Source organism: Staurois parvus, unplaced genomic scaffold, assembly GCF_062004578.1.
Source record: "Staurois parvus isolate SC_StPar_1 unplaced genomic scaffold, SC_StPar_1.0 ptg000214l, whole genome shotgun sequence".
In the NCBI taxonomy this organism is placed as follows: Eukaryota; Metazoa; Chordata; class Amphibia; order Anura; family Ranidae; genus Staurois; species Staurois parvus.
The window spans coordinates 98643-170731 of record NW_028318010.1 but is presented as its reverse complement, the minus strand read 5'-3'; the positions used below and the strand labels follow the sequence as shown (position 1 = coordinate 170731).

General features: G+C 42.2%; 1 protein-coding gene across 1 annotated transcript; it reads left to right on the top strand.

The window, feature by feature from the left end:
• Positions 1-16136: 16136 nt before the first annotated feature.
• EVA1B (eva-1 homolog B) lies at positions 16137-44060 on the top strand. Its single transcript, XM_089678976.1, has 3 exons — positions 16137-16434; positions 33770-33853; positions 38854-44060. The coding sequence occupies exons 2-3, from the start codon at positions 33784-33786 to the stop codon at positions 39279-39281; spliced, it is 498 nt and encodes a 165-aa protein (XP_089535102.1). The 5' UTR covers positions 16137-16434; positions 33770-33783; the 3' UTR covers positions 39282-44060.
• The last annotated feature ends 28029 nt before the right edge of the window (positions 44061-72089 follow it).

Genomic DNA, 72089 nt, shown 5'->3' with positions numbered 1-72089 from the left:
TATTTAAGGTTTTAGGAAGAGAACTAACTGATATGATAGTTCTATATACTCAGTGCAGTACTGAGTAATATTTTGATGCTACATATATTGGAAATCAATACTGTCTCATCTGTCAAAGTGGAATTCCAGCTTTTTTTCTTTTGGATAGAGTGTAGAAGGGTAAAAATATCTGGAAGGTTTTAATTGCTGTCTAAGTCTCCATTGGGATGACACAGTCCTGGGGAAACAACCAAAATTAAGAGGAAACCTCACCTTTAACAGCTGTCACTGCACACATGTCCCCATTGGGGGATTTATACTCTATTTGTGTAGTGTTGACCAATGAATGTTGTATTGCATTTCCCATCACCATTTTTTGCTGCCAAATGTCAACAGTAGGGTGAATCTTCTGACAAGGGTTCACATACACACTATAAAACAAACTTGTATGCTCTCAACTCTTACATATTTTATTTTGCATCCAGTGCCTGTAGACTGCTGCTGCAATGCACCAGAAATCTAAAAATCTTTACAGGCAGCTTCTGGGCAGAATCATATGACCAGTGACTGTAGTTCTGTCCAGATGCAATATGAAATGCTTTCTGTATGCAGCTGTAATAAAATATACATTTCTGAATTGATTTTTTATGTTGCAAAATTATTTGCTTACTTTTGTTATTTCACTGTTTTTATTAGAGCTACAGTTCAGTAGCATGTGTTCTATGTAGGACTGGCTGCTATCTGTAAAAGTCATTACTTACATCGTGTTTGTGTCAAATGGTTCCCATGAACAATGTTTAGGTTGTTATTCTCTTTAGTGACCTTTGCTGTTCTTGATCTTTATAGTTTACAGTTTCTCTCAGTCAGTGGGTAATGTTGTTTCCTTGAGACATGTCCTTTCCTCATCCTGTCTTCAAAATCCCATCACAAAAACACTTCAGTACTCGGGCTTATAAGGCACTTAGATAAAAACCACATATCAACATACATCATTTTATTTTACCATAATATAAAAAGATTATACATAAAACACTTAAGGATTCTGATAAACATTATTACCCAAAACAAATATCTAGCCCTCTGCAAGCTTATTACAATTATAAGTCAAGATAATCAACTGCTCTGTCCAAGAATGGACAATAAATAATGGCAAATGAAGTCTTCACAAAGGGGGAGAAGAGTGTCACTTATGAGCTGTACATGTGTTGCGGCCAAAGCTGCTTCAATAGGAACAATACATATCAGAATCCCAGATACACGTAGTTAACTTCAAAATGCCAATAAGATCACTGTGCTCACAAGGCTATCATCTATCACACAACTAATCATAACTGTGATAAAATATACAGTACATATGCACAAATGTTTTCTTATTCACATATTCCTGGCATATCTAAGGAGTGCTTTCCAGAGTACATAGAAGCAGATCAGCCCTTGTCTAACTAAGGCCAATTTGAAGTCCCTACCATACTCACAATTAATTGGAGGAAGACGTTCACCCTATTAGTATCAAATATTTCACATGATGACCCAGGCGAGATCAGGCACCACACACCACAATCACATCTCAGCTGCTGGCTTGACTTGCTGAAGCAATCAATTTTTCCAGTAACAGGAATGATGCACAGCAGTTCTACGGGCCATGAATGACTGGATCCCCTACAACTTACTTCCAGCACTGCTCACTTCTGCACCCCCCTGCAACTCTCTTCAAACACTGCTCACTTCTGCACCCCCTGAAAGCTTCTTCAAACACTGTTCACCTCTGAACCCCCTGAAACCTTCTTCAAACGCTACTCACTCTGCACCCCCTGAAACCTTCTTTAAACACTGCTCACTTCTGCAACCCCCGAAAACGTCTTCAAACACTGCTCACCTCTGAACCCCCTGAAATCTTCTTCAAACGCTGCTCACTCTGCACCCCCTGAAACCTTCTTCAAACACTGCTCACTCTGCACCCCCTGAAACCTTCTTCAAACACTTCTCACCTCTGCACCCTCTGAAATCTTCTTCAGTGTTCACTTCTGAAAACCCTGAAACCTTCTTCAAACACTGCTCACCTCTGAAACCCCTGAAATCTTATTCAAACACTGCTCAACTCTGAAACCCCTGAAACCTTCTTCAAACACTGCTCACCTCTGAAACCCCTGAAACCTTCTTCAAACACTGCTCACCTCTGCACCCTCTGAAACCTTCTTCACACACTGCTCATCTTTGTATCCCCTGAAAACTTCTTCAAACACTCTTCACCTCTGCACCCCTGAAACTCTTTACTGCTCACTTCTGCCTTGCCTGCAGTCTTCTTCCAACATCAATCACCTCTGAGCTCCCTGCAACTCCTTTCCAACACTGCTCACTTTTGCACCCCCTGGAACCCTCTTCCAACACAGCTCTTGTCTGCACCCCCTGTAAACCTATACCTATTCAAACACAGCTCACCTCTACACCCCCTGAAACTTTCTTCCAGCACATCCCACCCTTTAATCACATTTAATCTTCCCCCATCTCTGCTCACTTCTACATTGCCTGCAAAACATCTTCCAACTTTGCTCACCTCTGCACCCCCAAAACCTTACTTCTAACACTGCTCACCTCTGCACCCCCGGAACCTTACTTCTAACACTTCTCACCTCTACACCCCCGGAACCTTACTTCTAACACTGTTCACCTCTGCACCCCTGGAACCTTACTTCTAACACTGCTCACCTCTACACCCCCGGAACCTTACTTCTAACACTGCTCACCTCTGCACCCCCTGCAACCCACTTACAACATAGCTCACCTCAGGGTGCCCTGAAAACCTCTTCTAATGGGCACATGGGCAGCTGGGAGTTGGTGAAAGCAGGTGGCTCAGCCGTGGTTGTATCTCCCCCAGCCTCTAACTTGAATGCTAACAATACAACCAGACAGGGTTGTACACATGCCGTAGACATGATTTTTTCCAACATCTTCCAACTTTGCTCACCTCTGCACCCCCAAAACCTTACTTCTAACACTGCTCACCTCTGAACCCCCGGAACCTTACTTCTAACACTGCTCACCTCTACACCCCGGAACCTTATTTCTAACACTGCTCACCTCTACACCCCCGGAACCTTACTTTTAACACTGCTCTCCTCTGCACCCCTGGAACCTTACTTATAACACTGCTCACCTCTGCACTCCCGGAACCTTACTTTTAACACTGCTCACCTCTGCACCCCTGGAACCTTACTTCTAACACTGCTCACCTCTGCACCCCCGGAACCTTACTTCTAGCACTGCTCACCTCTGCACCCCCGGAACCTTACTTTTAAAACTGCTCTCCTCTGCACCCCTGGAACCTTACTTATAACACTGCTCACCTCTGCACCCCCAAAGCCTTACTTCTAACACTGCTCACCTCTACACCCCCAGAACCTTACTTCTAACACTGCTCACCTCTGAACCCCCGGAACCTTACTTCTAACACTGCTCGCTTCTGCACCCCCGAAACCTTACTTCTAACACTGCTCACCTCTACACCCCCGGAACCTTACTTCTAACACTGCTCACATCTGCACCCCCGGAACCTTACTTCTAACACTGCTCACATCTGCACCCCTGGAACCTTACTTCTAACACTGCTCCCCTCTGCACCCCTGGAACCTTACTTCTAACACTGCTCACCTCTGCACTCCCGGAACCTTACTTTTAACACTGCTCACCTCTGCACCCCTGGAACCTTACTTCTAACACTGCTCACCTCTGCACCCCCGGAACCTTACTTCTAGCACTGCTTACCTCTGCACCCCTGGAACCTTACTTCTAGCACTGCTTACCTCTGCACCCCTGGAACCTTACTTCTAACATGGCTCCCCTCTGCACCCCTGGAACCTTACTTCTAACACTGCTCACCTCTGCACCCCTGGAACCTTACTTCTAACACTGCTCACCTCTGCACCCCTGGAACCTTACTTCTAACACTGCTCACCTCTGCACCCCCTGCAACCCACTTACAACATAGCTCACCTCAGAGTGCCCTGAAAACCTCTTCTAATAGGCACATGGGCAGCTGGGAGTTGGTGAAAGCAGGTGGCTCAGCCATGGTTGTATCACCCCCAGCCTCCAACTTGAATGCTAACAATACAACCGGACAGGGTTGTACACATGCCATAGACACAATGTTTTGCTTAACGGCCAGGGAATTTTTAAACTCATGCTGCAGATTTTGAAAGGTTCATTGAGTTCAATAATACCACTCTGCAACTGTGAGCCAAACACTTGAAGTCCCTGAAAAGTGATCCATAACGGCATTCTTGCAATTATGAAAGAGATCTAACTTTGCTCACGTCTGCCCCACCTCTGCCTCACCTATAAGAGAGCTACATGCTGCATTAACTACTGGTGCTAATATTAAATGTAGAATTTACAAAAACATTTAGGCTGCATGCACATTAGTGTTTATTTAAGCTCCTAAAAGCTGTTATTAGCATTTTGTTCTACTCCTAGAAGCTAAATGGTGTTATCCTATGTGTTCATGCACACTACTTTAGGATATTAGCATTTTTTGAGCTTCAGGGTCTAAGAGCAGAAAAAAAATAGTTTTTGTAGAGTTTTATGGAGCATTTTTCCAGCAAAAAAAAAACGCTAAACACTACCAAACACTACTAAAATACTCCTAACAGCTTTTTTCTAGTTTTTTCTACATGTACTGTAAAAATGCTAATAGAACACTAACGCGCCTAAATACTTCTAAAACGCTACTAAAAACTACTAATATCAGCGGTTTTACCTGTTGTTTTTCTAGCGTTTTCCTAGCTTACAAAAAATGCTAGTGTGCATGGAGCCTTAAGCCTTTCTGCATACAGGCATTCCTGAAGCGACAAAACATACAAGTCCTAATGAAGGGGAAGCTTATGAACCACAAAACACAGTGGCTTTCTTATCTTGTTGATTTTTCACTGCTAAAAACTGCTCTGGGCATTGGTGTGGCACCTTTAGCCTGGGTTATCACTTCCGTGTTGCGGTATATCGCATGTGATTCGCACAGGAACCGCACCGCATGCAAATTCTGTGTAGTGCGGTATGGCTCTAATCGCACCGCATCCGCACCAAAAAGGCGCAGGACCCTTTTTTTGGTCCGCACTAGAATCGGATCGCATGGGTATTCACACCTATGCGATCCGATTCTGCACATTGCACCACATTTTGCAAACCGATTTCAGGGTGTTGTTAACTTACATACACACCCGCAGCTGTTCACATAAACTGGGTGCGATTGTGATGCGGTGCAGAATTCGCACAGCAACTGATATCTCCATTCACTGACAATGAAAGTATTAGTAGGATAGGTGAAGGGAACGTTAGTTTAAGCAGCTGTGGGTGCTGTCAATAAAATGAACAAGATGCTATGCTTTGCAATTTACCACTCCAGAGGATTTACCCCCCTTCCTGACATTGGCTCTGTCTCTGTAGGCACACAGGTCAGGAGTGAGCATGCAGCGTTTGTCCCCATAGCAAATGACTTGCTATGGGGACACACAAAGAAGAGAAGGAGCCAGGATTGCTGGTGTAGGACCCGAGAAGTGGAGGACCTGAGAAGTGGAGGATCGGAGCCACTGCACAGAGCGGTCGAGTATAACTTTTTTTAATTACTGGAAAAAAAAATTTTGTCTTTAGTAAAACTTTAGGATGCTCATGCACACTGGGCTTAAAAATGCAGCTTTTACAGGCATTTGGCACCTGATCAGAAAAACTGTCTTTTCTGACTGTAAATACACCTCTACGTTAGCCTATGTGTCCATGAGTTTACAGGCTGAAAAAACCCATCAACAATGTGTTCAGAAGAGGAGCTTTATGAGCAGAAAGAACACAAAATGCACACAAACACATTTCCGTGTTAATGCATGCTAATGGCTAAAATAAATTAATATCCTGGCCAAGAATGCATTAAATGCTTGTGCAAAACTCAGCTTTAGGAACCTTTTTTTAAGCTGCTATTTCCTGTCCGGTGTAAGCTGCGTTCTGCTGAAAGTTCAAACTTTGTGCCCTAAGCCAATACAAACAATCTTTCATAGGACACATCTTTTCACTTATACCAACAATTTTATTTGCCTCAAAGTTGTACACATTCAAAGTGAACAAAAGAACACAATAAAAATTGCCACATCAGCTGAACAGACATGGAACCATGGCAGATAATATCAGAATCATGCTACAGGAGTATACAGGAAATGCACACTTGTAATATGCGCAATTGTTTGACTATCCTAAGATAGAGAAATTGACAAGCCAATGGAAGATGTTTGCCAAAAGCAGCAGGTGCATGCTTTTGCTGTTTTTGCAATCTGATTGGTTTCAATTTTAAGGATTGATTGGATCTAGCCTTAAAGCAGCTAAGCATAAGAAAAGTAATGGTCTTATTGGGATGTTTCCCCCCCAAGTATTTTGTTCTGCCTAATATTTAGGTCTCATGCACACTGGTCATTCTCTCCTACTGGCGGCGCCATTTTGGCAGAAAAAATAACTGACGTTTATAAGCACGTGTAACGTGCTTAGGTGCATTTAGGTGCGTTTAGCCATGTCAAGAGTTTGGGCGTTAATACATTTCATTGGCCAGAATAATAATTGACTTTGGCCACTGAATGCAGGGGTGTATTTACCACTAGGCAAACAAGGCATTTACCTAGGGCGGCATTTTTCAGGGGGGGCAGCACTGACCCTTGGAAGAAGGGATGGAAGAAGGGACACACACGGTATGGAAACCTGGTGGGTTCCAAGAGAGGTTGCGGGTTTCATGACGGTGTATGCACAGACCAACTCTCGTTCCCGGGGATGTCCGGAGCCGTGAAGGTGAGTGTTTTTCTCTCTCTCGTCATGGGGGATGGTGGCTGGTTTATGGGCGGCAGTGGTAGTGGAAGGCTCTCTCCGGTGGGAGTCAAGGGTGTTGTTGGTCAATGTCAGGTTCTCTCTGTGGGGGGACGCCGATTTTTGTGTTGCCTAGGGCAGCACAAAACCTAAATACACCACTGACTGAATGAATTGATGCTCAAGTGCTAAATGCGCCTAGCTTTAACGCGTGCTTAGAAGAGTCTAGACCAGGGGCGGACTGACCATTTGGAAACTCGGGCACTGCCCGAGGGCCCGGGGTCAGTAGGGGGCCCCAAGAGATGCCCCTGGTACCTTTTTCATAGGCTTTTTTGAGTTTGCCCAAGGACACAGGGGCCCCATGATGCGCTATTGCCTGGGGGCCCCATGAGTTGTCAGTCCGCCCCTGGTCTAGACATGTGTACTCGCTGGCAGTGGGGGGCTTTTTTTAGTCTCTGAACTCCTCTAAAGGTCTATATGTGCATGGACACATAGGCTAACATGCAGGGGTGTTTAGTGGAATAAAAAAAAAACAAAAAAGGCCAGATGCATATATGAGACCTTATACTTATGATTTGATGTGAAATCACTCATACAGTATATTAACATCTCTGGCATGTGTTAACATCATTAAGATTTGTTGTGGTACTGCGATTCTCAGACCTGTTCTAACAAGTTTACAAGTAACTAAGGTAAATTTGGGTGGGGTGGAATTTATAATTTTTAGTATCTTAAAAGAAAAAAAACAAGATAATTAGGTATTATAATATCTACACTTTATTCCTTTAAAAAATAATAGCTTACAGTTCTTAGTACATAAATCACAATAGCTAGGATTGAAGCAATAACAATAACAATTAACAATAACTGTAATGGTTACCGGCTTGTTTTACCTAGAATATAATGAATCAGGTAATACCTTATTTTTCACTCCTCCACTCCTTTGTGCTCTAAGATTGGTTTCTCCAAGCTGCTTTCCTTCACTGCTCAACAGGTCCCAGCTTTCTGACATATTCCCTTCCCACATGGAAGAAAAAAATACATTTGAAATATATTTTAAAAATATTCTTCCCAAATGCTACAAATTTGGCCATATTCAATATATTTCAAAATATATTCAATATATATATATAAGTATACTGCATGGTCAAATGCATTTTTATTACAAAATATATGAAAAATATTTTTAAAAATACATTTCAAATATACTGTATGTCTTTAAAAATACAAATCTACATTTTTGGAATGCATTTACAAATATATGTAAAAATATATGTTAAATGACTTTTTTATATGTTAACAAAAATCAGAAGATTATATTTCAAAAAGATATATTTTTAAAAATATTTATTTTTTAAAATATATCTTCAGATTTGTTTTAATATATTTTGAAATATATTGAATATGGCCAACATTGTAGCATTTCAAATATATGGCATTATATTTGGGAAGAATATTTTTTAAATATATTTCAAATATATTTTTCTTCCGTATGGGTTATAATGCTGGACCAGCAGGATGCCAAAGGCATGCCAACATTGCAGGATGCTGGACAGTGTAGGAGAGCGCTGACTGCCGAGCAGGGGCGGAATGACAACTCATGGGGTCCCCGGGCAATAAGGGATCATGGGGCCCCTGTGTCCTGGTCCACACCCAAAAAAGCCTATGAAAAAGCCAATGAAAGTTGCCAGGGGCATCTCATGGGGCCCCCTACTGACCCCGGGCCCTCGGGCAGTGCCCGCGGGCTTAAATGGTCAGTCCGCCCCTGCTGCCGAGGGAGTGTGGCATAAAGTAAAATGAGCAGTGTGGAGGGGAACCCACTGCAAGACTAAAGTTTAGATTTAAATCACCTGACAAGTGCGCATTTTGCTTGCAAGAGTTCACTCAGAAAAGTGTAAGTAGCTGACAGGTAAGAGACTCTTTGCATGAGCTAATTGAGAGAAAGTAGCAGAGTATTTTCTACTATTGGGAGCTGGTCATGTTGGAGGATCTACCTTCCCTTGTGTGGCAACAGGAGCTAGCCTACGGGCTCCTTTACAGTTGCAGTTGGGGGGTAACATGTGACCGAACTGTGTTTTTACTGCCCCTGACTGCTTCCTCATAAACTGTTACTAAACCCACAACAGTAAAATCAGTCTGTATATGCAATAAAGCGTGCTTGTTATACTCACTGTGGAACCTAAGGGGTTAGTCCTCTGCATTGTGTAAAAAGGCTGTTTGATCCTGTCTTCTTTGCCCCTCCTCTTGTTCAAATGTCCACGCTGATAAGACTGAACCCATATCCCTTCTGCACATGCTCATTTTAGTGTGTATTGCTAGAGGTTTTTTGTTTCTTGGGAGAGTGCATGCGATCAGCACAGGGTCAATCAGCACTGTCCAGACATAGGTCAGGGGTTCTGCATCCTCCTAGAGCAGAAGAAAACTCCTCCTATCAGCTTTAACCAGTGCTCTGCTGAACACTGATAGAAGTCACAAAACTGCTCTAACTGCTGATGAGAAAAGGTGTTTAGCAGTTTATATTTACTAAAATAATTGCATTTCCATGTTCTGTGTACTGTTGGAGACCAGATATAGTGAATGCGGGGTCCGGGGTTTAGGCAAAACCCTTTTTATTTTAGCAGAGAAGGGTAAGAACCTTTGCTGTGTTTCATCTGTTGCCTATGACTCCACAGGGCAGATGTTCCCCACTTCACTTGTTTGAGAACAGAAATAATGAGAACTCTTCCCAACTGGGGCACAAACAACATAGTTACATTTATTAAACAAGTTCATTGAGCCCAAGCTACAGTCAACTGACAGATAAGGTAATCACTCCCCGTGTTTTAGGTTGGCTTTTCATTTGGCTGGTGACTTTGGTGCAGTCTCACTAACTCCAATGGGCGTGTTTGATAGGTGCTACCGCATGTCAAACTTGACATGCCAAGCTATAACCTCTGGACCTTGATGTTTCCATGTTCTTTTGGAAGTTGTTGGTGGTGGGGGAGTGGTAAAAACAGAAATCAACTGACCAACAATGTGCCGTCCATATGAGAGGGCTTACATTGTAGTGTAAGCCATACTGTAATACTTTCCTTTGTTATCCTCTGAGGCTTTCTCATGACCACAGTCATTAATTTGTTTAAAATTTGCTGTAACAAACAAGTAAAAAAAACAGAAAAATCCCCAAAAATTTGAAAACGGAATCATTTCTCTGCTGTCCTCAAACAAGGAGAGGCCAGTATTATAAGGCCTGGTTCACACCACAATATCTGCATTCTGGATGCATTTCTGCATGCACGTTTTTGATGTGTTCTGCTGCGTTTTTTCCCCTTTTCTTTTCTTCATCCCAAGATGTGAGTGAGCACAGCAGCAGTTTTGGAAGCCCTTGTTTTTAAATATCCATGTGAGTACATATGCATTTTAAAAAAAATTAAATTAGTTTGAGAGCACTCTGGATTACCCTTTGTTTTATTAAGCTCAAGATTTATTTATTTTAGGTACTTATATAGCGCCGTCAATTTACGCAGCACTTTACATGTATATATTAAATATTCACATCAGCCCCTAACCCACAAGGGGTGTACAATCTAAGGTCCCTATCTTACATACTAGGGTCAATTTAGACAGGAGCCAATTAACCTACCAGCATGTCTTTGGAGTGTAGGAGGAAACCAGAGTTCCCAGAGGAAACCTGTGCAGGCACAGGGAGAACATGCAAACTCCAGGCAGGTGATGCTGTGGCTGGGATTTGAACCAACAACCCTAGTGCTGCCAGGCAGAAATGCTAACCATTTAGTCACTGTGCTGCCCAAGGTCCTGCTAACCATTGGGGATTGACATCCTGATTGTGTATCTTTCCTCCATTGATTGGATCCATCTGGTTGACTTTTGTATGGGCTGTTTTATGCGATTTTGAAGTTTGTAGTTAGGGTCATATGGCCAGATGAGAACACACCTTTGGGGGACCTGGTGAAAGATTGACTGCACTAAGGCTGCAATCAACACGTGCGATTACATGCGATTTTGCGTGTTGCATAGTGCCAGCCCATTCACTTGAAGTGTTTGTCGCCCGAAAAAAAAAAAAATCTCCTGCTCCTTTTTGGGTGACAAGCTTCACATAATTTTTAAAGGCAAGGTTTGCCACGCAATCTTGACGCGCGATAATTGTGGCAGAATCTAGGGTGCCATTAAGGGATAATGCCATCCAAATGTGTGTTGCGCACTGTGCAGTGAGCACCATGCTATTTGGAATCGCAGGCAGAACCGCTGTGACTTTGCCCGTGATTCCAAAATGCAAAGTGTGAATGGAGCCTTATGCACAACACACTTTTGCATTGTGAACACTGGACTTTGAGCATGTCTTTTTCATAGACTTTGAGCACATTTGCATGCATTCAATTTTTTTAGTTCTCAGTTGTTGTGGTTAGTGTTTATTGATGTTTGTTTTGCAAAACTGACGCTTTCATTTGATAATATTGATACTTTTTGTATTGGTGAGTTTTGATCACATTATTACATTGTTTCTCACTATCTATGTCACACACAGTCATTCACGTTCATTTCACAACATTTATATTTTATTTCATATTATCGATATGAGGTTTTGTTATAATAGGTGCAGCACCTTTATATTTAATTTTGAGTTTCCATTATTTTGTGCTAGCAGCTATATGTATTGTTACTGTAGGGCAACTCACATATCCATATATCAATTAACCACTTCCCGTTTGGCCCAGGTATATAAATGGCCGGAGGGGAGCAGAGCAGGAGCGGGTTGCCGTTCATAAACGGCGCCCGCATTTTCAGCCTGTGTGCGCTCCCTGGGAAAGCACGGCACCGCGATCGGTGCCCGCTGTGTCCGGAGGACACAACAGAACACCGATTGCTGTACAGGACCTCTGTGTGAGGTCCCGATCATGTGATCACTGATTAGCCAATCAGTGATCACATGAATAGCAGTAAGCAAGATGTCACTTCTGACATCATTGCTTACTACGTGTGAAATCTGTGAATGATCACAGAGATCACATGGTACAAGGCTATTCACAACAGCCTTGTTACCATGTGACAAGCTGTGACCAATCACAGCTCTCACAGTATTTCTCAATGGCTGCAAGAATGTAGCCAGAGAGAAGGAGAAATTATTGCTTTTACAGCCTTTATGGGTGTAAAAGCAATCAGTGTAAAAAAAAAAAAAAACTTCATCACCCCCCCACAAGTAGTACAGTGTCACCATGTACTGCTAGGGTGACAGTATGTAAAACAAAAACAAAACATAAATAATAATATAAAAAAATAAAATAGAAATGTAAAAAAGAATTTTGATAAATTATAATTTTTGGTTATAAACTAATTTGGGTTATTTTTTTTTTTTAACAAAAAAGATAGCTGAGTGCATTTTGTCCAAGATTTATGAAGAAAGATTATTTATTTGCAAAATTTTTGGGACTTCATTTATATAGCAAAAATTTTTTTAAATCCCAATAGTGAATAATTACCACCAAAATAAAGTTTTATCTGTCTCAAAAAAATGCAAAAAAATTCATATGGGTACAGTGTTGCATAACCGTGCAATTCATTCAAAATGTGACAGCACTGAAAGCTGAAAATTGTCCTGTACATGAAGGGGGTAAAAGTGTCCGGACTTGAAGTGGTTAAGAACGTGTACATTCCGGTGCATTTTTAATGCATTCCAATGCGTTTTGCAACATTCCATACAGAAAAAATGCAGCATGTTCTACTTTTGTAGACTACGCTGGAACACACTGCACTGGTGTGAACTAGGGCCATTAGAATCCATGTAAAACACTGTCAATGCATTTTTGATGCAGGATAAAAGTGCACTGGATTGCATCTGGTGTGAACCAGCCCTAAATGCAGCTTTAATGTACAGTAGAGCAGAATGATCTAAGCTGGTCTTAAACCGGTTATACATGGATCAAAATTCTGGTTCAGCAGGGACTGGTCGATTTTCGATCCATGTATGGGTAGTCTAGTGGTAAACAAGTTGATCTATTGATCAACTTTTGTGTACAACCAGCCTGTTGGAGAATTTCCCTTCGATCAGTGCTTGCGGTGCCGATGAGTGTATCCTGATGGCTGGGAAGGCTCCCCAATATCAGAATACAATAACTCAGCGGGAGGGATTCCCCCTCTTCCACATCAAGTGTGTGAATGAGGGAATCTAGTTATTTTCTTTCATTCAACCCTCTGGTTGAATGAAAAAAAATGACTGGTGTATGGCCAGCCTAACACTTGTACAATTTCATTAGAAATTGTCATTTTCAGAATACTCCATTTGGTTAGCTAAGAATTCGGCCTCATGCACAGAGGACGTTACAAAAATGCCAGTAGCGTTAGCTGTAGAATGCTGCAATAAAACCATGAGTTTTTTTGCTTTTTTTAGCATTTTTGCATTAGCTTTTTTCAGCTTTTTTTAGTGTTTTTCAGCGTTTGCGTTTTTTAGCAAAGCTATACACCCACAAAATCTTGAGGCTCAAAAACGCTCATAAATGCCAGATAGCCAAGTTTTTTAGCGTTTTTCAGCTTTTATCAGCATTTTTCAGCTTTTATCAACGTTAGAGCATTTTTACAGCTAAAAAACTCCTCTTGAAACCCACTAGTTTGGGGGGGTTTTTCCAGCCAGAAAAAGCTCTTGCCAAAAAAAAGCTGATTAAGTCCTCATGCACACTTGACGTTTTTACAGCTGCTGTTTTTGGCTTTTGATGTTTTTTTTCTACAGCCAGTAAACCTCCCAGCATGTTATTCTATGTGTCCATGCACACATAGACTGTAATCAACATTTTTTGGCAGGGACGTTATCTGACTGGAAAAAAAACAGGACTCGTGGGTTTCTAGAGGAGTTTTTAAGCTGTAAAAACGCTCTAACACTGAAAAATGCGGTAAAACGCAGCAAACCGGCGTTTTTTGACTTTTTTTGACCCCTCCAATTTTTTTGGGGAAAAAAAACACAAAAAAATGCAAACGCGGTAAAACTTGGGAAAACGCCGCTAAACGCCAATGCAAAAACATTAAAAAAAACTGAAAGACTCCCTTTTTTCATGTGACTTTACACAGCTAACGTTACCAGCATTATCAAAATGTCCAGTGTGCATGAGGACTTAAGCCTATGTGTGCAAGGACACAGAGGATAACATGCTGGGGACTTTATTGGCTGTAGAAAAAACGTCAGAAGCCAAAAACAGCCTCTGTAAAAATGTCCAGTGTGCATGAGGACTTAAAGGGAACTTAAAGATGGAAAATTTTTGTTGAATCTAATGGGAGCAAATGCATTTCTAAACAGCTGAATTTGCTCCTGTCCAAGAAAAATTTTGATATATATATGCACATGTCAAAGCAAAAGTAGAACAACTCTTAGATTGTAAACTCCAAGGAGCAGGGCCCTCTTAAGCTGTATTGTTGCTGTATTGTCTCCCGATATATTGTAAAGAGCTGAACAAACTGTTGGCGCTATATAAATCCTGTATAATAATAATAATAATAGAACAAAAACAGAGACATTGACATAATACTTGAACTAAAGGTCCTTCAAAATCCATGAAGGCACCATCGGATTGTTGGACCAGAGATTTTTATACTTTCTTGTCGGAAAGTTCAAACAAAATTCTACAGATGTAAAGCCTAGTACACAGGATCAGAAAATCGCATGAAAAATACTGCTTTTGAAGCAATCGTATGATAATCTGATCATTAATACACAGCTTTCATTTGATACTATTCAAAGGGACAAGCACGAAAATTTTTCTCGGACAATACCGGATCGTACGTTTTTCGTTTAATCAGCACAGTTTTTTTCTGAAAATACAATACAAATACATTATATTTAGAATTTTTATTCTGTTGTACAAGAATTTTTGTAACCTCTTCACTTTCGATATGAGACTAGCATGCAAAAAAAAAATCACATGATCATTCGTGTGATATTCTCATTGTGTGTATGCGGCTTAAAGCGGAGTTCCAACCAAAAGGGTAAGCTCCGCTTTATTATTATTATTTTATTTCAGTTACTTATATAGCGCGTCAATTTACACAGTGCTTTACATATATGTTATACATTCATATCAGTCCCTAACCCTCAAGGGGCGTACAATCTAAGGTCCCTAACTCACATTCATACATACACATACTAGGACCAATTTAGACAGGATCCAAATAACCTACCATTTAAAGATTGGTCCCCTGCTCCCCATTAAGGATTGGCACCTTTGGGGAGTGGTGGGGGAGCGGGTACCCTAATTTGACAGGTACCCGCTCCCACTTCCGCTGCGATCGCCTAGGCGATCGGAAGCGGAAGTTGCCCTCCTACCCTCCCTCCCCGTAGTCTTGTGGGACACATGACAGGTCCCAAAAGACGACGGGGTCATTCAGGAAGCACAGCGTGCTCGTGCATGCACAGTGGGCACCTGGCTGTGAAGCCACAAGCTGTCATAGCTGGGTACCCACACTGAAGATGCCGGTGCCTAGAATACAGGATGGGGGCACCGTGGGATCGTGGGACAGGTGAGTGGCTGTTTTTTAAAAGTCAGCAGCTACAGTTTTTGTAGCTGCTGACTTTTATTTTTTTACAGAGTGAGTGGACCTCCCCTTTAGGCCAGCATTATTGTAACCTTCGTGCTGTTAGAGAACTTTTATTATTGGGTTGCTTTGCACTCTACAGAATCAGTAGATGGTTAGGTTTCCTACAATGCAGGGGTGGACTGACAGCTCATGGGGCCCCCCGGGCAATAAAGGATCATGGGGCCCCTGTGTCCTCACCCACACCCAAAAAAGCCTATGAAAAAGCCAATGAAAGGTACCAGAGGCATCTCATGGGGCCCCCTACTGACCCCGGGCCCTCAGGCAGTGCCCGAGTGCTCGAATGGTCAGTCCGCCCCTGCTACAATGTGAGGATCTCTCTTCAGAAGTAAAGTCTGCAGAACTTTTTCTGAAAATACAATACAAATACATTACAGTTCAAATTTTTATTCTGTTGTACAAGAATCTCTTCACTAGATATGAGACTAGCATGCAAAAAAAAAATCGCATGATCATTAGTATGATGTTCTCATCGTGTGTACAGAGCTTAAGGCCAGCATTATCATAGCCTCTGTCCTGTTAGAGACCTTCTATCATTGGGTTGCTTTGCACTCTACAGAATCAGTAGATGGTTAGGTTTCCTACAATGGGAGGATCTCTCTTCAGAAGTAAAGTCTGCAGAACTTTCTGAGGGTTTGTGACATGCGGGTATGCAGTGTGGAAAGGGTTAGCTGTCTGGCCAGTAGGCTGAGCTGTGTTCATTGAGTTCCTGAGAGCAGAACAGTAAGTTTGTGGCCAAACAAATTACATCTGGACAGAGGGAGGGAAGTGAAGGAGAAGGAGGGATTCACTGCAATTCCCAGTCTACCCTCTGCACTCAGCCAACAGCAATCCTTCACTACACACAACCTGAGAAGAGAGCTGCTGTGCAACAAACAGCACAAAAGAGGGAAAAAAGAGAGACAACTCATCACTCAGTTATGTTGGAGGAATTTAATAAAGGGTGTCGCTTCTAGCACAATAAAAGTGCTGTGCATAGCTACACAATAAAGAAGTCAGCTAGGAGTGACAGCACCACTGGGAGACTGACACCAGAGAGGACACCCCTGGATGGTAAGTGAATTTACAAATATCTACATGGCTGGCATTTTTTTTTTACTTGTCATTATTAAAGCAGTGTGATGTCACCATAATCCCTGCATTGAAAAGGAAATCATTGTGGAAGCTGATTACATGTTTGAGTGCAGGAACAGAGCTGGGGGCCAGATCACAAGTCAGATATCACTGTATGTAAAAATGCAGCAGTGCTGGTTTATGGGACAAGGATTGTGAGTGTTGTCCATTCCAGACATGTTCCCTATTACAGGCTATAGAATGGAGCCTTGCTATGGGCAATATCCTTGTCCTTTATCTTGCAGCAGTAAATACAGCTGCAATCACACTTCCAGACTCATCAGGGGCTGTGCTTGTCAGAGGGATTAAAGTCTTGTTTTGTAATGGTCTGAGGAATGTAATACTTTGAGGGCAATTTACTAACACTGGAGTAGACATAATCTAGAGAAGTGTGTATAATAACCAATCAGCTTCTTGCTTCAGCTTGTTCAGTTAACCTTTGAAAATGATAGGTGGAAGCTGATTGGTTGCCATTGTACAGCTGTGCCAGGTTCTGTCTGCTTCAGTTGTAATAAATCCCCCTCTTTGTTTTCTTGTGTGCAAACTTTTTACAGTATTCAGAGGAAGAAAACTTTCAGCAAACAAGCAGAGTAATATATTCACGCAGAACAGGAAATATGCATATGCACAGTGTTTTCATGAAGGAGGAGAAGGAAAGAAAAATGAAAACAAATTAATTAAGTGCTATATTAGCAATTTACGCGTTAATGCATTGTAATGGGCAGCACAGTGGCTAAATGGTTAGCACTTCTGCCCGGTAGTACTAGGATCATTGCTTTGAATCCCAACCATGGCACCACCTGCCTGGAGTTTGTATGTTCTCCCTGTGCCTGCGTGGGTTTCCTCCAGGTACTTCGGTTTCCTCCCACTCTCCAAAGAGAAACTGGTAGGTGAATTGGCTCCTGTCTAAATTGTCCCTAATATGTGTATGTTTGAATGTGAGTTAGGGACTTTAGATTGTATACCCCTTGAGGGTTAGGGCTGATAGGAATGTACAATATATATGTAAAGCACTGCGTAAATTGATGGCGCTATATAAGTACCTGTAATAAATGGTAGTTTTATGCAGGCCATACATGGTTTGAATTCTGAAAGATTATTTCGTCCAAAAACCTGAAACGCTGTACGCTCGGTAATCCGATGATGCCATTATTAATTTCAAAAATCAGCTGGCCAAGTCATAAAGTTCACCCCATATAATATGCAAAACTTCTGTTCCATCCAGGTCATGGCTCATGCGCATATTCTTTTTGGAAAAACAATCATACGATTTGACCATCATTGAGTCGAAAATCGGTTGTTTTTCCAACATGCCCGATCACTGAAAAGGGGGGGAACCACGAAAATCGGCCAATGCCATTGACCCACTAACAGAGCGAAAATCGGCCAACTATTCTTAGGTCCAATTTTCAGACGAAAAATTGGTTGATTTTCGACCCATGTATGGCGGCCTAAGTCAGCATTTCTCAACCAGGGTGCCCAGGCACCATGGGGTGCCTTGAGGTTTCTTCAGGGGTGCTTTGGCAAAATGTCTCAAAAATTGCCCAAAACTTGTATACAAGCCTGGAAAAAGCCTGCCTTTTAGTTACACAAAGCCACAGGTTTCCATTGTGCACCATTACAACCTAGCCGCCAGCGTCCCGACAACCAATGACCTCATCAGTTGATAAGGAGGATGTTGGTTGCCTACACAGCATCCTAGTTTGACCCTCTCCAGCCCCTCTCCATCAGTGCTAGGGTCACATTAGCTCAGTGATGGAGAAAAACTGAGGGAGAAGAGAAACAATGGAATACTAGTCAGTACCAGTGTGCTAAAGTGTATTTGCTTTGAAAGAATAAATCACCTCTAACAATGGGTGTCCTACATGTGTGGATGTTGCTGCGTTATATAAAACCATTTGAATAGTTTTTCACATTTTAAAATGGGGTGCCCTTTGAAAATTATAGACAGTCTTGAGGCTCCCCATTTTAGAATGGGGTGCCTCATGACTGTTCATAATTTTAAGGGGTGCCTTGACTTTAAAAAGGTTGAGAAACACTGGTTTAAGTCATATCAGCTTATGCAGTTTGTGTTTGCAGTAGTAACGCAGTTGACATACCTGGGAATATTTTAAAACTGTAATTCCTGAGAATGGGGGAGGAGTCGAGAGCAGGCTAATTGCAGGACAACTAGCTGGTATGGCTAAATTGCACTAAAAGTGGGAGGGATTTAAAGGATATGTCCGAAATGTCCGAAAGTACTGGTATTACAGTACAGATCCCCCATATATCACTCCTCCCCAACATAATATACAAATTTGTCAAATGGCTGAACTTCAAATGTTTAGGTCCACCCATATCTCCTAGATTGTAAGCTCTAAGGAGCAGGACCCTCTGTTTCCTCTTGTAACAAATTGTATTGTAATTGTAATGTCTACCTTCATTTTGTAAAGTGCTGCACAAACTATTGGTGCTTTATAAATCCTGTATTATAATAATAATAATAACAATAATATATCACCCATTCTGCTCCTATAATGTACAGGTCCCCCCATATACCATCTGTTCCCCTATTATAATGTATATCTTCCCCATATATCAGTCCCCTTATAATGTACAGATCATCATATAGCATCCCTCCCTATCTTATAAAGTTCAGGCCCCCTCTCTGTATATCATTTCTTCCCCTTTTTAATGTACAGGTCCCCCAAATATAATACCTTTTGCTCCTTAACAACAGATGACTCATCAGCTGTCAGCGGGTGGCCCACTGACGGCTGAATGTAAACGAAACATGCCGACAATTACAAATGATGGAAAAAAAACTGTGGGCCCCACAATTCATACTAGGCCCTTTGAGTCTGGTATGGATTTTAAGGAAGACCCCACACCAAAATTAAAAAAAAAACAAAAATGGCCCTTAGGTCTGGTATGGATTTTGGGGGAACCCCACATCAAAATGTATAAAAAAAAAATGACCCTCGGGTCTGGTATGGATTTTGGGGGAGCCCCACACCAAAATGTAAAATAAAAAGGCATGTGGGTCCCCTCACAATCCTAAGGGATTTTGGGTCTGGCACGGATCTGGGGGGGACCCCACACTGTTTTTTAAAAAAAATTGGCATGGGGTTCCCCTTAATATCCATACCAGAGCCCTAGGGGTTGGGGGGGACCCCCTCGCTGCATCTGAAATAATTCCGCATGTGATACTGCCAGTAAAACCCGAGTGATAAATATCACATCTTTTTTTACTTTCTGTTTGTGAATTGGACTTAACAGCTTACCATACGTTTTTTTACCGACACATTTTTAATTTTGTGTTAAATACCTCTTTTTTTTGTGAATTGGACATTTTGTTACCACATATGATAATTTATGCAAATAAGTCACGTGGCCGTGTTATTGCATGTGGTAACCTTTAGCCTGGGTTCACATATATGTGGTGCGGTATATCGCATGTGATTCGCACAGGAACCGCACCACATTCCTGTGCAAATCACATGCGATTTGTGTGCGGTGCTATTGGAGCCATACATATTGTATGGCTGTAATCGCACCGCCCCCGCACCAAAATGGTGCAGGACCCTTTTTTGGGTCCACACTAGAATCGTATTGCATGGGTATTCACACCTATGCGATCCGAGTCTGCACATCGCTCCGCGTTTTGTGGACCGCTTTCAGGGTGTTGTTAACATACACACCCGCAGCGGTTCGCATGTGCGAATGTGATGCAGTGCTGAATTCACACAGAAAACTCTGCGAATTCCGCACCGCATCCGTGTGAACCAGGGCTTAGTGAATTGAACCCATTCCCTTCCTCTTCTACAAGAACCTTAGGGATATTTCACATGTACGTTCCGATCTGGTCCACCTGATTGGAACCTCCATTCTCCTCTATGGAGCGGCGGGTGTAAACAGACGTGTCATTTTACACTGACCAACATCCAATCCTATCCGCCAAAAAGGGACGGATGCGGATCCAATTCCCCTTCCATCCATTAGATCGGGTCGGATGAAATCAGACAGGCGGTCTGTTTTTATTTGACTGCCCACTGAGGAGAGCGAGCAGCTCTGTGTCCTCTCTGCAGCAGCGGAGCAGACACAGACCTGTCATCTGCTTGCTCAGCGGGGATCAGCGGAGAGATCCCTCACTGAGCAAGCGGATCCGTTAAACGGGTCCACTCTGTGTGAAAGGACCCTTAGTTTCACTTTAAGCTTTCCATACACCTTACCCTCTAATTGTACAATTTACCAACATCTATGTAGTGGAAAGGCCTGCCTAGTAGGATACAAGTTGATTGGATAGATGAGGTAGGTCAGCATATTACATAGTTTTGGTAAATCTGAAATTCATTGGTCATAAATTGTATAAGTAGATTGTATATTGTATGGATCAGGGGCGGGCTGACCATTTTGAAACTCGGGCACTGCCCGAAGGCCCGGGGTCAGTAGGGGGCCCCATGAGATGCCCCTGGTACCTTTTTCATAGGCTTTTTTGAGTTTGGGCAAGGACACAGGGGCCCCATGATCCCTTATTGCCCGGGGGTCCCATGAGTTGTCAGTCCGCCCCTGGTATGGATATTGATGTTACTGAAGGTCAGGGACGGACTGACCATTTGGAAACCCAGGCACTGCCCGAGGGCCCGGGTCAGTAGGGGGCCCCATGAGCTGCCCCTGGTACCTTTTTCATGGGCTTTTTTGAGTTTGGGCAAGGACACGGGGGCCCCATGAGTTGTCAGTCCGCCCCTGCTGAAGGTATTGCATGCTGTTGTAAAATAAGTGAGTATCTGAATCATGTAAACATATGTAGTAACATGGAGCACAGAAAGCAGTAACATTGTCCAATCACACATCAGTCTCAGCAGTCTCACCACACTTGGCATGTGTTGGACGAGTTACTGCACACCATTGTTCTCTGCACTGTGTTACAACAGGGAACGTTTCCAACACCTGGTTTGCTGGCAAATGGCAGCAGGAAGAGCCAGGAAGGGGTGAAGTTGGCAACTCCCAGCTGTCAGGGAGTCGGTCGTGACATATGTGTCCGCAGGGATTTTAGACAGCTGTAGGGAGTGAAAGAACATGATTGTCACATGTAAGGACTACAGTGCTCCAGGCACAGGTGACCAGCCAGTACATGAAAAAGTTACAAAGCTTTTACTTTCTGTGGCTTCAGACTGCCTGCAGATTTTCAGCGGCTGATGGAATACGTTTCCTTCCTAACAGTGCATGCACTACGCTGTTTTTGGCTTTTGACTTTTTTTCTACAGCCAGTAAATCCCCCAGCATGTTATCCTATGTGTCCATGCACACATAGACTGTAAGCAACATTTTTTGGCAGGGGCGTTTTTTGGCTGGAAAAAAAAACAGAACTAGTGGGTTTCTAGAGGGGTATTTTAGCTGTAAAAACACTCTAATGCTGAAAAACGCGGTAAAAGCACGGTATATCGCTGAAAACCAGCGTTTTTGGATCAAAAAAACCTCTAAAAAATGCAAACTCAAAAAAGCGGCAAATCGCCATTAAACGCTAATACACAAATTATTATTATTATACAGTATTCATATAGTGCCAAAAGGTTTGCTCAGCGCTGTACATTATAGTGGGAGACAGAACATGAGACAATACAGTAACAAAACAAAACACAAGGGGGTCAAGGGCCCTGCTCTTTCGAGCTTACAATCTGCTAAAAACCACTGAAAAACTCACGTTTTTTAATGTGACTTTACACAGCTAACATTACCAGCAATATTAAAACACCCAGTGTGCATGAAGCCTAAAACATAATATAGTAACATACAGTATGTGAACATAAAAGCTACATAGTGATATAGAAATCCTATTTTCTATACAATGTTACAGCTGATGATGTGACAGAAAGTAGTACTCGTACAGCGTATCATCTGCCAAATAATGAAAAAACATTATTAGTGATCTCACCTGGTATTAAACACAAGAACAAAAACATATTATTTTTCCTTTATTGTTACCTGGTGATCCAGCCAGTAAAGCCAGCCATACACGGGCCGAATTTCCCCAAAAATTTTATTTCGAAAATCTTTTCTAAGAAATTTTGTTAGAAAGCCACACCATTAGAGGGCCACAGAAATGGCTGATTTTCGTGCAACCATCGAATTTGAGTGATCAGACATGTTTTAAATATTTGGAAAAACAAATGAATTTCTAATCAATGATGGGAAAATCTTGCGAGTTGAAAAAGAAACGAGCATGGGCTGTGACCTGGAAAGAAAATTCTTGGCCACGAAAATTATTTTCTGTAGCAACGTGTAATTGAAGGCTTTGTTTCTAAATCAATGGTGCTGCCATCAGATTACAAAATGCACAAAATTTTTGATTTTCTAAGGAAAATTTGTTCTGAATTCAACCCATGTATGGCATGCATAAGTCTGTTTTTTTTCAGATCTAGCTGTCCAGCAAATGTGGTAGTTAGAGGGTTGAGACAAAAGATTTAACACTGACAGGGGTGCTTACAAATGATCAGATTTTATTCATTTATGTAAAACCTTTATCCCAAAAGCTAAACAAATGTTTTTGTAACTGTTGAAAAAGTATTAGCTGGAGATCCATTAAATCTGCTAGTACATCTAAGGGTCCTTTCACACAGGCGTTCCGTACATTCGTTTTTCATCTGTCCGTATTTGTCATGTATTTCTGTGGACTAGCAGATGTAAGCGGATGATCATCTGTTTACATCCGTTAATGTCTGCATCTGTTAACATTCATTAACATCTGTTTTTGTGAACAGAAGAAAATCCTATTTTTCTTCTGTAAAAAAACCCTGGAACAGACAAAAACCGGATGTAAATGGATGTAAACGGATGAAAAAAGGATGTAAACAGATGTAAATGGACATACAGTCCATTTTTGCATTGGTAAAGGATGTAAACGATGAAAAACAGATGTAAACAGATGAAAAACAGATGTAAACAGATGGAAAACTGATGTAAACTGATGAAAACTGATGTGAACTGATAAAGAACTGATGTAAACTGATGGAAAGCTGATGTGAACTGATCCATTTTTTTCTTTGAAAAAAGATGACTGCACTGATAAAAAAAACTGTAACGCTTGTTTGAAAGGACCCTACGGGTCCTTTCACACAGAGTGGACCTGTTTGGTGGATCTGCTTGCTCAGCGGGGGATCTCTCCGCTGCTCTCCGCTGAGCAAGTGGATGACAGCTCTGTGCCCATTTCGCTGCTGAAGAGAGGACACAGAGCTGCTCGCTCTCCTCAATGGGCGGTTGGATGAAAATGGACCGCCAGTCCGTTTTCATCCAATCCGACGGATGGAAGGGGGATTGGATCCTCATCTGTCCCTTTTTGGCAGATCAGATGTCGGCGGGTGTAAACGGACACATGTCTGTTTACACCCACCACTCCGTAGAGGAGAATGGAGGTTCCAATTGGGGCTGCCTGAAAAATGGGCAGGCAGGCCCAATCGGATCATCCGTGTGAAAGAGCCCTAACACTATCTTTCCCCAGTTTGACACTTCTGTTGTCCAAGGGTGTCTCTGTTGCTCCTCTTTCCAGAGTAGAAGCATCAGAAAATGTGTTGCTGGTTTGCTGGTTGTATCACTAGGTAAAATTAAAGGAAAAAAAGCCTACAAAATTAATAATTGCAGCCATTACATATATTGGTAAACTGCGATAAAACCTTAAAAAGAACAATAATGCAATGACCACCTTCAAAGATTTGTAAGCTGCAATATATTACATTTTTGTTGTTAGATTTAATACAGATTTACCTGTTTGTGTTACCAGAGAAAAACCAGATCAGATTCTATCTCAATCTCTAAAATGACTGCTGGAGAATAAAATAAGGAACCCGGCTGGTTGCTGTGCAGTATACAGTTTTCACTTCACTTTTATTTAAAAAAAAAAAAAAAAAAAAAAGCCCATTATTTTTATAGCAGTATTGCTGACTGCTTGTATTATGACAAAAATGTGAATATTTTTGCAGTATCGACGATTTCAGTGAGAACAGACTTCAGTGCTAGTCCTTGTTGACCATAGCAAGACTCATTATCACCTAGGAAAGCATTAAAATGCACTGGAATGCACGAGTTTGCCACTTATATCTCCGGTTTGCATGTGTGAGTCCTAAAAGATAGCTTAACGCAGTTCTCTGGTCACTTTTTAAAAAACAATTACTAGTAAGCAGCTACAGGACCATTGAGTACTGTCCGTGATACTTTTTTTATTTGCACTAACATACAATTTTGAGGACAAGCTTTCGGGGAGTGTCCCCTTCTTCAGTACTCAATTGTTCCTGTCGCAAATGCACTAATACGGCTACAATCACCTCTAGTAAGCAGCTCCAAATACTGTAGCTGCTAACTTGTGATAATAAGACATTCACGGTACCTATCCAGGGATCCAGCACTGTTACCATCTGGGTCGGTTCTTCACTGGTCTTTAAGTCCTCTGCACGGCCATGCGGAGTGTGGGAAGTCGCTGTGAAGCTTTACTGCTTCACAGCTATCTCCATATTGTGCATTTACGGGCAGCACTGAGTGAATGGTCCTGCAGCCTTTTTGGACCTGTGACATATACCAGAAGCCTGTGGCCAAGGAAAGACGGGTTAAAACCTCCGGTGGAATCGCTTTGGTGATTCCAGCAGAAGTGGAAAGCGTGTACCTGTCAAAACTAAGTACCCACTCAGCCCCCCCCCCCAAAAAAAAGTTCCAAAAGTTGAAGAGGAGGGGTAAGAGGAGGAAGAGAGAAACTTCAATTTGTCAGTGAAATTCTGCTTAAACTAACACCACATTGGCACATATTCCAATGAGGTAGCTGGCCACTGAATGGTGTAGACTTTAGCTATGCACTCTGCCCATCAGTTGCTTGATTGCATTCTCAGACCTGCTTCTGGAACAGTAATCAAGCAACTGATTGTCACAACACAGCTTCAGTTTGCAGTGGCCAAGCATGCTCTTCTAAAGGGATGCCAAGATGTGTTCTTTCACTTGAGCATCATTCATCATCACTTACACTTGTAGCCTCAGCTCACAGTGCATTTGATTGTGTGGCTACAAAAGGAATGAATGCAGATGGGCATCTATGGAATGTTTCTAAGGTATTTGTGCATAACGTTCCTATATTTGGGCATAGGCACAATTTTCATACTTTTGGCTCTGTATGCCACCAGAATAAATTAAAATGAAACAATCCAAATGAATTTGAAGTGCAGACTTTTAGCTTTAATTCAAGGGGTTGAACAATAATATCAAGTACAAATTTTAGGAACTCCAACCATTTTTATACACAGTCCCTCCATTTTCAGGGGCTCAAATGTAATTGGACAAAAGAATATAATCATAAATAAAATGTTCATTTTTAATATTTTGTTGAGAATCCTTTACTGGCAATGACTGCCTGAAGTGTGGAACCCATGGACATTATGGAAGACTGGGTTTCCTCCTTTCTGATGCTTTGCCAGGCTCTAACTGCAGCTGTCTTCAGTTGTTCTTTATGGGTCTTTCTGCCTTTAATTTTGCCTTCAACAAGTGAAATGCATGCTCAATTGAGTTGAGATAAGGTGATTGACTTGCCATTGCAGAATTTTCCACTTCTTTTCCTTCAAAAGCTCCTGGGTTGCTTTTGCAGTGTGTTTTAGATCATTGTCCATCTGTACTGTGAAGGGCCGTCCAATCACCTTTGCTGCATTTGGCTGACTCTGGGCTGACAGTATATCTCTAAACACTGCAGAAATCATCCGGCTGCTTCTGTCACATCATCAATAATCACCAATGACCCAGTGCCACTGGAAGCCATGCATGCCCATGCCATCACACTGCCTCAACCATGTTTTACAGATCACGTTGTGTGCTTTGGATCATGGGCTATTCCAAGCCTTCTCCACACTTTTTTCTTCCCGTCATTCTGGTGCAGATTAATCTTCATTTCATCCGTCCAAAGAATGCTTTTCCAGAACTGGTCTGGCTTTTTTAGATGTTTTTTGGCAAAGTCTAATCTCGCTTTTCTATTCTTCAGGCTTTTGAATGGTTTGCACCTTGTGGTGAACCCTCTGTATTTGCTCTTGTGAAGTCTTCTCTTGATTGTAGACTTTTGACAATGATACGCCCACCTCCTGGAGAGTGTACTTCACTTGTCTGGATGTTGTGAATTGGTTTTTCTTTACCATAGAGAGGATCCTGTGATCATCCACCACTGTTGTCTTCCGTAGACGTCCATGCCTTTTTATGTTGCTGAGCTCAACAGTGCGTTCTTCTTTCCTCAGAATGCACCAAACTATTGATTTGGTCACTCCTAATGTTGCTGCTATCTCTCTGATGGATTTGTTTAATTTTTGAAGCCTTATAATGGCCTGTTTCACTTGCATGGACAGCTCCTTTGAATGCATGATGTAGGGTCACAGCAATAAATTCCAAAAGCAAGTACCACACTTAGAATCAACTCCAGACCTTTTACCTGCTTAAAGCGGAGTTCCACCTAAAAAAAAAAAGTCAGCAGCTACAAAAACTGTAGCTGCTGACTTTTAAAATACAGCCACTTACCTGTCCCTCGGTCCAGCGGTGTCCTCACCACCGCTGGTTTCACTGGTCGTCTTTTCTCCCTGGCACCGGCATCTTCAGTGTGGGCACCTGGCTGTGACAGCTTGTGGCTTCACAGCCGGGTGCCCACTGTGCATGTACGAGAAGCGCTGCGCTTTGTGAATGGTCCCGTAGTAGTCTTCTGGGACCTGCCACGTATCCCACAAGAGTATGGGGAGCGAGGGGGTAGGAAGACTTCTGGTCGCCTAGGCGATCGCAGCGGAAGTGGGAGCGGGTACCTGTCAAATTTGGGTACCCGCTGCCCAAAGGTGCCAATCCTTAATGGGGAGAGGGGGACAAAGCTTTAAAGCGGAACTTCCCCTTTTGGGTGGAGCCCTGCTTTAATTGATGAAGAAATAACGAAGGAGTAGCCCACACCTGGCCATGAAACAGCTTTTGATTCATTTATCCAATTACTTTTTGTCCCTTGAATAAGGGGGATGGCTTTTCTTAAGAGCTGTAATTCCTAAACCCTTCCTCCAATTTGGATATAAACCTGAGAGTGTGCACTTTCAGCCCATATCCATTATATAACTATAGCTTGAATGTGTTTTGGTAAATACCTGAAAAAGCCTAAAATTGTGCCTGTGTCCAAATATATATGGACCTGTGTGTGTAATTTTTGTTTTTTTGACTTTAGCTTCACTTTCAAGAAATAACTTTGAAAACACCGACCACAGAAAACAGGAAAACAATGACTCATAATACAAGGCAATGATTAACCACATGCCGCCCAGCCACTGTATAAATACGGCGGCAGGGCGGCACGGCTGGGCAAAAGCACGTTTTAAAACGTGCGTTTTGTAAACAGGTAGGGGGCGCGCCACCGCCCTACCTGTCCGATCACAGCCGCGGATGTCAGTCGCCGGGTCACAGCCGGTCGTTACCGGCTATGTCCCGGCGATATGCGACAATCGCTGACAGAGAGCACAGCTGCAGTAGCTGTGCTTTCTGTCAGTTCCCTGACAGCTCCAGGACAAGCTGATCAGGACAGAAGAGTTTCTCTCTCCCGATCAGCGGTGTTCCCTGCAGTACACACCCCCGCCCCCTAGTAAAACACTCCCCTCACACAGTTAACCCTTTCCCTGAAAAATAAACTTAACCCCTTCCTCCCCAGTGCCATTAGTACAGTGTCAGTGTTTTTTTTTTTTGTATTGATCACTGTATTGGTGTCACTGGGGATGTCAGTGACCCCAAGTCAGTACCCCCCCAATGTCAGAATGTCCGCCGCAGTCCTGCAGTCCCGCCATAAGTCGCTGATCGCCGCCATAAGTCACTGATCGCCGCCATTATTAGTATAAAAAAACCCCTAAAAATCCCAGTATCTTTCCTGCCATTTGTAAACGCTATATCTTTCACGTAAACCAATTAATTTACACGTATTGGGTTTTTTTTTTAGCAAAGACATGTTGCTGAATACATTTTGGCAGAAATTTATGACTAAATTTGATTTTTACATTTTTTTTTACTGGACATGTTTTATAGCAAAAAGTCCAAAATATTGTTTTTTTACCTCAAAATTGTCAGCATTTTTTTTTATAGCGCAAAAAATAAAAACCGCACAGGCGAACAAATACCACCAAAAGAAAGCTCAATTTGTGGGGAAAAAAAGGATGTAAATTTCATTTATGTACCGTATTGCATGACCGTGCAATTGTCCGTTAAACTAGCGCAGCGCTGTATTGCAAAAAAATGTCGTAAATTGCAGTATCTATACCATAGTTTGTAGACGCTATAACTGTCACACAAAGCAATCAATATACACTTATTGGGATTTTTTTTACCAAAAACATGTAGCAGAATACATTTTGGCCTAAATTTATAACCAACTTTGAGTTTACTATATATTTTTTATAGCTGAAAGTAAAAAATATTGTTTTTCTTCAAAATTTTTGGCCTTTTTTTGTTTATAGCGTGAAAAATAAAAAGCGCACAGGTGATCAAATACCACCGAAAGAAAGCTCTATTTGTGTGAAAAAAAGGAAATTTCGTTTGGGTGCAGCTTTTCATGACCGCACAATTATCAGTTGAATTAGTGCAGCACCGAGTAGCAAAAAGAGGCCTGGTCATTAAGGGGGGTAAATCCTCAGGAGCGCAAGTGGTTAAAAGTGTTACACTACACATATGAAGTCAGATTAGGAATTCTATACAGCGTTCACCAACATACATTTCTCCACAACTGCTATCTCTCTATATTCTATAGTTCCTGTAGACAACACATAGATGAACAGAACGATAGTGATGGCTGTGAGTGAAGTGCTGCATATACTGTATATCAGAGCTGTTTTCTGTCATCAAGGCAGATATACGGGGATCGAGGGAAGCTGTACTGTTTATGGGAGTGTCAGGGAATGTCTCCAACCTGGAAGGAAGTTACAAGCATGTATTTTAGGACATGCAGGAAACCAGGTCATTGCTGGTGGGGGATGTGATTAACTAATACCTATGTTTCATCTGATAATACCCTGTTATGCTGCTTACCCTCCAGACTTCTGTTTCTTTATTGCAGTGTTTCTATACCTTTTTTCAGTCAAAGCACGAAGTTGAGGCAGCCTTTAACCACTTTCCTTCAGGGCATTTTTACCCCTTCGTGCCCAGGCAAGTTTTCAGCTTTCAATGCTGTTGCACTTTGAATGACAATTGCGCAGTCATGCAACACTATACCCATATAACATTTTAATAATTTTTTTCACACAAATAGAGCTTCCTTTTGGTGGTATTTAATCGCCACTGGGGTTTGTATTTTTTGCACTATAAACAAAAAAGAGCAAAAAATTTGAAAAAAAAAGTTTTTCTTTGTTTCGATTATAAAATTTTGCAAACAGGTAATTTTTCTCCTTCGCTGATGTGTGTTGATGAGGCTGCAGTGATAGGCAGCACTGATGGGCACTGATGAGGTGGCACAGATAGGCAGCACTGATGGGCACTGATGAGGCGGCACTGGTGGGCATTGATGAGGAGGCACTGGTGATGCTGCACTGATATGCAGCAATGATAGGCATTGATAGTTGGCACTGATGGGCACTGACAATTGGCACTGATAGGCGGCACTGAGAGCACTGACTGGTGGCCCTGCTGGGCACTGATGGGCGCAACTGCTGGACAGCACTGATGGGCAACACTGCTGGGCACTGATATGTGGCACTGCTGGGCACTGGTGGGTGGCACTTCTGGGTACTTGTGGGTGGCACTGCTGGGCACTGATGGGTGGCACTGCTGGGCTCTTATGGGCAGCACTGCTGGGCTCTGATGGGTGGCACTGATGATCAGGACACTGATCATCAGTGCCCTGATCATCAGTGCAGATCTGCTCTGTGACGTTTGCTGGTTATCGGCAGTACTTTCCTCACGCTGTTACAGCGTGAGGAAAGTGCTGCCGATAACCGGAAACTGTATTTACTTTGTGATCTGCTGGTGATGTTAAAAGGCCACTGTGATTGGCCTTTTATCTAGTCATGTGATCAGCTGTGTCCGAAGGACACAGCAATCACTGACAGCGCCGGGTGTGTGGTGCTGGGGCGCGTTCTGGGAGGACGTCATATGACGCCCTCCCAGAACTAGACAACCGCACTGTAGTCATCATTCAGCTATAGCACGGTTGTAAAGTGGTTAAAATTCTGCACTATCTTGAGGCACCCATTACAAAATGTAAAAAACGAAACTAGTTTTACAGAACACAGCAACATCTGCACATGTGAGACCCCAACGTCAGAGGTGATTTATTCTTTCAAAGCAAATACACCTTTGCACACTGAGGCTCCATGCACACGGGGCATTTTAATAACGCTGGTAACGTTAGCTGTGTAAAGTCATGTTAAAAACGTGAGTTCTTCAGCGTTTTTTAGCGCTTTTGTATTAGCATTTTGCAGAGTTATTTCACATTTGCGGTTTTTGGTAAAAAAAGTCCAAAAATGCTTGTTTGTCGTGATTTGCAGTGATTTACCACGTTTTTCAGCATTAGAGCATTTTTACAGCTAAACACTACCCTAGAAACCCACTAGTTCTGGGTTTTTTTCCAGCCAAAAAATGTCCCTGCCAAAAAACGTTGATTACAGTCTATGTGTGCATGCACACATAGGATAACATGCTGGGGAGTTTACTGACTGTAAAAAAAAAACAACGTCAAAAGCCAAAAACAGCCGCTGTAAAAACATCCAGTGCGCATGAGGACTGATACTGACTAGTATGCTTTTGTTTCTCTCTCTCACTCAGCTAACGTGACCCCAATGCTGATGGAAAGGGGCAGGGGAAGGGCAAGCAAGGATGCTGTGCAGGTGCCCAATATCCTCCTTATCAACTGATGGCATCATTGGTTTTTTTAGCAGGTCGGCAGCTAGGAAGTTGTAATGGTGTACAATACAAACCTGTAGCTTTGTGCAACTAAAAGGCAGGCCTGATCCACATGCTGGCTTGTATCAGGTTTTTGGGCATTTTACCAAGGCACCCCTGAAGAATCCTGAAGGCACCCGAGGGTGCACCCTGGGCACCCTGGTTGAAAAAGGCTGCTTTATTGTATACAAAAGGAAGACCTCAGACACAAACATGTTTTATTTTCCAAGCAAGATTGTTACTTTAGATAGTATAAATACATACATACCACTTAGAACATAAAATACAGCTGCGTCATTTGCAGTGCCAATGTGTGACGTACAGTAGCCCATAATAACCTATCTAAGCTGAGTTATTACTGATCCGACAAGGCTAACGGTCTGCCACGGGGGTTGTTGCACTTGATAAATGGGACATTTTGTTGCAAATTGCATTTCATCCTGTTACATGAAAATCATACTTCAGTTTTGATGGATGCCATATCTTAGGGACTCAGCTTGCTGCACCTAAAGCAACTCAATGAGATCTTGTGTTTTCCTGGTTAGGCCACATGCGTAGTGCGCCCAGGAGCCACGGTGTCCAGCCCCAGTCAAAGTCTATGGCAGGCTGAAATTTACTGCAGCTGGATGGGTCTAAACATTGGACCAAGTGGTACTCGCATTCAGGGCCGTATGCTGGGACCATTCCCCATAGCTCTGAGGCTATGAAGAAGCATGGGGAAAGTTAGCTTGCTGGAATGGGGGACTATCAGGAGGCCCTAAAAGCCTAAGGGCTTGTTTACATATGTGTTGCCTCATATAAAGCAAGAGCAATCTGCGGTGGATCGCTCTTCAGAGAGGGTTTTATGCTACCTCCTCACCGCCGGTTTAACCCCTAAAAGCCCACACAGCAGTTCACGGGGTTGCAGCACGGCTCCATTCAGTTAAGTGGATCATGTTCGGCAGAGATAAATTTTGCTGGCCCTGATGCAAAGCAAATATCGCGGCATATGCACGCCCCCATCCACTGCATTTGCAGCTTAAAGTGGTTGTAAAGGCTCCATGTTTATTACCTTCATGCATACGTTGCATTACATTTTGTGTGCAGCAGACCCCATAATACTTACCTGAGCCTCATCGCGATCCAGCGATGTGCATGAGAGCCTCGGCTCTTCAAGGGCTCTCCCTCTTCATTGGTTAGGAGGCTGTCAATCACAGCTAGTGTGCCAATGAGGAGAGAGAGGGGGTGGAGCCAATCTGCAGCTGTGTGTGTGAATGGACACGCAGATCAGTGGCTCGGGAGCAAGCCTGCTTGGGTGCCCCCATTGCAAGGTACTTTCTGTGAAGGCAGTTAGCAGGAGGGAGGGGCCAGGAGCACTGGTGGGGGACCCAAGAAGAGGAGGATTAGGGCTGCTGTGTGCAAAACCACTGCACAGAGCAGGTAAGTATGACCTGTTTGGTATTTACAAAAAAAAAAGAATTGCCTTTAATGTAACTTTAAGGGGGGGAGGTTGGAGGGGGCAGTAAAAACACATCTCAGCCAAATATTTTTACTGCCCTCAATCACAAGTGTAAATGAAGCCTAAGTTTTCTGCCTAGGGCTAGTGTACAAGGGAATTTTAATTTTTTATCTGACATTAGTTAGAAAAGCATTGTTGACAGCTGTGGAAAGCAATGTTTAAAATGGATCATAGAATTATGCTGCACTTGCATTGATTGTTGCTTTGATTCCTTCATACAAGTTAAAGTAGCTGTAAAGGCTAAAATATTTTTTTTTAAATAACAAACACGTTAAACTTACCTACTCTGTGCAATGCTTTTGCATAGAGCGGCTCTGCATCTCCTCTTCTGGGGTCCTCATCCAACGTTCTTGGCTTTCTATGGGGGTGCACATGCGTTCTCACTCCCAAGCTGGGTTATGTGCGTCCATAGACACACAGAGTGACTTGGCCCTGCCTGCTTCTCACAAGATTTGATTGACACCGGCAGGAGCCAATAGCTCCCAATGCTGCCTCTTTGACCTGTAAATTCAGGGAGAGAGGAGAGAGCCGTTGCAAACAGGCACAGCACTGGATCGAGTGGTACAAATACTGGGGGTGAGAGGAGGGGTGATACAAATACTGGGACTTTTTTTTACCTTAATGCAAATGCAAGGAATGCATTAAAGTAAAAAATGTCCTGCCTTTAGAACTACTTTAATGTGACTGCATCTCAGACATGCCCAAAGGCAGACCATTTTCCTGTGCTTGACCTGCTTCTGAGTCAGAAGGCTGTGTACACTATCCCCAGTAAGGTTCTGTAGGAGTAGTTCCAAATAAATAGCACATGTTTCAATGATCTTTTACCCAAAGAGCACATACAACTGTTAATGAATTGAAAATCGCAGATATTGTGAAATTTTGACATATCTTTTCACTTTTAAGATCGAAAATCTCAGATGATGGATACTCACAAGAGGGAAATGGAGTTTCTAAGTAACAGCATAGCAGCATATGCTCATATTAGAGGTACGGTACTGTATTTGATTCTAAAATGTCTTTAGAGCTTATAAATGTAAACATATGGCAGCCCGGAGTTGCAATGCAGAAAGTGTGTTTTAGCCAACGAGACAGATGACGTCAATGTGGTCAGCTCTTGGTGATGTTCTTCCATTTACTGATGTGACATAATTGCCAGTGCACCGGAGGCTTCTACACAAACACTGCTAATGTCCTGAGGCTTAATGTGATCTTCTGCTCTTTAGCTGGCCAAACATTGATCGAAGTTTGGCCAGTTCAGCAGGGACCAGATACATTTTGATCTATGTATAGGCACTATGGTTGAACAGAAGTCCTTGTGCTGACTGACCACATTTTCAGTATATTCTCGCTCAGTCAGCGCCAAAGCTGCAGTGTTGATCTGTGTATTCTGATGGTGGGGGAGTCTCTTCACTGTCAGAATACAACCACACAGCAGAGGATTCCCCCATCCACATTGAATGCATGGATGGTGGAATTGGGTCAGTTTTTTTGTTCAACCCCCTTGTTGAAAAAAAATACTGATCCATGGCCTTCTTTAATATCAAGCACCCAAAAAGCTTTCTTTTGTGCAACAGTTTCAGAAATATCTCAATTGTGAACAATAGTGTTTGCCTCTTTTACAGCTCTTGGGTTCTGAATAAAGTTGTGAGTACTGTAAACCTTACAGCTGTTAGATTCATGCATACAGCTCTAATAGGGGAAAAATGTAGTTACATAATAATAATAATAGTAATTAAAAAAAAAAAAAAATATATATATACACCGTATTTTTCACCCCACAAGACGCACATGACCATAAGACACGCCTAGTTTTTAGAGGAGGAAAACAAGAAAAAAAATATTCTGAACCAATGGACTGCAGACATAGTATAGGAAATGACCAGAGACTGCAGATGTACTACAGGAGATGACCAGAGACTGCACACATAGTACAGTAGATGACCAGAGACTGCGGACATAGTACAGGAGATGACCAGAGACTGCAGATGTACTACAGGAGATGACCAGAGATTGCAGACATAGTACAGGAGATGACCAGAGACTGCGGACACAGTATAGGAGATGACCAGAGACTGCGGACATACCACAGGAGATGACCAGAGACTGTGAACATACTATAGGAGATGACCAGAGACTGCAGACATATTACAGGAGATGACCAGAGACTGCGGACATAGTACGGGAGATGACCAGAGACTACAGACATAGTACAGGAGATGACCAGAGACTGCGGAGACATACTACAGGAGATGACCAGAGACTGCGGACATAGTACAGGAGATGACAAGAGACTGCGGACATAGTACAGGAGATGACCAGAGACTGTGGACATAGTACAGAAGATGACCAGAGGCTGCAGACATAGTACAGAGGATGACCAGAGACTGCAGACATAGTACAGGGGATGACCAGAGACTGCGGACATAGTACAGGAGATGACCAGAGACTGAAGACCTTTGGGGAGCAGGTACCCCTATTTGACAGGTACCCGCTCCCACTTCCGCTGCCTAGGTGAACGGAAGTGGAAGTTGTCCTCCCTCCCCGTAGTTTTCTGGGACATGTGACAGGTAACGCACGGACATTTTCCCCCATTTTTTGGGGGGAAAAAAGTATGTCTTATGGAGCGAAAAATACGATATATATATATATATATATATATATATATATATATATAATTTTCATACAAACACACTGACTTTTTCCTGTGTTTGTTACAGTAAATACTGCAATGGAAGACTATGCACAGGTATGTGCATAAACAAGGTTACATTATTTGCACAATAGAACCTCACCATTAACAGCAACCCTAAAGTATGGTGTAGTTCTCTTTTGGGGTGGGGGTAATGAGAAATGGCTCTCCCCAAACAGGATATTTCGCAAGCCTGTAGGAAAATAAAAGAACCAGGACCTTTGCTAAGTGGAGGAGTGGGATTGATAATAAAGTTGGCAGTTCCTTCACCCAGGACAGGGCCTCTGGGAACAGAAGGAATTTCCTTCCTGGGCTATTAATCATCAATCTAATCAAAGTAATGGGAGAAGAGGAACTACTGCAACCATCATATAATATTAACCATAAAAATATACTGTAGATGCACAGCAGTATGGAAATAATACAAGCTTTATATAGGAAAAGATTCATAATAGTACATACATCCAATGTACAAACAGCTGTTATGAGCAAGGTACCCAACAAGAGTCCTGGTGGAATTGTACAGCTATACTCAAGAATATGTAGTTATTAATACAGATACCTCCAGACAAATATTGCAGCAAAGTCCATTTGCAGGGGCTACTGAGGATACAGCATTCGTCTTTGTGTCAGGGACCTGAAGACAAGCACTGCAGTGATGGGGAGAACTTTTAGCTGTTGTCCAGCCTGCCTGGTATGCAGCTTTTCACCTGCAGAAACCAAGGTGTGTTACTGAGTCAGCCTATCTACCCTGTGCTTAGTCCCTAGTAGCATCTAATCTGTCATGCAACCAGCCATCTGACTATCAAGTGGCCCAACCTGGCTCTACCCTATGCTGGTTATTGAGTCCTGAGCTAGAACTAGCTATTGAATTCCAGGCCAGAATGGACAGGGTTAACTAGATTAACAAGAGCTGCATATAAACTCTATTGCAATAAACAGGTTCTCCTACTAACATACAGCAAGGTGACCACTACACATGCACACTGGGTTACAGACTAAACTATCTGGTATACGGCATGTGAGATAACAAGGCAACATATGTATTTCTGTCATCATCAGCTATAGGCAGCTATATATAGGCAATAGTAAACTATTAACAGAGGAACACTTACAAAATAACTCCTGCTTCTAGCCTGGAACAACAACAGTTCTACTATGGGGGTATATGGTCTCAGCTACAATCTCACCACTTTCTCCTTCCCGGGTTTTTCAACCCAGCCAAGTGGAGACAGGAAGAGATGTACATGAACAACCTGGTCATATTAAAAGCAGAGTTATCCACAAATACAGACAGCAGAGGACAACAGATCTCTCCAATTTAATTGCAGTTTTAGGGTACGTTAAACAGGCATCAGGGCTGCACTTGAATTCCTCCAACACCCCCTTATTTTAGCTCAGCTCAACCAGAGTAGTGCTGGTGGCTGGTATGGAACAAATTAAAATACTGCTGAAGGTACGTCAGTGTAAGCAAATAAGACTTGATTTTTATTTGTCTTGATGTACATGAACACTGCAGGCATAATGTTTGGAAAGTTCAGTTTGCTTTCTATTAACTTACAGTGCAACCCCGCCTAAAGAAGAAAGATTGTAAGAAATAGAAAATCCCCATTAAATCCCCCAGGGGACCAAGTGTAAATAGCATTTGGTCAAGTATAAATCTGTGCAGTGTTGAGCTAGTGTTGTCAGCTATTCCTCTCTCCTTTGAATAGCTGGTGGGATGAGAACAGTCTTTAACCTGTCAGTAAAATGAAATATTGTCAATATAAAGAAGGTAACACAGGAGAGAGGGCACAGGGCTGCAGCATGAAGAGGGGGAGGTGGGTTCAGTGCTGGCTGTAACTCCTCTATATGAATGCCCATAAATTGGGCTTCAGCCTTGGGTGGAGCTAAAGCCTGCACAGACAGTGAAGAAAAATATTTTTTTTCAAAACCACTGCACAGATCTTAACAGGTCTAAGTGATATGTGCATTGGGTCCCCTGGGGAATTCAACAACATTTTCAATTTCTGGTGATAATTTTTCTTTAAAGTGGATCTTTATGCCTCCACCCCTCCTTTTTATTTTAAACCCTGCTTACCTGGTTCTAGGTCCTGCACAGTTAAGATACTCACCTGCCCAAAGGATTTAGTGTTGTCCTGTTGAGATCCGCTTTTCTTCTGGCCCCTGCTCGGTCCTGTGCCACCATCTTCTTACATGATACCATTGGGAAGCTGCTGGCTCTTCTGGATTTAGCTGCTCTCCTGATGATGCACTGCTAAGCCTGCCCCCCTCCTGTGAGTGATGTTCAGGGAGGGGATAGGCCAAAGGTTTTGTATTAAAAAAAAGTAAAAGAAAAAAGGCCCAATTTTCAAAGTGGAGGGGAGGAGAGGTGGAGAGGAGGCAACATCACATTGAGGGTGAAGATCTGCTCTAAATTGCATTCAGTTCAGATAGTTACTGTCAGGGCCAGAGTGTATCATGGATGAGGCCTGTGTACCTTTACCTTAAGAGTAGAATATATAGGAGAAATGATGACCACATATAAAATAAAAGAGCTAGCACTGGAGCTGATGCATGAAAACGGGAATGAAGCAGGGCTTTTTCCCATTGCCATCATTTGGAAAGCTTTTTACACGTGAAAAAAGAGTAATCAGTTGCGGTGGCCAACAGCTCCAATTTCCGCCCAGTTCTTCATAAACTATTCCTTAAGCACACCATGTGACATACTGCAAGGTGGTCATATGTGGCCTGACATTTGTAAGTAGTAAACCGTATTCAAACATCGGCTGCAACAATCAGACGGGAATTTTGTTACGTAGAGACAAATGACAGGCAATTCCAACAGTCAGAAGTATTTGTAATCACAGGCAATACTTTTTAAAAATGCTCAGGATTTCCTTTCCAATAGAGAAAAAATTCTGTTCACTGAATGTGTGCTCCATTCACTTTTTAAATAAGGGTGGAGGGCATTGTTGTGGTTCCTGGCAGTATAGATAACAGATAAACAGACATTTCATTGGCTATTACTTACACTAAGACATCTACCAGCCTCACATCTACTGCTAAACAAACTTACTTTCAAAAACATAAATGAATTTGTATGAGCAAATATCTCTGCATGTTAAAAAAAAAAAAAAGAAGTTATTGACACAAGTATTGACAAATTCTTACTGTTCTATGACTAATGCCATATTGATTGATATAAAATGACTTTTTAATGTAGCTAACTGACAAACCAATAACTACAATAACTGGAACTCTGAATTGCAATGAGTATTTTGACATACAATTTACCATTTTGAACCTTTGTTTTTAGATAACCCGGAATCCTTTGGTCTTTACTTTGTGCTTGGAGTATGCTTTGGACTGATATTAACACTGTGTATGCTGGTGATCCGCATCTCTTGCAAGCCTCGGACTCCCAGCGTTCCTTCTAAACCAAAAAAGACTCCTCCCAAAGACTGTGTAAAAGAGCCACTGTCTGTTGTAGTGGATGGAGAGGATCCAGACAGCGATGACAATGAAGAAACATTTATCTTGACCCCTGTGACAGACACACCCCTAGGAGCCCAGACCCCACTGGATGGTACTCTGTCAGTCAATGTGTTCACCTCAGCAGAAGAGCTGGAGAGAGCCCAGAGGTTAGAAGAGAGGGAGAGGATAATCCGAGAAATATGGCGGAATGGACAACCTGATATTCTGGGCACAGGAACGGGCACCATTGGACGCGTACATTACTATTAATGGTAACACAAGAAGTTAAACTGAAGTTGGTGCTATTTCTCAGCAGTTAAAATGCAACTGCCTTTCCTTGTCTTCCAACGTACAGAATATCAGATATCCAGGCACATTCCTTCAAGTACCTTTATCTTATTAGACCAGTAACTTTCCACTAATATGGATGCCAATGGATATCTTTCTAAAAATATGAAAGAATACAGAGTTTAATGATGCCGTTGCTGCCTAGTGGTGGATCAGAACTTGGAATAGTTTCATAGTATGATGGTACGCGGCACTTATAAAAGGTCACAGCTGACCAAACACATATATTATGCCACTGATGGTACCATATGTCTTGGGTGATCTTTTACATGTTGGGCACTTTCCAGTGCCATGATTCACTATGGCCTCTGAAATGTAAAATTCAAAAATGAAAGCTCTGGTAATCATTACATAAAGGCGTATAAGAATGAGTGTAATGATTTTAAGATTTTCTAGACATGCTACCCAGGAAAAAGGTTATTGCAACCAGCATTTCTTTTCACTATCTTATATGGATCCTTTATGATAACATCAGTTCACTTTTGGGTTGTCTGTCTTTTCAATCACAGTGTGATATGCAGGTAAACTGCTGGTATCCATCCTGAGATAGTATACAATGTATATGTGGAGGTTTCTGATGCATAGGATGATAAATATATGTGTAAAGCTGGGAAAAAAATCCAACTGGGAAATGTATACAGAGGTTCTGCATTTGTTGTGTGTGTGATTTAGTCCTCATGCACACTGGATGTTTTTACAGCTGCTGTTTTTGGCTTTTGACGTTTTTTTCTACAGCCAGTAAACCCCCCAGCATGTTATCCTATGTGTCCATGCACACATAGATTGTAATCAATGTTTTTTGGATGGGACTTCTTTGGCTGGAAAAAAAACCCAGGACTATTGGGTTTCTAGAGGAGTTTTTTGTACCTGTAAAAACGCTCTAATGCTGCAAGCCGGCATTTTTGGACTTTTTTTTAACCCCCTCAAAAAAAAATTTTCTAAATAAAAAAAACCCGCTAAAAACCAAAAACGCAGGAAAACTCCAATAAACGCCAATGCAAAAACGCTAAAAAAAGCTGAAAAACTCACATTTTTAACATGACTTTACACAGCTAACGTTACCATCGTTATCAAAACACCTTGTGTGCATGGAGCCTTATATCTGTTCACAGAAGCACATTGACAAATAGAAAAATATACAGTGTACAAAAACATACACTTCAATCCTTGCAGCATGTTTCAAAATCTATTTGTGACTCTACATGGATGATGTGTTCAGCCTTGTGATGTAATTTATTTCTCTGGGTGAGGCAGTGCGGCATTACCTTACGATTAACTCTAAATATGCTGGAACATGCAGTACCGGATAACAACCATACATCCTTGTGCCTTGTACTGTACAGTATGTGTAAGCCTGTTCACGGTTTAGTAATCTGTAGCAGGCCTGCCTCTGCAATGGGTTAACCAGTCTGCAATTTATTATAGGACTTTCTGGCCTCTTGGTTTAAAATACATCTGTTTTTCTTCTTGTTCCCCCACACTGTGGGAACACTGGTGCTTTAAGTTTCATTCCTGAATCTCCCCTGAGGATAGAACATTCCACATTAACATTAAATGCTCCCACACGGGCAATGTCAGGAAGTGATTTTTTTTAATAAAAACTTTATTTAAAGCACTGATTTATTTTTTTTCTGTAAAAGTTGCTCTGATGTTAGTTTTGCATACTAAGTTGTTACATTCTTTGCCCTTCTTGGAGCTTTTTTTTTTAAAGCTTACCTTAAAGACAGAGGTCACAAGGTAACTATTGATTTGACCACTGCACAATCTTTCTTTTGCTCATTATGCACATTTCCTACAAACATGTATGTACTGTATATGCACTGCAGACTCTTCCACCAACACTGGCAGATGTATTAGTTGGTACTGAGTACACAATCCAATCTACAAAAATGTCCTCTGACATCTACAGTGTGTTTAACTACAGACGTCCTGATCATTACTCAAGCCTACTTATTTAGACAATCTTCTAACTTCTATATGCACACCTTCTAGCCTTATAAATATGGTGCTCTCTTGCATTCAACATAAGTATTCTTCCATGTTTTGTCCAGCTCTCAAAATTTCTCCTAGCCAAGGGGGCCAGGTTGGGGTGAGCAGTGAAATAGAATAGGTCTGAAGCATCAAGCACAGCAAGCCAAAATGCTGCAGGCAACATCTCTGGGAATTCTAAGTAAAGCTGATACTTCACTAAGTGCCTGTGTGTGTTAATCTGGGTACACACGATACGTTTTTTTTTTTTCATTCAAATAGTGGGTTGAACGAAAAAAAAAATCACAAATACCAACATCAACACAAGCATGTTGATGTAGGGACCTCTCCTGCCTTGTCTTTGTAGACAGGAGGGGGCCATTGGCTGCAAATGCTGATTGAATGTTGGTTTTCCAGTAGGATCATTCAATAGAAGCCGGTCTAACGACCGCTTCTGTTGATCAGTTTTACACACCTTCAAAAAGTAGGCAGGTATGTGTATAACTGCATGGATCAATCCACCCTTTGAGATCTGGCATTAGGGAGCATTCATTTTGATACCCTTTCAAATGGCCTAAAGCCTGGTACACACTACTAGATTTTTTTCATTCATTCCAGCAGGTTGAATAAAAAAAAACCTGACAGCTCGGGAGGAGCCGCTGTACCAACTATCCAATGTTAGTACAGCGGTCTTCCTTGCTGTGCTATTGTGTTCTGACAGGGTGGATGGCCCCCGCCAGAACACTCCGATCAGCGCTCTCAGCCAATGGGAGCCAATCAGTAGACCTTTTATGGTCATGCCCCTTTGAAAAAAGCCGGCCCAACGGCCGGCTTCTGTCAGACCATCTCCCCTACACATGGGCCGAATATTAGGCTTAAGTGGGTTTTTTCCTGTGTAGTAAGTGATAAGATCTGTTCTCATACTAAACTAAATGTTGCTGTGTCAGTTTATCATTGGATAGGTCTATAGATATCTTAGGACATGGGAGTCAATCTGGCGGCCCTCCAGCTGTTGCGAAACTACAAGTCCCATCATGCCTCTGCCTTTGGGAGTAATGCTTGTAACTGTTAATCTTGCAATGCCTCATGGGACTTGTAGTTTGGCGACAGCTGGAGGGCCGCCAGTTTGACACCCGAGCTGTAGAATATAGAAAAAAGTTTTTTTTTAAAAAAAAAGGTATGTCCATTCTGGGTAATGGGAAAATGTTTCATCATTTCCAAATGATTCTAATTATTATAAGTAGGGACTAGTGGTGGAAACACTATTGAACCTTCCAGCTCTGACTATATGTACTGTATGTGTACAAAATTAGACTTAACATGAAATTCTAACATTATCGACATGTAGTCACCATGCAGCAAATTCTTACTGTAGCCATACTTTAGCACTGTAACCTTTTGCCTAAAAATAAATATCTAAATGTCCCCCCCCCTTTAGAAAATCGGGCAGTGTGTATTAGTTGTCTGTAATAAGTCTGAATTTAATTAGTAAATTCCATATTTAAGGTGCACAAGTAAATAGTGGCCAGCCACAAGTCACTTTTTATCAGTTTTCTGACAGGCTGCTGACAGCTATGGCCTTCTTGGTTACTGTAGGTTAAAGATTATCGCTTATCTTTGCACTAACTTATTAAATATTCTACAAAACTCCTTTCTCATAGGAAAATAGTGCTAAAGACAGAGGAGACAGAGTTCTAGCAAGCCATTTTTAGGTTGTGGGCTGCTGACGTAGAAGGAGGATAGACTGAGCTCTTGAGAGCGACCCATTCTTTCCCAAATGTTTGTAGAAGCAGTCTGCATGCCTAGGTGCTTACACCTGTAGCCATGGAAGTAACTGGAACACCTGTATCCAATGATTTGGAAGGGTGTCCAAATAATTATGGCAATATAGTGTATGTGTTCATACAAATGTTGCATACAAAGTAACGCAGGCCATACATGGGTCAAATTCTGAACGATTTTGCGTCTGAAAATCGAAAACGTTGTTTGCTCGGTAATTCGATGGTGCCATGAATGATTTAAAAAATTGCCCGACCAAGTCATAAAGTTCACCCCATATAACAGGCAAAACTTCTGTTCCTTCTAGGTCATGGCTCATGCGCATATTCGTTTCGGAAAAATTATCGTACGATTTGACTATCACTGAGTCGAAAATCGTTTGTTTTTCATGCATTTTCCAACATAACCGATCACTGAAAAGAGGACAAACCATGAAAATCGGCCGGTGCCATTGACCCACTAACAGAGCGAAAAATATTCTTAGGTCTGATTTTCGGACAAAAAATTGGTTGAATTTCGACCCATGTATGGCATAAGGTGTTCGCCACCTGTGCGATAAAGACAGAGTTCTAGCAAACCATTTTTAGCCTGTGGGCTGCTGACTTAGAAGGTAGGAGGATCCTGATGCCTGACATACTGTAAGCATGTGATGAAAGATGAGTTATTTTTTAATGAATGAGAACGTTTTGCTTGATTTTCTTAGATAGAGTAGGTGAATGGTATAGTAGTGTACTATAATTTAGTAGGCTACAAAAGACTGCCAGTGACAAATAAAGGCCCATATGATGTGCAATCTTCAATGTATAAAATAAAAAAAAAAAAAAAAAAAAAGAAACATTTTTGTACATGGCAAAATATTAAAGTGCTGTATTTTATAAAATGTAATTCTGAATTTTATGCTATAGTTTTATTTTCTATGTTTTTGGAACTCTATTAAATTGTTTTCAAATACAAGTCTGATTTTCTTTTTTCTTTTCTTTTTTTTTCAAATAAATAAATAACCAAATAACTGTACTTTTCTAGCCATAGCAAAAACCACTGTAGTGACAGTTTATTGGAAGGTTACAGAAGTAGATTGCTAGGCCTTTCTTCCACAGAGGAATCCTATTAGTATGTTTTTGAACTGTGTGTGTATGTAGGGGTAAGAAGGAGGGTATGGAGACCAGAGCAGCCTAACGAAATTCCTAAAAACAGAGGGAGAACATACTGTCCATGTGGGAATAAACAGCATTGTCTGGCCACACTGTGCTGCTCATTTACAATAAATGGTATACACATTTAAAGTCCTTCTTATGCTGAACTAATCCTCATTCAGCAAGCAGTATGGGACAACAGCATTTCAAAGCAAATCCAGAAAGGTCTATTATTATCTAAACCGCACCATAGTAAAATCCCACAGCATTTTTTTAGAGAAACATCAACCTTCTTAGGCCCTTCAACATGGCTTATACCATTAAAGTCCATGTATAGTAAACATTTTAAATCATATATTCATTTCCACATTGTAATTCAACTATTTCTAGACTATTCCTATTACTCCTATTTGTAAATTTACTTTGTGAAGATCCCCACACATTTACTTCCCTGACTTCTGTGACACGTATTCATGCCCAGTGAGTAAGAACTGCTGTGTTACACATTTCACAGAGCCTGCCTTCTGAACTATAGAGGTGCTGAGAGGAGGAGATTCAGGAGGCAGAGCCAGTACAGGAACAAATGCTTGTAGACAGCAAGATACCATGGTATATATAGTCCTTAGATATTGAAGGTAAACAGCGGAAGAGAACTGCAAAGCATGCAAGGAATCCAGGAAGTTGTGGAAAGAGAAGGCCAGCAGACAGACAACATTCACAACATAAAAGGATATTTTTCAAGAAATCATTATGTTGGATTGTCAAAAATATTGCTATTGTAATGCTGATGTTATGAAAAGAAAGCATGTGTGGGTAGGTGCATCGTGGTGCAGCGACAGTGAACACACTGCATCCGGTTGCAATTATTAAAACTTATATTGAAGGAATGACTCAAAGATACAAACAGCTCAGTGGGAAGGCACCCAGCTGGAGCAGGTCCTGATGCACCGACAGCGTCTGTCTCCGAAGGTGGAATGCACCTGGCCAGTCTGAGCCCAATGGGATGGATTCCTAGGAAGGCTAGCATGGCCATATCCTGTCTCTATGTGTCTGGTACCTTTCCCTGCTATTCAATTTCCCTGACAGAAGATAACCTGTCTCTAGCCTGTCCACTCGTAAACTGTGCGCCAAGCCTAAGAGCCAGGGTCTTAAAGAGACTCTGCCTGACCAAAATGGCCACCAGAGTCAGATGGGACAAAGACATGCAGCAGCTCGCCTCTTAGTGACTGGGGAAACCACAGAGAAATACGTTCCTCCTGACATCCTCTCCCTCTGCAATACCGCTGCAGTTTGAGTGTCACCTGCAGTGGAGAAAAGTGACTGCACCTGCCTGCACGTGTACTGTGATCATAGAACTCATTTAAGATGTAGAATATTGTGCTTGGCTTCTCTTCATCTTTCTTATTTAAAGCTTAACTCTGGGAGAAAAACATTCCCTTGCAGTGGGCCCCCCTCTGCCCTGTAAGGGTTACCGGCTTGCTTTGCCTAGAAGATAATGAATCAGGTAATACCTTATTTTTCACTCCTTTGTGCTCTAAGATTGGTTTCTCAAAGCTGCTTTCCTTCACTGCTCAACAGGTCGCAGCTTTCTGACATATTCCATTTCCACTTGGAAGAAAAATATATTTGAAATATATTTTAAAAATATTCTTCCCAAATATATTTCCATATATTTGAAATGCTACAATTTTGCCCATATTCAATATAGACAATATGAACAACAATAAAATAAATAGAAATGAAACTGGAAAGCGCTTAGCAAGGATTCTGCCTGGTCTGTGGTCCTGACACTTCAGTGCAAGTCTGATCGGACAGTCGCTGTCTCACAGAAAGACTTTCTGCCTTTATACGTAATATGATGGAAATTTGAGAGTTACAGTTGGCAATTCCAGCAGCTTTTTTGTGGGCCTGATGGAGTATGTCATTGATTCCCTCCACCCAATCACAAAGGATGATGGGTGTGAAGGAGGAAGGCTGAAATGTATATGATATTTCATCAAACTCTGTCACAAATTCAGTTTCTTATTGTATCATTGTATTAATATTTTAGATAACCATGTTTTAAAGCCTGACAGCCATCATATTATTGCCTAGCATAATCTTGCGATTTGATAAAGATCAAACATAATATTAATCTTGTGTGTATTCTCCTTACTGTAGGTGTTACAATGTGACTAGTCTTCTGTACATTACAACATAGTCATGAAAGGTTTTGAATTGTTGAGTATTTTCCCATACATTCGTGTATTCATATATTGTTAATGTATTTGTATCTGATCAGGATTTATTAAATGTGAAATGGTTTTGGAGATCTGTAGTTAACAAACTCAGATAGAAAAAAAGAATTGCTGTAGGCTATTTATGATGGGCATTCAGGCTTCTGGTAATGGATCTGATATGCTCATTAAAAGTATCTGGTTTTTCAGACTCTGCCTTAAGGATATTTACAATGGCTAATTAATGTTCTTGTAGATAGCCATCAGCCATATCTGTCTAACTTGAGCTTTTCCCTATGCCTGACTACCCTTGACTACAGCTTACTATGCCTGACTGCTCCAGATCCCAATCTTGTTGAATGGTCCCTGTTCACACTGGTACACTCAGTCACCTTACGCTCTACACCCTATGTTTAAAAAGTACACAAGCTTTTCTTTTTCTGCAAATGTAGGCATTTTTGATCCTATAGACTTGAGAAAAGCCTGTAAACGCGTGATACATGTTTTTTTTTTTCGCAACTAAAGGGTGCACTTCTTTTCTTGCTAAGTTTTGCGGTTCCTCAGACCTAATCACATATAGTAAAAAATTAGGACTACCAGTAGGAGATGTAGCCATGCTTGTACAGTGATCTATTTATACTGGGTTTGGTAGTTTCCATATTTTTGCAGCCATCCTTTATTTGACAAACAATCTATTTTTATGTCTGCTTTTCCAACTGTCAGTTTTGTGTTTAGTAAAAGTCAGCAGCTACAAAAACTGTAGCTGTTGACTTTTAATAAACACACACTTACCTGTCCCAGGGTCCAATGATGTGCTCACCTGCACCATCCCTTCTCTACCTCTGCCCGGCATCACAAATGTAGCACCAGGCTGTGACACCTTGCACCTTCACAGCTGGGTGCCCACTGCGCATGCGTGAGTCGCGCTGCACATTCTCATTGGTCCGGCAGTCTTCTAGGACCTGTGAAGGTTGCCAGGAGACTGCGGGAGGAAGGAGGGGGTCGAATTTATGGCTTACTTCTCCGCGGTGAACTGAGCCAGAAATAGGAGTGGGTACCTGTCAATAACAGGTATCAGCTCTCCCTGAAAAGGTGCCAAATATGGCAGTGGAGGGGGGAGGAGGCAAATAAGCGGAGCGTCCGCTTTTGAGTGAAACTCCTTTTTAAGCTAATCTAACAGCCATGAAAACACATTTCCTTTATGTGGTTCAGTATTATCTAGAACTACAGTATATTATCTATACTTTGAGAACATTTGATTTGTCCAACAGAGAAAATCTTTAATATTCATGGAATTAAACTTTTATTGAAGATCATTCACAAGTCCAAAAAGCTCTTTCTTTGTCTATGGGTAGCTTTAAGGGCCTACGTATAACATATTTCAGATAACATATCAGTTCCAACAGTTTTCACATATTCATACAGATAATTTGGACAATTTCTCAGTTTGCAGAATCTAAACAAGAGTGAAAATAGTCCAGAGAAAACTGTTATGTCCATAGCTTTCATCAGTTTAGATATGTTCCACCTGTACACTTGCCAAGAATTTGCTAATTTTTTTAGGCTTCTTATTTTTAGTGAGTGCAACCTCTGTGTATTTAGGAATCCAACATGTAGCAATGATTCCTGGACATGTTGGATTCTCCTACAGTTTCCACTGATGACAAGCCCCGTAACCTGTCAACACACTGACACACCAAAGACAATAAATGGGCTTTAATAAATATAGCAATAACTCCCAAATTAAGGGCGGTTAACATGGTAGACAAGAGTAAATGAAGTGGCTCAAAAAACAGCAATACATTTCAATAAAACAGCAAGGTGAACATGGTTGGTGTTTGTTCTCTTTTTCACCAATGAAAGGCTTTGCCTGAAATGCACTGGGTAAATTGAAAAGTACACTGCAAGCAGTAACAATTAACAATCAGTAACAGCAAATATTCCCCAATTCATACTCATAGGGATAAGGCTGACCATGGGGTCTAACTACACTTAAATAGACCCTGGCTAACCAATGGCCATTGGGTAAATCTGTTAAAAAGCTGATGAGACCCCTTAAATTTAACGATGGAGTGCTCAACCTTTAAATGAAGGAATTTGTAATCCACAGGGTAAAGGTATGTTCTCAAAATGTCCTAAGCAAATTACAGAAAAAGAGTGCAGAAGCCCTTTTTTAGAAAGCTATAGCATAGGCACTAGTGTCCCAAAACAGGTGTAAGCAAAGTTCAACACATAATAGGGTGGCTGAAAGACTGCTCACCACTGAAGCATCCAATGGATGTTCTCTTAGATACAATCTTTTCTCAGATGACAGCTGCTGTAGACTCAATGAGACAGATAAGGAATAGATTGCAATTCTATTGGTAGCTGGTACCCAGGAATGGCCGAATGGAGTCTGCACCTTTCTTTTCTCTGGCCCTTCTCTCTTTCAACTTTGTGTCCTCTGGTGGTCCACATGTGTCTGCTCTCATACCCGGGGCTGATTGGAGAGGGGTTGCTCTGCTCACTTGTCTTCCTATAGGCAGTAGTCTAACAGGTATAAGCAAAGCTCCACAAGTAAGAGGTCAAAAGGCTGCTCACCACTTCATTGTCCGACTGGAGTCCTCCTGGATGGCTGGTGGCTGCACTGTTCTCCTGGCCCTCTAGGCATTTTCTATTTTTCTGGGTCTCTGGTGGTTCTCATCTCCGGAATTCTATCATCTTGGTGTCCTTATGGGCCTTTCTGGTGGTCCACAAGTATGAGCTCTGATTCAGGGTGCTAACTGGGGACAATTTGCTCTGCTCCCTACCATACCCTCTAGGCACACTACCTGTTTCCTGGCTTTTATCCCTGGTGTTTCACTGACCTCCCCACACAGCTTTCCACTCTCTCTTGGCTTTCTTGAATTGGGTTACTTACTTTCCATTGTTTATGCCACCAAAACACTTTCTACTTCCTTCCCAGTTTCTCCACTCATCACCCTCCTGCTCCTTGTGCAAGTGGGTGGGGCTAAAGGTCCACCTGATGAATGCAGCCACATCAAGCCATCCTCTCTTCTCCCTACTTCTCTCTACTGCAGTGTCCAATGCTGACCGTAAAGAGAGAGGCAAACCATTCTGCAGCCACAGGAATGCTTGGGCTCTGTGGCTGAGCAGAAAAGGGGCCACCAGTCAGCATTAGACTAATATCTGCCTTTCCTTCTTTACACTGTACCTGCCATCTTATTGGAAGGTTCTAATTATTGTGCTGCATAAGTATTGTTTCTGACCTCTGTGAGGGCAGCTAATACGTGCCTCTGCCTTCCTGAGATCCTGCCCTTAAGCCAAAATCAGTACACAGCACAACACATATAACTGGGGAGCTAAGCCAACTGTGGAATTAAGCTACAGCCTTTGCAATAATTTGCAAGTATGCATATTCTATTTGCACATTATGGCTCATTTACCTTAGAAACTACAATCTTCTTTGCTCCCCCTTATCAGTCTTGATTGTCCAGCCCCCAAATTATGCCAAGGCTGTACACCAAGCTGTGCATATGTGGTGTATTTTACATTTTAAACAAAAAAAAAAAATGCTCCCTGACAGGCCAGGGAGAAGTATTTAAGATAGAAGAGACATAGAGGGGAAGTTTACTAAAACCAGAGCACTCAGAATCTGATGCAGCTGTGCATGGTAGCCAATCAGATTCTAATTTCTAACTTTAGCTTGTTCAATTAAATTTTGACAATAAAACCTTGAAGCTGATTGGTTTCTATGCAGAGCTGCACCAGATTTTACATGCTCCAGTTTTAGTCATAAAGTTTCTTCTGTCATAAAATGTTTAACAGTGAGCAGTTTAAAAAAAATCGGTTTCTATAGGTCTATTTTAAATGTCAGCCAAAAATGTAGTATCATTCTCTAATCTTACTATAGGGATACTATCAGAAAAACCAGCTCAGTGGCTAAATAGTTAGCAGTTCTGCCTGCCATTATTAGGAGTGTTGGTTCGAAACCCAACCAAGGCACCACCTGCCTGAAGTTTGCATGTTCTCCATATGCCTGTGTGGGTTTCCTCCCACATGCCAAAAACATACTGGTAGGTTAACTGGATCCTGTCTAAATTGGCCCTAGTATTTGTATGTAAGTTAGAGTCCTTAGATTGTACACCCCTTGATGGTTAGAGACTAATACAAATGTACAATATATATGCAAAGCACTTTGTAAATTTATGGCACTATATAAGTACCTGCAATAAATAATAAAATCTTTTGAGGAGTCAGCTATGCTGAAGGATGCGCAGAAAAGAGTGGGGAAAGCTGCTGCCTGATGGACATTGCATGGAGACTTCCTTACTAAGCAATTTAAGGACCACCAATAGCTGATCTTAAATGATACATGGTCATTGGGAGGCTGCTACCGAATAAACTAGGACCAGCAATAGCTGCTCTTAATTAAATGTTACGATTGCATTGTAGTTGCTACTCAGAAAATTAGATCCACCATCCCTTTTGTTGCTTATATAGAAAGGCTGAGGATATTTTACTGTTTTTTGGGAATTCTGAAACTCTAAACTTCCCTCCATTAATTTATTGAGCAATTAAACTATAAAAAGACTTAGGGTCCTTTCACACGGGCATTCCGTTTGTCCGTTTTTCATCTGTCTACTGACAGATGAAAAACGGACAGCCATTAATTTCTTTTGCGTTTACATCCGCTTCTGTTCAGTTCCATTTTTTTAAACTGAAGCGGAACGGAATGCATGTAAGTGGATTTAAACGGACCATCCGTTTACATCCATTCCTTTAAGATCCTTTTTTTTTTTACAGATATTTCAATTTAAATAATTTATAATTATTTTAGAACACAAAACTCAACCTATGACCCAGGTAGGGGTCAACAAAGGAAGTGACATGCACCTTAGTTTAACTTTTGTCAACATGGCTCGAGATGTCCCTCATAAGACTCTCATCAACCTTGTCCATGCCAGGCCTGGCCTGTGGGACATCACTTGTAGAGAATACAGTAACAAGGTGGCAAAGCATCAGTTGTGAAATGAGATTTTTGAGGCTGTGACATCAGATCGGGCAACCATGAAGCAGAGGCATCGGGCTAAATGTGATAAGTTTAACAGCTCTGAAGCATGACCCTAATTTTTGCATTTCTGCTATGTATTGTGACCTTGTGTATTTAGAGATAATGATAAGGATAGGGATAAGGATAGGGATAAGGATAGGGATAAGGACAGGGATAGGGATAAGGATATTGATAAGGATAGGGATAGGGATAAGGATAGGGATAGGAATAAGGATAGGAATAAGGATAGAATTAGGATTAGGGATAAAGTTAGGGTTAAGGTGAGGAATAGAGTTAGGGTTAGGGTTAGGAACAGAGTTAGGGTTAGGGTTCAGGTTAGGAATACAGTTAGGGTTAAGGTTAGGATTAGTGTTAGGGTTCGGGTTAGGGTTAGGAATAGAGATAGGGTTAAGAATAGAGTTAGGGTTAGGAATAGAGTTAGGGTTAAGAATAGAGTTAGGGCTAAGGTTGGGATTAGCATTAGGGTTAGAGTTAGGAATAGAGTTAGGGTTGGGAATAGAATTAGGGTTAGGGTTCAGGTTAGGAATAGAGTTAGGGTAATGTTAGGATTAGCGTTAGGGTTTGGGTTAAGGTTAGGAATAGAATTAGGGTTAAGAATAGAGTTAGAGTTAGGGTTAGGAATAGAGTTAGGGTTCAGGTTAGGAATAGCGTTAGGGTTTGGAGCAGGAATAGAGTTAGGGTTAAGGTTAGGATTAGCGTTAGGGTTAGAGCTAGGAATAGAGTTAGGGTTAGGAATAGAATTAGGGCTAGGGGTCTTTGTATACTAATATACAGAAACATTTTTACTTTATTGTGTCTTACAGCAAAAGATATTGTCACAAGATGGAGATCTTTACGTGACTGTTTTTACCGAGACTTAAATGATGAGTCTTTGGAGAGTCCCATTAGTGCAGGACGTTCGAAAAAATGAAAAGTGTATACTTTGAAATGCGGGAATTCTTGAGAAGGGTCATGGACATACCTTGAACTAAATTTGGATGTTCTGTCATGAAACAACCAAATTTAGATCCATTTACAGTGAGTAAAATAAGTATTTGATCCCCAATCAAAACCTGACTTTGTACTTTGTGGAGAAACCTCTGTTGGCAAGCACAGAGTTGAGATGTTTCTTATAGTTGGTTACTAGGTTTGCACACATCTCAGGAGGGATTTAGGTCCACTCTTCTTTACAGATCTTCTCTCAGTCCTTAAGGTTTCTTGTCTGTCACCCCAAAAGGATAATGTTTGCACCTCAGTGCTTGACTGATAGGGATGGTGTTCTCAGGGTCATAGTCAGCATTTTTCTCCCTTCAAACACGGTGAGTTGAGTTAATGCCAAAGAGCTTGGAAATTTTGGTCTCATCTGACCACAGTACTTTCTCCCAATCCTTCTCTGAATCATTTAGATGTTCATCTCACTGACAAACTTCAGATGGGCCTGTACATGTGCCTACCTGAGGAGGGGGACCTTGCAGGCACTGCTGGATTTCAATCCATGGTGGTGTATTGTGTTTTACCAATGGTTTGTTTGGTGACTGTGGTTCCAACTGCCTTGAGATAATTCACAAGCTCCTCCCTTGTAGTTCTGGGCTGATCCCTCACTTTTCTCATGATCATCCTTACCCCATGAGGCAAAATCTGGCATGGAGCTTCAGTCCGAGGGCGATTGATGGTTATTTTGTATTTCTGCCGTTTGCAAATAATTGCACCAACAGTTGTCTCCTTGTCACTAAGCTTCTTGCTTATGGTGCTGTAGCGCATTCCAGCCTTGTGCAGGTCTACAATCTTGTCCCTGACATTCTTTGACAGCTCTTTGGTCTTGCCCATGATGGTGAGTTTTGAATGAAAGAAAGAGATTCTGTGGACAGGTGTCTTTTATACAAATAATGAGTTGTCATTTGGAGCACCTTCGTAAATTGACAGGACTAATCTCTGTCCACATGAGCACATAGCCAGTCTGTGGGAGCCAGAGTTATTGTTGGTTGTTAGGGGATCAAATAATTATTTTCCCCACTGTATGGTAATTTTGTCATTTAACATGGATATCATATACAGGTGAAACTCAAAAAATTAGAATATCGTGCAAAAGTTCATTTATTTCAGTAATGCAACTTAAAAGGTGAAACTAATATATGAGATAGACTAATTACATGCAAAGCAAGATAGTTCAAGCCGTGATTTGTCATAATTGTGATGATTATGGCTTACAGCTCATGAAAACCCCAAATCCACAATCTCAGAAAATTAAAATATTACATGCAATCAATAAAACAAGGATTGTACATAGAACAATATCGGACCTCTGAAAAGTATAAGCATTCATATGTACTCAGTACTTGGTTTGGGCCCCTTTTGCAGCAATTACTGCCTCAATGCGGCGTGACATGGAAGCTATCAGCCTGTGGCACTGCTGAGGTGTTATGGAAGATCAGGATGCTTCAATAGCGGCCTTCAGCTCTTCTGCATTGTTCGGTCTCATGTCTCTCATCTTTCTCTTGGCAATGCCCTATAGATTCTCTATGGGGTTCAGGTCAGGCAACCATTCTTATTTATAGTACCACATCAAACATGTCAGAAGGAGAGGAAGAACATGAAGAAGGAGCTGATCCAGAAGCAATAGAGGGAGATAGATAATCCTTGGAGGAAGATGGCCAATCTCTTCCAGCACAGCAGCAGGAACCCCCTGCTGAAGGTTCCCATGCAACAGGAAGGCAAAGCCCTCAAGTGCAAGTAAGAATCCTAGACAACAAGAGACATTTGAAAATATTAACCTAGGCATCATTACATTGATCAAAAACAATGTTGTGTGCAGTGTGAAAATGTGTATTCCTAGAACATCAGCGTATGGGCTAATTATATTTCCTTTTGTTTACAGGCTCGTTATCAGAGAGAAAGCCCATTTAGAGCCTCTCATCGACCAAGAAGGGCTCAAAATGAGGAAATGGACACAGCCATGAACTTCTTCTTGGAAGAAAGGAGAGGAGAGAAGGGATCCTTTTAATGATGGCCAGAATGCCAATGCTGCATTCCTTCGAAATATATATCTTCTTTTAGATAAAACACCTAGCGAGAGACAGATGGAAGTCCAAATGGCCATTTACAATTATACTGGTGCTTGTGTTAGGGCTGCCATGTTAGGAAATTCTTTACCAACTATAGGCAGAGCTGATCCCCCTCAGAGGCCCTACCGGCAAGGCCAATTTGATGGTCCCCTGCTTCAAACTATGCCCTATCAACAAAGCTATCCACAGTAGTACCAACAAAGCTCTCCATAGCAGCACCAGTTCCAGCCACACAGCTCACTACAGTGACCACCTGGTTACTCCTCACCAAATCAGGCCACCCAGGGTAGTTCCTCCAAGCCCCCTTCACAATCGTATGATTCATCTCAGTCAGAAAGCCTAGGAAACTATGGGAGCTCCTTCCGCCCTCCCTCACAGATTTCTCCTTCCCGTGTTTATCCTGATCTGTAACAAAAATACCTTGTGATGTGACCCAAATTTCTGTTAGAAATAAAAGAATACAAAAAATGCAGTGTGTGTGTTTTTTTTAATTGGAGGAGGGGAAGCTAGATATATCTTGATATATATTTAAAAAAAATATTAACAAAATGAAACATACAATCATGATAATTATAAATTCAGTATAGACATATCACATTATAATTGATGCACAACAAATGCATTGATTTTTACACGTGTGCACATTGTCATTTTTAATTTGTTAAAAAAACGGAAAACAAAACGGATGTAAACACAGATCTAAATGGATGAAAAAGTGGATGAAAGATGAAGAAATCGGATAAAAACGAATGCAAGATGGAAGGGAATGAAACGGAACTGAAATGCAAACGGATGTAGACTGATGTAAACTGATCAGAGCTGAATGGAAGGCGGATGCATACACAGATGTAAACTGATGTCAAATTATTCCATTTTCCTGCAAAAAAAAAGTGACTGAAAGGATGACGTCCATGTGAAAGAGGCCTAAAGTGACTTGCACCCTGTTTGGCTTTTTCTTTTATCACAAGCCAAGGATCAACCCTGAGACATTAAAATACTAGTGTTAAAAACAACTTAGGAGTCATGAGACACACATACACACACTTCCCAGGGGTATTGGATGCTACTTTACCATATTAAGAAAGAATGGAAAACATGCTTGTTCTGGAGAGAAATTTTAGAACTGGTTATTTTTTTCATTGCCTAAAATATTTTTTTATTCTATTTCCATATCCATTTGTTCGTTTTCCTCCTAATTAATGCATTATGTATTCATTGTTTGCTATTTTTTGTCATCTTGCATATTTTGTTGTTTGCTTTTGTCCCTTCTCTGTCTGCCAAGTTGCATGTCACTGCTTGGCCCTTTTCCATTATTGTCCGTGCATGTCATTGTTGAAGATGCATCCGCTTTAAAATGGCACTAAAAAGAGAATACATATTGTGAATGAATTAAACATTTTAGGAGAGCTGTATGTGTAATATGTAACCCAATAAATGTATTAAATATTATGCAGAGATAATGTGTTGAGGAACACACACATAACTCTGTACAAGCTTCGTGTTGGAGCTTACATAGGGTTAAATTCCTCCTTGTCAAGTGACAATGTTGAAGCCTGGGAATTAGTCTCTAGACCAGTGGTTCTCAACCTTTCTAGCGCCGCGACCCCTTAATACAGTTCCTCATGTTGTGGTGACCCCCAACCATAAAATTATTTTCGTTGCTACTTCATAACTGTAATTTTGCAGTAGGAGGAATAGTGCCACGTCATTGGTGTCAGTGGGAGGAATAGTGCCCCCTTCATTGGTGTCAGTGGGAGGAATAGTGCCCCGTCATTGGTGTCAGTGGGAGGAATAGTGCCCCGTCATTGGTGTCAGTGGGAGGAATAGTGCCCCGTCATTGGTATCAGTGGGAGGAATAGTGCCTCATCATTGGTATCAGTGGGAGGAATAGTGCCCCATCATTGGTGTCAGTCGGGGGGAATAGTGCCTTATCATTGGTATCAGTGGGAGGAATAGTGTCCCATCATTGGTATCAGTGGGAGGAATAGTGCCCGATCATTGGTGTCAGTGGGAGGAATAGTGCCCCGTCATTGGTATCAGTGGGAGGAATAGTGCCCCGTCATTGGTATCAGTGGGAGGAATAGTGCCCCGTCATTGGTGTCAGTGGGAGGAATAGTGCCTCGTCATCGGTGTCAGTGGGAGGAATAGTGCCTCGTCATCGGTATCAGTGTGAGGAATAGTGCCCCATCATCGGTATCAGTGTGAGGAATAGTGCCCCATCATCGGTGTCAGTGGCAGGAATAGTGCCCCGTCATCGGTATCAGTGGGAGGAATAGTGCCCCATCATCGGTGTCAGTGGGAGGAATAGTGCCCCATCATCGGTGTCAGTGGGAGGAATAGTGCCCCATCATCGGTATCAGTGGGAGGAATAGTGCCCCATCATCGGTATCAGTGGGAGGAATAGTGCCCCATCATCGGTGTCAGTGGGAGGAATAGTGCCCCATCATCGGTGTCAGTGGGAGGAATAGTGCCTCATCATCGGTATCAGTGGGAGGAATAGTGCCCCATCATCGGTGTCAGTGGGAGGAATAGTGCCCCATCATTGGTGTCAGTGGGAGGAATAGTGCCCCATCATTGCTGTCAGTGGGAGGAATAGTGCCCCATCATTGGTGTCAGTGGGAGGAGGAATAGTGCCCCATCATTGGTGTCAGTGGGGGGAGGAATAGTGCCCCATCATAGGTGTCAGTGGGGGGAATAGTGCCCCATCATTGGTGTCAGTGGGGGGAATAGTGCCCCATCATAGGTGTCAGTGGGGGGAATAGTGCCCCATCATAGGTGTCAGTGGGGGGAATAGTGCCCCATCATAGGTGTCAGTGGGGGGAGGAATAGTGCCCCATCCTTGGTGTCAGTGGGGGGAGGAATAGTGCCCCATCCTTGGTGTCAGTGGGGGGAGGAATAGTGCCCCATCCTTGGTGTCAGTGGGGGGAGGAATAGTGCCCCATCCTTGGTGTCAGTGGGGGGAGGAATAGTGCCCCATCCTTGGTGTCAGTGGGGGGAGGAATTGTGCCCCATCCTTGGTGTCAGTGGGGGGAGGAATCGTGCCCCATCCTTGGTGTCAGTGGGGGAGGAATAGTGCCCCATCGTTGGTGTCATTTGGGGGAGGAATAGTGCCCCATCGTTGGTGTCAGTGGGAGGAATAGTGCCCCATCATTGGTGTCAGTGGGAGGAATAGTGTCCCATCGTTGGTGTCAGTGGGAGGAATAGTGCCCCATCATTGGTATTAGTGACACCAATGATGGGGCACTATTCCCACTGACACCAATGATACTTACCTTGCAGACCCCTGCTCCAGCCTGGGCTCGCTCGCTCCCTCCCTCTCCCATGGTACCGACACTTACCTGTCAGATGTCTTCCTTCTCCGGCCGCTCTCCTCCTCTTCACTCGCTCGATCTTCGCGGTGCCGCTCGGCTCCTCCCCTCCAAGCTCCACCTCCTTGCCGGTGATTGGCCGCCTGTGTTCCTCTCCTGAGCTACAGTGCCGGCGGCCAATCACAGGCGAGGATTGATCTCGAGATGTGTCCAGATGACAGGGGCGGCATGTCATCCCGCCCACACCTGGAGACGGCGGTGGCGGCGGCGAGGAGCGGTGTCTCGTTTCCTAAGACCATCGGAAATATGTGTTTTCCGATGGTCTTAGGCGACCCCTGTGGAAGCGTCGTTCGACCCCCAGGTTGAGAACCGCTGCTCTAGACCCTAGCACTGAATCTAGGAGGTGGTCACAAACGCCTTTATGCCCTGAAGCACCAGATATTTACTGTGGGCCCCATTGGAGCAGAGGGAAAGAATGGCGAGGGTGTTTTAGTGGGAGGGGAGGGTGTTTCTTATATGGGAACCATTCAGGGCAAAGGTACAGATTCTCCTTTAGAACCCATAAGGGTCCAGTATTCTTCATTCAAAGAATGGTGTTTTTCTCAAGTTTAGCTTTAGTCCAGCATTGACTCTGGTGTTCACACTGCCTCTTACAAGATAAGACTGCAAAGGAGTATATCATCAGATAATTGGCAAAGTTGGGTGAAGGCATAAAAAGGCATAAAAAGAGTCCTGTGACCTCATGATGCTAATACCAACACCTTAAAAAATATTAGTTGCACTATCTTTGGCCTCAGTGACATGAAACCTATATATATCTAATGAAGTCAGACGTCAGTCAGAACCCCTGAGCTGTACACTTTTCCTGGGTCAGTGACTTAGTATTAAGTATTAAAACCTTTGTACCAACTTAACTGCCAGACAGCTATCATCTTTAAAATGAGAGTTTTGCAGTGGCTGACTATTTATTTTCTTAGTACAGGTTTCCTTTAAAATAATTGCAGAGCATGCAGTTAGTTTCAGGATTTGGTTCTAAGTCATTTAGAATTGGATTGGAACATGCATGGTTAAAATATTGTTTTTGGCAATAATTATATACGGTTTACTGTGTTTTACTTTACTAAATGTGCTCTATAGTTTGAAAAGAACTTTTATGGGGACATTTCCTGTTGCAGTTTGTTGATAACTGTGGCTTTTGACTTAGATTCCTAGGGTGAGTTCTAGCAGTCACAAGATAATCAAATGACTTTCTGGGTCTTTGCTCCTGCGTGCAGCCACTAAACCAGTCCTGACCTTTAATTTATCTATGGGTCACTGCATGAAGTATCTGGTTAGGCTATGAAAATGGTCAGTAACATATCTAACAGGATTTAGATAAAGATTAATTCATAAGTAAAATGAAAACCACTAATTACTTACACACTGCTTCTGACTGACTCTCTAAATTTAAGCTGCAAAACATAAATATGAATCATATAATTAAAACATTTTTTAAAAAATGTTATCAGTTATCAACATTTTTAACAACTCAGTCGTTTATTGACTATGAAAATGTTTTTTTTTCCAGATTTTATGCTCTTATGCTGCTTTTTTTGATGAGAAAATAAAAGAATATATTTTGAGGTCCTTGCTACGGAGCATGCTTTACTGATGTATGGCCAATTCAACAGATGTTTACAGTAAATATAATATGAGTTTTGTATATATATATATATATATATATATATATATATATATATATACTGTATATACTGTATATATATCCCTGAAAAACAAACAAACAGAATGAATTAAATAAAATCAAGAAAGAAGACCTCCATGGAACCCAAGAAAAGTGAACCACAGGACTAAATGATATACACTATATTGCCAAAAGTATTGGGACGCCTGCCTTTACATGCACATGAACTTCAATGGCATCCCAGTCTTAGTCTGTAGGGTTCAATATTGAGTTGGCCCACCCTTTGCAGTTATAACAGCTTCAACTGTTCTGGGAAGGCTGTCCACAAGGTTTAGAAGTGTGTCTATGGGAATGTTTGACCATTCTTCCAGAAGCGCATTTGTGAAGTCACGCACTTATGTTGGATGAGAAGGCCTGGCTCGCAGTCTCTGCTCTAATTCATCCCAAAGGTGTTCCGTTGGGTTGCGGTTAGGACTCTGTGCAGGCCAAGCAAGTTCCTACCCCCCCAATTCGCTCATCCATGTCTTTATGGATCTTGCTTTGTACACTGATGCTCAGTCATGTTGGAACCGGAAGGAGTCATCCCCAAACTGTTCCCACAAAGTTGGGAGCATGAAGTTTCCAAAATGTCTTGGTATGCTGGTGCCTTAAGAGTTCCCTTCATTGGAACCAAGGGGCCAAGCCCAACCCCTGAAAAACAACCCCACACCATAATCCCCCCCTCCACAAAACCACTAAACTTTACTCTTGACACAATGCTGTCAGGCAAGTCCCGTTCTCCAGGCAACCGCCAAACCCAGATACATCCATCGGATTGCCAGACAGAGGATTCATCACTCCAGAGAACACGTCTCCACTGCTCTAGAGTCCAGTACTGGCATTCTTTACACCACTGCATCTGACGCTTTGCACTGCACTTGGTGATGTAAGGCTGGGATGCTGCTGTTGGCCATGGAAACCCATTCTATGAAGCTCTCTATGCACTGTTGTTGTGCTAATCTGAAGGTAACATGAAGTTTGGAGGTCTTTAGCTATTGACTCTGCAGACAGTTGGCGACTTCTGCGCACTGTGCGCTTTAGCATGCACTGACCCCGCTCTGTCATTTTACGTGGTCTTCGTAGCTGTGTTGCTGTTGTTTCCAGTTGCTTCCATTTTGTTATAATACCACTAACAGTTGACTGTGGAATATTTAGTAGCAAGGAAATTTCGTGGATGGACTTATTGCACTGGTAGAAACATATCACAGTACCATGCTTGAATTCACTGAACTCCTGAGAGTGACCCATTCTTTCACAAATGTTTGTAGAAGCAGTCTGCATGCCTTGGTGCTTGATTTTATACACCTGTGGCCATGGAAGTGATTGGAAAACCTGAATCCAATGATTTGGGAGGGTGTCCCAATAATTTTGACAATATAGTGTATGTGTTCATACAAATGTTTCATACAAAGTAAGGTGTTGGCCACCTGTGCGATAGTCTTCCCAAAGAGAAGACTTTTGTTGTTTTATTGTTTGTTATTTTTTTGGGAAAGATAGTGAATATGTGCATATTTTAACAAATTGTGTAAACAAATATTTCACTCTTTTACCTTTTGGAGTCTTTAGTAAGAATACAAGCACCTTGAAAGCCCTGACTTTTTAACATTTACAAGTGGATATTATACAATATTAAATAGTTGGGGACTACACAGCAGGTACCAATTGTTGAGACACACAGCAGGCACCAATTGTTGAAACACTGTGATCAGGAGTATGTAATGTACATAGATGTATATAGAATAAAGAATGTAATTATCAGGACAATATAGTATAAATCACAGCATATGCAGCAGTTAGTAGTATGTAATGTACAACAACAGTAGCTTATATCACAGAGATCAGAAGTAGAACATGCAGCACCAGATAAAGGGTGACAATGGTGCAATAGGATGCTCCATAGCATATATCACCAATTAATTGCAGGGGGGATGAATAATTGCAATGCATGTCAGGTCTGTTCTTACCCTAGTGTACTGGGGTCAGTTGTGAAAGGTTCAGTCTCTGCCTCTCCTTCATTAGCTCTGGGTCCATTGCTGCATTCTGACCTAAGCTCCTGCTGATCCTCGCAGAGGGAGAACATCAGCTGATGTGGAAGGGAGGAGACAGAATCTAAACATAATTTGCATTTGATATTATGCTGCATCAACTTGCAATGATTATTCAAGGAAAAGTTTGACTCTTTTAGATCTACTGTGCACACCTGAAAGGGGCATATATCATACTGACTGCCATCCTCTTTGAAATGTCTATAGCCACCATAAAATTCCTTTCTTTTCAAGCAGATAACATGCTATGGGCAACTGTCAGGAGCGTTTAGTGCTCCTGATCCATCACAGCTGCTGGTCTCATTCCAGCATCCTAGTTTTGGCTGTCACACATTCACCTTGTCTGTCTATCCACCTGCAGGGGGATTGATGTGGCCTGTCCCTGGATGGAGACCAAACCCGATTTAAGCCAGCCAAACCTGCAGTCACATGCTTGTGATATTGCATTTGTAAAACGTGTTGCAAGCTTCCTGTCTGTCCGTCCTGCTCTGCTGTTTGGATTCCGTCGTTGACAACCTCAGATTGTATATCAACTACTCTCTGACCTCTGACTGCCTTTTTACTAAGGATCTGACTCTGACTATCCTGAACCTTGCCTGCCTTGTACCTGGACTGCCATACCACTGTCATGACCACTTTTCCTGTCTGCCAACCGCAAGTACCTGTTTGCGGTGCTCAGTTTGCACCTGCCCCAGCATGGTAGCCAAGCACTATAGCATTGTATATAAGTCCTGGGGGCAACTGAGTACCGGTAGGCCTGTTTGTCTTATGTTAAAAGGGGCTGCTATAGATGAAGAACACAGAAGCTGCCTATAGGGTCTGACCACCTGCAGTAGGGTAAGTATGACAGCAACAAGAACATTTTCTTTTACCACACTTTCCATGCATATAAGTGTTATGAGTCTTAGTTAAGAGTTTCTGGAATACTCAGTATTTGGCAGGTAGAAGATTTATCACACTTTTGCTTCCAGGAGATGAGGCTGATTTACGTATATGTACCCTTAAGTACATTCACATTATACCTACTGTATTTATGGTGTCTATTGGCTAATGTATAGATGTCTATATTTTGTTATACAAACTGTCAGAACAGTTTAAGATTCTCTCTGCTTTTAAGCAGCCTGTTCCTTAACCTTTAGATGTTAAAATACATTTTACAAACATTAAGATCTTATAATAAAGTGCAGAATTTGCAGAAAACAGTTTTGATATAAGGTCAACTCAATACAAAACTGATATTCTCTCTTTCTTTTTTGTTAGTTGCTAGAAAGTTGAATTACATACTATTTTGTTATACAGTAACTCCTGGAAAACTTGTATCTGAACAACTGCTGTAGCCAATAAAAAGACAAATTATATCTCTGATCCTCAATGCAATCTTTCTAATATGAATAAAAAAAATAATTTGGGAGTCCAGCCATGAAAGAGGGACACTTTTGTCATGGCTTTGTTGGAAGCAGCAGTAATACAAACTACTGCAAGGAAATCTTGTGATTGGAGTCTATGAGATATTTAAAAATACGCAGGTTCTCCTTTCCTTTGACACATTGAGAAAATATAATTTTCTGAGAAAAGTATGTTGCAGGCTGATCAAAAGAAATCTATACATGTGTGACCAGTTTAATCGTTTCCCTGTTTTGTTCCTAAAATTGTTTTCCTAAAATCTATTGAGGGACACTGAGATGTAGAAATTTAAAGACATAGGGGTTTATGCAGCAGTAATTCAAGGAAACAACTGGGGTCCAATAACAGTCCTCCACAGTACTGTATTTGGTAAAAGATAAGTGATCTGCAATATTCACATGAACACAGCAGAGCGCTTATGCATTTCAGCCAATGCCTTCGTCATCGCTTATATGCATTAGGGACAAAGTGGGTCTAATGAGTTATATGCAGCTGCCTAAGTTAAAGGAAAAAATATAAATTCATGAGCAGCCAACCTTGTTATGTCTCCTTTGCAATAATACAGACTTACCTGCCTGTTTGCAATGTACACTTTATTTGCAATGTACTCTTTATCATCCATTGAGGGAATGTAGTAATTCCTGGATATATGGGACATTCAAAAGCAATCCAACTGAGGGGTGGGCAACAGTCACTAAGAAATCCAACAGATTGGAAAACCTTACTACAAGAATATCTCAATGAATCAATGGCTGAACAAATAAAGATGAAAAAGAGAAGGAAGAAATTGCTACTAGCAAGGAAAGGTATCACAGAAAAAGCTGGTGTTACAGAAAAGGGCAGGTAACACCACTATGGGGAGAATGTGGAGGACAGCCAAGGAACCACCATAAGGAAGAATTGGTGGGAGAAAACTTATACCAACAGCAAAAATGGTCAACAAAACAAGAGTATTTGTAAGGCAAAGGCTGAAGCCAATGATATCTAACTCTTGTCCTCAGGGAAAGAAATATTGGATAAACGCAGAACAATGTTCTAAGGACCAACGAGTGAACAGTTGGAGGTCAAAGTAGAATACCTATAAACCTTGATTTCATGGAAAGGTAGATCCATAATATATCAACCTACTTTAAAAGATGAGAAAGAAAGAAACCTTTGTTTTGAAACAAGAAGTATAGAGTATCAAGTCCCTTCTAAGGAAGGGATGGAAAGATCCACACACCTATATACACACACCTAAAGGCAGGCTAAATGGACCATGTATCCTCTCTACATCAGTCAACCTCACAGTGTGAGTTCCCCATGATTAGGCTCCAAGGGTGGAGTGAAATGCATTGGAGGTGTGGTCTGGATGAAGCCCTTGCTTCACTTTCTTACCTGGGGTTTGTAGAGAGGTGCAACTCATATGGACATTTTCTTCCCTATGCATCAGGCGTCTCCAAACTTTCTAAAGGAAAGGCCAGTTTACTGTCCATCAGACCTTAAGGGGACTGGACTGTAGCCAGTGGAAGTAGAAAATGCCTCAGAGTCAGTGGGAGTAAACAATAGATTGGCTTAGTGATCAGTGCAAGTAATAAAAGAAAAGTGCCTGTGGTCAGTAGGAGGAATTATTCCTCCATCACTGGTAGTGGTGGGAAGAATAGTTCAGCATCATGTTGTTAGTGGGTGGACTAGTACCCCATTGTTGGTGTCAGTGGGAGGAATAGTGCCTCATTATTGGTGTCAGTGGGAGGAATAATGCCCCATCATTGGTATCAGTGGAAGGAATAGTGCTGCATCATTAGTATTAATGGAAGGAATAGTGGCCCATTATTAGTATCAGTGGGAGGAACAGTGCCCCATCATTGGTATCAGTGGAAGGAATAGTGTTCCATCATTAGTATCAGTGGGAGGAATAGTGCCCCATTATTAGTATCAGTGGGAGAAATAGTGCCCCATCATTAGTATCAGTGGGAGGAATAGTGCCCCATCATTCATATCAGTGGGAGGAATAGTGCTCCATCATTAGTATCAGTGGAAGGAATATTGCCCCATTATTAGTATCAGTGGGAGAAATGGTGCCTCATCATTTGCATCGGTGTAAGGAATAGTGCTCCATCGTTAGTATTATTGAAAGGGATAGTGCCCAATTATCAGTATCAGTGGGAGGAATAGTGCCCCATCATTGGTATCAGTGGGAGGAATAGTGCTCCATCATTATTATCAGCGGAAGGAATAGTGCCCATTATTACTATCAGTGGGAGGAATAGTGCCCCATCATTGGTATCAGTGGGAGGAATAGTGTCCCATCATTGGTATCAATGGGAGGAATAGTGCCCCATAATTGGTATCAGTGGAAGGAATAGTGTTCCATCATTAGTATTAGTGGAAGGAATAGTGCTCCATCATTTGTATCAGTGGGAGGAATAGTGCCCCATCATTGGTGTCAGTGGGAGGAATAGTGCCCCATGATTGGTATCAGTGGAAGGAATAGTGCTTCATTGTTTGTGTCACTGAGAGGTACTATGTCCCATTGTTGTTGTCAGTGGAAGGGTGGTGCCAGTGGGAGGAATAAAACTTTGTATCTTTGAGAGTAACAGTGCCCCAGGGGCCGGATAAAGGCAGGCAAAGGGCCACATCTGGCTCACGGGCCGCAGTTTGGAGACCACTGCTGTACATCATAATGTGAGTTAATAATAAAGATAAGTGTATAGTTCTCCATGAATAGAAGTCTGCATGGAAACAGTGTGGACACTGCAAGACCTGCAATGCTGTGTAACGTAAGGAGGCAGACATCAGTAGTGACAGATTATAAAATTAAGAGTACAATTCAGAGTGAAAGAGTATACAATTCAAAATCCAGATTCTGCGTTAACATGAGGGACAAAATAGTACTGAAGGACAGTATCAAAACACATGTTGATGGAGTTCCCAGTGATCCCAGTATCCCAAAAAGGGGGTTAATGGGAGTGTATGTGCTATTCTCAATGAGTAGAGAGAAGATGAGACTTAAGATTGTCATACACTGACCAGATTCCCCCTTCCACACACTTGATGTGGATGCAGAAATCCTCCCTGCTGTGGTATTGTAGCGGGTAGAACTCCCCCCTGCAGTGCTGAGACAAAAAATACCAACAGGGTGGTTGAACACAAGTTGATTGTTTATTCTCAGTAAATTTAAAAAATGTAGCTGGTCCCTGCTGAACCTGCCAAATTTAAATCCATTTATGGCCAACTTTAGTATAACAGAAACTACCAGAATCCAGGACACTGACAATTTTTAGTGAGTATCTATTAAGCATTCACAATGGGAAGGCTAGGAAGACAAGGAGCACTGATGTGGACATAACAGTTAATGCTGTATCAGAGACTTGAAATCTTGAGGAAGCTAGATATATTCAGCTTCATATTCAGGGGAAAAAAAACAAGCAATCTTCTAAGTTGACAACTTTGTAAGTTGATATGCCCATCTTCAAGAAGAGAGATCATAGGAGAAATAGGCACCACAAGGAGTGTAATGATCCTAACATCAGTAGTTGGCCCTAATGTATAAAAAAAAGAAGTGGTAAAAAGAAAAAAGGGATAATATATCCCAAGATAATATACAGGCAACATAGAAAGACATAAGTCCTAGAGAGTGAGTGGTGAGTATACATAGGGCATGATTTTGTACCCTGGGGTACATAAAAACCTGGAAAAAGCAAATTAATTAGATACTTGGTTACAAGGCCTAAAAAAGAAGCTACACGATGAAGCCTGAGCACTCTGAAAGGAAGGAACTTCCATGAGACCCAATAGACAGAGGAAACACAAAACCACTGATAAAAGTTATGGAATACTTTTAAACAAGAGGATTATGGCTACAAGACCTGCAGTTCACATGGAAAACAGATGTTGCTTACTATATATTACTGTTGTACTAGCTGAAGACTGGGGTACTTCTGTCTCATCAACAGATCTCCTGTTTTGAAGCAGGCACCCAGAGAGAGAACCAGGAGGTTTGGGCATTCCAAAGTTAAGCTTATGACCAAAGAAATGCCTTCCCTCAAACGGTAAGTGAACATCAACTTAGGCCCAAAGCCAAAGTGGATAGGCATACCGCATTACTGCCATACCAGACATCAACTTAGATGCCTCTAAGAGGCCATCATAAGTAAAGTGAAAGACTTCAGACAGTTGCTCAACAAGTTGCAAACTCGAAGATCTTTTTAATTGTTAAAGGAGTCCCTCTTGAGATATGGTCTCACAAAATAATGTCACTGCCACCAAAAGACAGAGAGATATTCCAGTTAATCAATTGGTTATCAGTGAAGTCTCTAAAAGTAAAGGCACCATCAACTAGATTGATGAGATGTCAATTAGGATGAAGAACTGGGGAGTCAAAGGGCAAATGGTTCTTCACATCATCAGGAGGCAGCCATGATTGAAATTAAAGTTTCCGGTCCTCTGTTCTAAAACTTAGGATATAGGGAAGGTCTTTGTGTTGGTACAAGCTCTAAAAGACCATTTAACAGCAGGTTGATCCTCTAGATCAGGGGTGTCAAAACTATGGCCCTCCAGGTGTTGAGAAACTGAAAGGCCCAAGAGGCCTTGCAAGACTCTGACATCCACAGGCAAGACACCCAGAGGCAGAGGCATGATGGGACTTGTAGTACTTCAACAGCTGGAGGGCCATAGTTTGGACACCCTTGCTCTAGATGCATAGTAGAGCATACCTTGTATATCAGATTTGAAACAAAAGTTTGCATTCCCAAATCATAGGGATCTGGTAAAATACAGATTTTTCAGGAGCAGTCTGTAAAGGCTCTAATTCAGAATAAGATATAATGATAGGGCTCTGGATGTGTTAGGAAAAGGGCCCAACAGGGTCAGAATATGTTCTGCAGTAGATGGTTGTTTGGAATGTCTGTGTGCTAATTGTTCTGATAAATGAGCACAGACTGACACAAAGTCAGAAGTGGATGGAAGAGGTTTGTTGGATAGTCTCAGGCTCTGCTAGCAAAGCTATAGAAGCTACTGATGAGGATATTCCTAAAGAACTAGGAATCCCAGGATCCAAATTTATTGTTCTTTCTAGGGACCTCTGAAAATTGTTCCCCAAAACAGATGGGGAGTATGGAACAAGGTCATATATTGTAGTGATATTATCCTCAGAGTGTCTTTAAACGGAAATGTTACACTGAATAGTGGTAACTAACTCAAAATCAGACAAATCCTTGCAAACAAAGTCAGTAAGAGCTGGTAAGGTTCGCAGACAGCCAGAAAGGAACAATTCACTGTAAGGGTGTAGTGGCCTTAATGTGGTTGCAAATGCTCATGGTTCTATGCATGAAGGTAAAAAACCATCTGTGTGCAGCAGCCCCCCTAATACTTACCTGAGCCCCATCGCGATCCATCGATGTGTACGACAGCCTCAGCTCTCCGGGGACTTTCCCTTCTCATTGGCTGAGATAACAGACGTAGCCATTGGCTTCTGATGCTGTCAATCACAGCCAGAGAGCCAATGAAGAAAGAGAAAGGGTGGGGCCGAGGCACGGCTCTGTGTGTGAATAGACACACAGAGCAGTGGCTCAGGAGCGAGTCTGCTTAGGTGCCCCCATAGCAAGCTAGAAGGAGGGGCCAGGAGCGCCAGTGGGAAACCCGAGAAGCGGAGGATGGGGGTTGCTCTGTCCAAAACCACTGCAAAAGAGCAAGTTTGTATAATATGTTTGTTACTAAAAACAAAACAAAACAAAAACTTGCCTTTAATATTACTTCAATCATTAAATGTATTAGGAAACACTACGTCTCACCCAGGGGCGGACTGACAACTCATGGGGCCCCTGGGAAATAGGGGATCATGGGGCCCGTGTCCTTGCCCAAACTCAAAAAAGCCTATCAAAAAGGTACCACGGGCATCTCATGGGGTCCCCTACTGACCCCGGGCCCTCGGGCAGTTTCCAAATGGTCAGTCCGCCCCTGGTCTCACCTCTGTGGATAGTAAACTGTAAAATACTAAACCAGTGCACAGGCAACTAAGGCAAGCCATACATTATACAATTTTCCGTTAGGTTTACCAAAACCATTAAAATATGAGGTCAAACCTAAACACTTTCAATTTGTATGCAATCAGACAGGCCCTTGCACTACATAGTTGATGGTAAATCTAAAGGACATTGAACAAGAAAATTGTATAATGTATGGCTAGCTTTAGTGACATAAGGCAGAATACCAGTACATAAAGGTTACAGAGAATTTTATTAAATGCAAAACAGAGACTTACTTACAGCGAGAGAGCCTACAGAAACTGGGTCACATCAAAGGTTGTGTCATGGTTCTAAAACTGGAAAGTAGTGCAGCACTACCCCCTTAGGTGTTGCTGATGAATTGGTCCCCCTATAGTCCTGCACAACCAGGCAATTTGAATTCTCCACACGGGCTCGCATTTGGAGTCAGACATCTGTGCTTAAAGTGTTACTAAACCTACAACAGCAAAATCAGTCTGTATATGCAATAAAGAATGCTTGTTATACTCACTGTGCATCCTAAGGGGTTAATCCTGCATTTTGTAAAAACACTGTTTGATCCTGTCTCCTCTGATCCTCCCCTTCTTCTAGTGTCCCCCTCTTATCTCTTAATAAGACACATCGTGTGGAGTCACTCTGCACGTGCTCAGTTTGATGTGTATTGCTAGAGAGGTTTTTTTTTTCTTGGGAGAGTGCATGTGATCAGCACAGGGCCAATCAGCACTGTCCAGACAGAGGTCAAGGGTTCTGAATCCTCCTAGAGCAAAATTAAAACTCATTCTACAAGCTGTAACTAGTGCTCGGCTGGACACTGATAGAAGTCACCAGACTGCTCTAACTGCTGCTGAGAAAAGGTATTTAGCAGTTTATATTTACTAAAATAATTGCATTTCCATGTTTTGTGTACTGCGGGAGACCAGATATAGTGGATGCAGGGTCCTGGGTTTAGTAACACTTAAAACTTTTGTTTCGTATTTTATTGAGGGGATTAACACTTGGATAGGTTAAGGAGGGTATAGGATGCCCAAGGGAACCAATACCTGAGGACAAACTTCCTGGAACTAGTCACAATCTTCTCTTCTGTAACAGTCTCTGTTAGAGAGATAGCCAGCATCTCCTTGTTGTACCACCCCAGACCCTAGATGAACTCCTCTTCACCCAGCAATCTGGAGACTTTTCCTGAGCAGGGAATCAGGCTCCTGTTCCTTTAAATGAGGTGAATTGTCACTAGTATGGGACTAATCTGGTTTCCCACCAGAGTGCTCCTTCCCCTATCTGTCCATGGGGGTGCAGGTGCACTCACTCAGATTCACTCCTGTACTGCTTGAGGGTTGGCTGCTGCTACCAGTCCTATCAGCTGGGCTGCTCCTTCTCTGCCATACAGGTGGTCCTTGCTCAGGGGGGCAGTGAGCTCCGAGTTTTCCTCCATTCCAGCTCCAGGCTCGCAGGCAGGCCCCATTTTACTAGGCTTCCTGGCAGCCTTCCTCCACCAGCCTCACATCTTCCACCAACTCTCTACACCTCTTCCTCCACTACACTCCTGCCAGTGAGCAGGCTCCTACACTTTTAAGGAAGTCCCAGCCCCTTGTCAAGCATTCCGTTGGGGATTTGCTGAGGTCCCTCAAGAGTGCAGCCAACAACTCCTCAGATCCACTGATTGCTTCTGAGGCCTTCCTCCAAAAGTGGGAAATTTCAGAGGGACTGGCTTGCAGAGTCACAAGGCCCTGACCACAATTTCACGCCTCTGGCTATTGCACCTGAGCTGCTAATCAGCTCCTGGCTAACCGTTAGGGTCTAGCTCCCCCTAGCTAAACTAGAAGGGTGCTACAGTAGTCTGACAGTAACTGCCACAATACTCAAGGGTCTGAAAAGCACCACAATATATAGTACAGTCCCTGAATAGGCTTATATTATGGTATTAAGAGGTTCAATCAGAAGGCAAGTGTTCGGAGACTCTGCTCTGAACCCTGGGAGTGCTCTGTGGTTAACTTGCATAGTACACAGAGTGTACAAAAGTGCCACAATGCAGAGCTCAGTGTTCAAAAGCCATACTGACAATTCTAGAACCTTACATACACTGGGAGACATCAGAGATTGGGCTACACCAAAGGCTGTGCGGCAGCTCCGGATCAGGGGTGTCCTGCAGCTAACTCACTACATTCCAGATTTATAAGGGGGCAAAAGGAGCAATTGCCCTGGGCTCCCCTGCCAGGGCCTCCCTCTCGGTCCCAGACTTCCTTTATAAAAAAAGTAATAATTAAAAATTTGCTTTATTTAAAAAAAAAATCAAAGTGTGTGTGGGTGTTCTGGCATGTGTGGAAGGATCTTTATACACCTTTGCATTCAATCCAATTAGGCAGTGCAGTGCAGCCCCCTACGGACTGGGGTAACCCAGAATAGCACTATAAAATAAGAAAAAGAAAGGGCCTTGCGCACGAGCCTTGTGCATTACCTCAATATAAAACTTTATTCATAAAATATAGCAGATGTATACTCACAAACGCCAAATATATACAGGCATATCATGACCAACATTGGTCCATGGTCTGGAGTACTGCGCGCATCTCGCATGCAAGAGGACGCTCAAAATGGCTGATGTGTTTCGAGGGGGGGAATCTCCTCTTCCTCAGGCTCTGACCACCGCACAGTCTCCTGCCAGTGGATTAGCCAAGGTCCCTCAGATATGCAGAACTAGGCCTCCTCCCCTCCTCCATCCCACCTCCGGAAAGCTCACAGGTTTCTGAAGAAGTGGGAGCGCTCCAGAAGCCTTGACCTCATAGAGCCTACCAGCCTGTCCTGAGGTAACCTCACTATATACCTCCCAGGCTGATTCATCCACAGGCTGCTACTCAGCCTCTATTTAACAAAAACGTCCTAACTAACCTGGAGGCTGTTACAATTGTTACAATTTCTGACACAGCAGAGACAGAAGTCCATTTACACCCACCCACCTCCAGTCCGATCCGCTAAAAAGACAAGGAAGGGGATCCATGCTCCTCCGTCCAGGCAGATCGGATCTGAGGGCAGTCGGGTGTAAACAGACAGGGAAGTCCATTTACACTGCCTGGTCCATACAACA

Bases quoted from the DNA above. Each gene is read 5' to 3' on its own strand.
- EVA1B (XM_089678976.1), top strand. From the start codon at position 33,784: ATGATGGATACTCACAAGAGGGAAATGGAGTTTCTAAGTAACAGCATA. The intron at 33,854-38,853 runs GTACGGTACTGT...CTTTGTTTTTAG, and splicing joins AGCATATGCTCATATTAGAG to ATAACCCGGAATCCTTTGGT.